Consider the following 72,089-nt stretch of genomic DNA (forward strand, 5'->3'; position numbering starts at 1 on the left):
TTTAAATAAAGGATGATAAAAGTTTTCCACCGCTACTGAAAGTTACACACCCTGATCAAGTGTGCTATTTCAAGTGTGTGTGTGGGAAGTTTCAATGCACATATGGAGGATGCTTGCTTGCAAGGACTTGCGAATTCGCTTCAGTGGAGGGGGCAGCTCTGCAAATGAAATAAGTAACAAATGCACAGCTGCCCTCTTGGCAGAAGTCGTGGCATATCCCTCTTGTGCATGTCTTGAAGCAAACCAGAAATAATCCAGCCCCTTTCGATTGCCAAGCTGCACCTCTCAGGAACATGCAATAGAATAGATCTGTTCTACACCAAGTCCAACATTTTGTACAGTATTATGAACAAATAAGGTTTGCATTTTTATCATCATCATCTTGCCTTTTAGCAACTTGCCTGGTGGTTTTGGCAAGCTGTTCCCCTGGATGGAATTGTTTTATTGCACAAGGCCCAGCAGCTCTTTCCGATATTTTGAATTACCATGCCTCCACTGAATTGCATTGACTGATTTGATGAATTTGTTATTCTGGTTTGCTACTCTGTTTGATATTATAATGATTGCAATGCTTGTTGCTTTTTAATGCTACTGTGATTATTGTGAGCTGCTTTGAGCTCAACACTGTTGCTGGAGAAGAATACAAACATCAAATCAAATAGAATTCGTTCTGTAGGTGACCACCTAACTTACAATGCTGAACCAATGAACATGTTAAAACCTCCACTGCCGTGGCCCCTAGATTGTCCAGAAAGGACTGTGGCACTTCAGATGAAAAAGGTTGCCCACTCCATAGAGGTGGCAACGCCATTTCTAGTGTAACGCTTTTTATGACGCTTTCATTTCTGGAAAAGAACTGGTGTGAGCAGCAGTAAAATGTCAAACACTTCACCCAGGAATGATAGCTCTCATCTTTGCTAGATCCCCTTTAGTCATAGAACTTAAAAGCAGCATGCCACAAACTAGTGTCTCTCTCCCTCTCTGTTCTATAGCCCTGTGCTTCCTTCTTTCTGATAAGATTGGGGCTTCCCAGGATCTCTGAGCCACCGCAGGCTAGGGATTCCCTACTGTATAATGTTACTAAAGAACTCCCAAGCTGAGAGTGAGGTGTTTCCTTGCTTTCACTGCTAGATGCTCCTGAAACTTGTTCTTGCACCCCCTTCCTCATCTTACATCAAAATCATACTGATATCTAGTATAGGCAGGCTTTCCCCATATACTCTCTTTTCCAAAAGGAGCCGTATTCTAGTAAAAACTCTTCAGATGTGGAGCAGAGAGGAAGAGGACTGGAGATGGAGAAGTTTTTCATATCAAAACTGCTCTTTGATAACTTGCTCAGCTCCCAACCCTGAATAGGGTTGCCTTTCCTCTCTTGAGCATCAAAGGATCAACTTGTATGGATTCTAAAAGCAGACGATTTGCCCTAGTCAGCTTCCAAACTCATGTTACTTGGGATCTTTAGTTCTCGGCAGGCTACATTCTAGCTACAGCTTTAGTTTTACTTTACATTCTGCTAGACGATGGCATTAAGTTTGCATGTTCCCGGTTTTTAATTCTTTCAGTGTCCATTTTATCCACCGTTCACTGGTCACCACAGCTCTTTGTGATCTGCCTTCACGCAGATGTGTGACAGCACTAGATTCACACAATGCTGTCCATCTGGTGCTTGGAACGCAAGCTATAAGTTGCAGCCCAGCAACTGGAACACAACAACAATCCTTGGTGCAAGATGCAAGGATCTAAAAAAAGAAAACTGCCCACGTGTTTGGGTGTCGTCGTCCCCCCCACACACGTAGGACCTGATCAGAAAGAGGGATCTTAAAATAGCAGTCTGCTTCTTTCTGTGAACTGCCTTTGCTGGATCAGAGTAACCTTCTTTTAGCAACAGGAGGCCTACTATCTTACTATAAATGTCGTTTAAGGTTGCTACCTTTTAGATGGTTGGCATATCAATTTTTGCCTCCTGCATTCTTAGTTCTGGCAAGAAAAAAGAGCTACAAATGTGGAGCATCCAATTTGAGAGGGTTCTTAATTTTGCTGCAGTGGTGGCTTGAGTGTGACACGAGTGGATGACTGTTTTAAATTTCCTTGCATTTGTTCACAGAGACACTCAACTTCCTCCAATCATTCCTGTCATAATTGTGGCCGAATTCACATTAAGCCAGTTGATTTTTTTAAGCACTACAGTACTTCTGCCATTTTTATCAGGCTGCCAGCTACATATATTAAAATACTTCTCTTCAGTTATCATATTGGTTGTTGTTTTCAGTATGATTTTGCAAGTGTGCTCAATAGATCCTGCAAGATGATTGCTGATTGGTTGGAAGAACTCACTTTTAGAAACAGAATTCATGTGCAAAGAATGCAGTAAGGAGTACAGAGAAAACATTTGGTCACAGTTTCTTATCTTAGTAATATTAATGTAACCACAGTTATTTAGAATACGTACACAATACACACAGCTACATAGATATTAATTAACTATATATACACATTCAATTTTTTTTAATCTAATACTAACACTTTATCCTCTTGTTACTGAAGACTGATGTTTTGGCATTTCAGGTTTGAAATCTATTTAAACCTGGGACATAGAAATGAAACACATTTTCAAGTATACGTCACAGTGATTGAACTTTGTACATGGAACCGAACACATGTTGTCTTCACAAATCCAATGCCAGCAACAGACCAATGAAAAAGCAGTTGCCTGTAAAAGACATCACTGCCTAATAACTTTCTTTTGGGTCATGTTGGCATTCACACAATTTCCAATAAAAGCCAACAGTCTTATAGACAAAGATGGCATTGGGGGGGGGGGGGACACACGCACATCTTTTTCAGTCTGAGCCAGTGTATTTTTTCCTTTTTTCCAAAGGTATCCGATGTTCCCTTGTTTCTGTTATTTCCATATTTACATGTTTGTTTAAAAAAACTTAATAGGGATTTCAAATGTGAGCAGAAGAAATGCAAAGCCTTTCCTTTTAAGTTCACTAAAACCACTAAGAATGTAAAAATTTCAAAATACCTTATAGGAATTCTTCAAAATACAGGAAGTATTTTCATGGTGTGGGGGTGGGGAGGGGTTACATCACCACATACTTTATATTACATCCACACAAGTCTACCTAATCACTTTGGTTAAACAAATATCAGTAACATACAGTAAAACACCATACATCTCACAAGACATGGTACAAAATTTCTTACAATCCAGTACTGCCGCTTTGGGGGTGGGGGAGGATGAAAACCTACTTACAGACAATTAACATAGTTCACACTAGAAAAAAACAAAACCTATGATTACAAATTTTACTTTTTTGTTCTAATTAAACTGTTGTATGTTTCAATTTTCAATAAGCTTCCTAAAGTGTGTATATCTTGCTCACTGATTAGTGTGATTTTTAAAAAAATATATATTATAATAGCCATTATTAGTCAATTAGCATTTTGCCAATGGGGGAAAAAATCTGTTTTTTAAAACTTCAGTTGGTTTCTTATTTGTAGAACTCAGAAGAGGGGGCTACTGCTCAAGACTCATAAAAACAGTCACTTAGAAATGATAAACTTAAAAAAATGGTTACATTGGAGGAAACAAGCCATGAATTTTTCTTGCTTTCTCTTAATCTGTTCTCTTACAGTGTAGAGAGGTCTTTGTTTTACAACGCCTCTGCAGTTGTGTCTGAGGAGACAGACATGGTCACTTTGGCAATCTTAACTGTGTTTTTAATACACTTTTCAGCAGCCTTGTGGACATTACCTGGGTTGTTAGCATGTCTGTGCTGGCAGTCAGACTCCAAGCTGTTACAAGAGGCTGTGCAGTCCCATTGCAAGGTGGGAAACATGCTCCTGAAAGCATGTCTCAGGTCCTGGCTCCTGAGAGCATAGATGATGGGATTCACTGTGGAATTCGCAGGCAGAGCATGCTGCAGAAGGCAAAGATAGTCTTCACAAGCTTGTTCATCTTCCCAAAGACATCATAGAGCATAATTGCAAGTAGAGGACCCCAGCAGATGATCAAAACCACAAGAATGAGGACCAAGGTTTTGGCCAACCTAATGTCCATACGTGTTTGTTCCGGCCTAGTAATCTGATGCACTTTACCATCCTCTGAAGTATGTATTATTATGCTCTTCTGAGTGCCGCGCTGGATCATTCTAACAGCATGACATGAGCCTTCCACAGTATGTACATATAGGCATACACAATAAAAAGCAGAGTACAGTGGTGACCCCAATCCAGAACAACAGATAGTTCTCGTCTATTAGAGGAAATATATCTGAACAAACAGAATTGAGCATTTTGCAGTTCCAGCCCAGCAGAGGGAGGACAGCTATTACAATAGCTATGGTCCACATCACGCAGAATGCTACAACAGCCTTCGATCTGGTGACAATCCTCTTATAAGATAAGGGCCTGTGTATAGATATATACCTGTCTATTGCGGTGAGGAAAAGGCTGCCCACCGAGGCAGTGAACGAGGCTGTAACTCCACCCAGTTTGAACAGGACCACATTAGGGCTGTCTTTCCGATGGAAAACATGGAAGTCAACAAAATGAGACGAAGATTACACTGCCCAGGAGATCAGCTACAGCCAGGCTGCTGATGAAATGGTAGGAAGGCCTGCAGCGAAGGCTTCGGGACTGCAGGATGACAATCAAGACCAGAAGGTTTTCCAGAACAGTGAAGGTGCCCAGAGTAAGGGACAGTACTGCAATGGCCAGCTGCTGCTAGGGTCAGAATCATAAAGCACTCCATATCCATGAAGTTATCCCCACATTGTATATTATCCTCATTATCCTTGAAGGTGGTCAAGGTCTTGTTGTAAAAATCTGTAAGGTGATCTGATCCTGTGGGTGCCCACCCAGGATGGCATCTTCCTCCTGCAGTCATTTTTGGTCCGGAAATCGCCTCGGAAGAAGACAGAGGGAATTTTCTGTGGGTAGTATCCTAACTTGGAAGCCATGTCACTTTTGAAATCTTCGTACTGGATATCACTAGAACCATGTATAGAAGATCTGTCGTAATTGTTCTGAAGGTCGTATCTGCGAGGCCATCTAGGACTGACTCATAACCCCAGGTGTCAGTTATGCAGGCTTTGTGGGGGGGAAAGACAGGAAAAGGCAGCAATCCTAGTAGAGAGGGAAGAAGACCAAACTTAATTAACTATATGCAAACTATAGGAAAAGGGCAAAAAATATTGTAAACAGCTTAGCTGACTAACATCCAACCAATACTGCAAAGCTTATTCTACCTAATGGTGGATCTGTCTCATATTTTACATCAAGTGCACATTCATTCAGATGTAGAATGTCTAGACTGCAGGGCATGGTTATGCAATGAAATGACTGAAAAGTTAGTGGGGCATGCAGAAGTATTAGAAAATATATTAATTTTTATTAAATTATGATAGCTAGTTCTGCTGGATATATTTTCTAAATGGAACTTTGATGAGAGCCCCCTCAATTCCTTCATCCAAATTGATTAGACAGGGAAGTGGTATGCGAGCATGCACAGCTCCAAGAACCTTGTCCAAATCCTTAAGCCACAACCAAATAAATTATCCAACAAAGCAGGACTAGGTATCTGCAAGCCAGTTTGCCAAAGTGGTAACATCAGATCAAGGAGAATGTTAGCATTTTTATCCTTAAAATGCTTAGTGAATTAATCACAGCAGATCACGGAGAGTTCTGTTGCATCACAATGCTGGCCAAGTTGGAAAAGCCCCAAATCACAGGGAAGAGCTCTACTATGCAATGTTGGGCATACATGACGGTGGTAGAGAAGTATTGGGTAGGCTCACTAATGAGTGATTAATTGTGTTCAGTCACTTACTCCAGCTACACCCTAGAATAAATGTGAATCACCTATGATTGCTCCACAACTTTTGACACTATTGATAGCAATGTTCTGATGCCTCATTTAGAATATCTACAGCCCTCAAAGGACTTCAATGGTTCTATTTCATTCTTTCAGGCAAAAATCCCCAGAGAGTAGACCTGGCACATGCTTGCTGGGCATCTTGGGAGATATCTGTTCATAGTTCCACAGGCAGGTAAACACTGACATGTATACTGTGCATTGAATGAGATCATCCAGAACTTTGGAATGACATGTCACCAATACACTTGTTACAGCTGGATCTCTACTACAGTGGTGCCTCGCAAGACGAAATTAATTCGTTCCGCGAGTGCTGTCGTATAGCGGAAATTTCATCTTGCGAAGCACGGTTGGAGGAAGTGCGGCTTTACGAAAAACAAACAAACCGCAAAACGTTTCGTTTTGCGAGTCGCGGCCATAGGGAAATTCGTCTTGCGAGTCACCTTTCATTAGCGAATGCCTTCGTCTAGTGAGGCATTCATCTAGCGAGGTACCACTGTTTCCAAACATCCAAGACCAGTTAAGCACATGAGGTCCAGTAGGCAGGGGTGGCCTGTCCTGTTTTGCTGCCTGTTGTTGCAGTTGCTCAGGTGCTCTAAGATGTTCTCACTCAGCCTATTTCCCATATGGGGAATGAGCTGGGTGGGAGAAAAGTATTCAGAAATACCCCAAAACAGGAAATAACACAAGGGAGGGGTTAGGTTTCTCCCCTCTTCCACACGTCCATATTGCACCTTCTGCACCAGCTTTATAGCAAATGTAGCGGAACATGATGATGATAACAATGATTTAAATCATTTTTTATCCCATCTCTCTTGGGCCCCCCTGCCAATCAAATGGCCTGTAATTGTTTATACTGAGGGAGGTACTTTTGAGGTACTTGGTTCCCAAGGTGTTTAGGGCTTAGTAAGCTAGTACTAACACCTTGAATTGGGCCAGAAGCCCAATCAAACCAACAAGGTGCATTCTGATTTACCTGCAGCTTCCAGACCATCTCCATGTGCAAGTGCCTAACTGTAGTTCAGTCCTGACACCACTTTTAAAAGATCTAGTGAGAAAAGGTGTTTTGTTTACAGAACATGACAAAGAAGAAATGCCAGCCAAGATGGGGAGATCCTCCATTGGATCTCATGACACCTTAATTATTACTGGGAAAGATCCATGGGGGACGCCATGTTTTATCAAAACAGTGTGGAAAGGGGTGGAACTAACCCCATATCATGTTCCCATGTAATCTGATGCTGCTATTAGTCCTGCAGCAGAACACATATGCTTCATGGGGCAATTTAAATGGAGAAGTAGTATCAGGTAAGGTTAACCTCCCATTCCCTTTAGTGCTTCTGCTTGTTCTCATTTGGAATTATCCCTTGGATGTGTTTAGGCAAAAATGTAAATGTTAGAAAATCCAATTACAATGTCCTTATTATTGTCAAATTTTGAGAGGCAAGAACAAGGTCTCTACTTTACTGTCCCAAGGTTTAGGAACTGTCACCCCGTTGATCTACTTGTGACTCTTTGTCTGCTTTTCGGGTGGAGGGAAGTAAGACTCATTGTTCTAACAAGCATTTTTTATTGGTATTGCGTTGTGGTTCTACTGTTTTAATTGGAATTTTATGGTTGTTGTAAATGTCATTGTAATTTAGCTCTCATTGTACTGTAGTTTTATTGTTGCTTTATGTCTGGACTATGAGCTGCCTTCAGCAAATTGTTTAAGACAAGATAATAAATAAATAAATAAATAAACAACACCAAAGCAACAAAACATGGATAATATTATTTGGGAGTTAGGGAGCTCAGAAGAACAGAAGCAAATTGCTTTTGCTGCATTTCCAGATACAGTAATTTGTGATGCGCTCCATAGATCTGCCAGTAAACAAAATAGGCAATTTGCCTTTAATTGCCACGAGTATATATTAAAAATAGCTAATCCATTCAATGTCATGGGCTGAATGTGAGTGGTGGGAGGCACCAGCTGGGATGGTAGCCTATAGCTTATTTGAATCAATATGTGGAAGTCTGATAGTAGATACCCCTTAGTCTGTTTTTGCCTGTGTTCTTGGGTCACCTTTGCTCATTCCTCAATCTTTCCTTGGATTCCTCTTTCTCTGTCAGTCCTTACTCTACCTACCAAAGTCTCTGGCTTTCTTACACTTCATACTGCTAACTCCTTTCTCTGATCCTGTGTAATGTCTTAATCCCACAAAATGGCAACTTCCCTTCCTTTGCTGCAGTGCAAATTTTATGGCAGATATTTGTCAGGGTAAGGTATTATTATTATTATTATTAGTATTATTATTATTATTATTATTATTATTATTTACATCTGTATACTACCCTATACCTGTCGATCTCTGGAGTGGGAAAACCCTTTTCAGCCAAGGGCAGCATTCCCTCAAGGGCAACGTTCTGGGGGCCACATGCCAGTGGTGGCGGGAGAGGCAAAAGTGGGTGGGGCCTGAGCCAAGATGTGGGTGGAGCAAAGGTTGTGCTTCTTACCCTTTGCATGGTAGGCTACATTCAGCTGTACAAAATCAGATGTTTCTACAAGCACCTCTTTAAATGTCCTCTAGGCAGCAAGGAGCATTAACATAGTTCAAGGACACATTCCAGCTATGCAGAAGTACTTGAGGAAGAGTCATATCAGAGCCAGGAAGGGGTGGGGGCCTGGTGTCAGGGAGAAATCGGAGGAGCAAGTGACAGAAGAGGTGGAGCAGGGGCTTCGGGTGATGCTGTGGAGCCCTTCAACCGCCCAGAGACAGAGGAAGCGAAGAGAGGGCGGAGATTAGCCAGGAGGAGGAAGGGCTTGGGATGCTATGGAGCCCTTCAACTGCCCAGAGACAGAGGAAGCGGAGAGAGGGTGGGAGATTAGCCAGGAGGAGGAAGGGCTTGGGGATGCTGTGGAGCCCTTCAACCGCCCAGAGGCTTGGGAAGGGAGCTCAGACTCTGGAAGGGAGGGGGGTTTCAAATCAGCACAGACAAGGAGGGAAATAAAACGTAAGGATCAAAGACGTCTTGCACGATTCCCACGCCTACTTTGTTGGTGTGAGAATCGAAGGAAGCCACTCCCCAAATCTGACTCAACGGGTTCGGACGCGTAATCCTGAACTGTAGCTGTTTCTTGTACATATGTAATAAAGACTGTAAATATCAAGCTGACTGAGCTGGGGTGTTAATGTGAAGGGGAGACACCACCTTTACACCTGGAGAGAGGGGTATGGCCTGAGGAGGAAACAGAGGAGGCATGGCATGTGGAGAATTCCAGGAGCCAGAAGGGCTACATTCCCCCCCAGGCCCAATGCTCCTCCCTTGGAGGTTTTTAAGCAGAGGTTGGATGGCGATCTGTCATGAATGCTTTAGTTGAGATTCCTGCATTGCAGGGGGTTGGACTAGATGATTCTCAGGCTCCTTTCCAACTCTACGATTCTATAATTCTAAGGCATGGAAGAAAAGGATTGTGTGGGTCAGTTACCTAAAGCAATATGGACATACATTTGGAAGATGCAAATGGAATATTACCACCTGTCATTTTGACACAAAGTTATTTTAAAATCTATACAACATGACAGTGGACTCATTGGAGAATAAAGAAAAATCAGGGTAGAAAACAGTAAGTCCTGCATATGACTTAGTGCGGGCTCAGCAAATCTTGGTTCATGATTAAGTCTCCCAAAATATAGAGATGGAAGCATCTCAGAAATACTGTTATAGATAGACTCTGCTAAGATGGTTATAACTTATTTAATTAAACACACACACACACACACACACACACACACCATATATAGGGGGGAGGAAAATTGAGACAAACTCCCATTTGCCCTGGTGAAAGTGTGTTTCACAAATAGGACACTTCAGCTGGTTATCACCCTTGTTCCAATTGTTTGTATTTTAATTCAATTGATGAGAAAGCACTTTTTACAGCTTTGTTTCTTGAGAAGCTAGAATGTTCACAAACATTCCATGTCATCACAGGAACTCAGCCAATTGGTGCTGGAGCTTTCATCACTACAAGAACAAACTAACATAAATCTGTGTGATTTTTTTTATTTTTTTAAAAAGCTCTGTACCATTGGCGTCCTTGCATAAAGTGCCAGAGGCTTTTGATCCAGTAGAAGGTATCTTCTAATGGAGGCGGTGGCGCCATTTTTGCCGATTCTGCCTCCTAGCAACAGCACTAGGCACGTCAATTGGATTCTACCCAAAGTCTGCTTTTTACGACGCAAAATCCTGATAATGTGAACGGAAGCAGAAATAAACCCTTCTTAAACCTAAGTAAACCAAGAGCAGATTTAAAATATGAGACCGAATTTGGAATCAATGTAGCATTCATCCACAAATGTTTGTGGCAGATTTATAAATTATACAGGTAATCAAAAATAATTCCCTGACTGCTATAATTTATAGCCATTCCTGAAGCAAAATGTATCAATATTTCATGCAGTGCAGAAATGCTAGAAAACAGTTTTCTAGTGACTTAAACTGCCACACAATTAAAAACAAAAAGCAAAAATAACCCCACTCATTTATAATGCAGGCAGAGTGTTGTACATAATGTTTCAATTAACCATTTAAAAATTTATAGAAGTGACTTTACTTAAATGTTATCAACTATGTTTATTTCTATAACACAAGGGGTTGCTATTTAAATCATTCAGTAGCAGACAGTTAGGAAAGTGTTTTTTAAACATTTTTCAATTTTTCATGAAGCCTAACAATTCAGTGATAAAGCTGCGGTAAGTATGATTTGTTAGCCTACTCAGAATAAATACTTCTTTCCCCACCTTTGAAGCACAAGAGTGTGTGAGATCGTATGTTTATTGAAAATGCTAATAAGACACTCCTATGTTTTAACAAACGTTCAGGAAAGTACTACTCTGTGTGCAGATGCTTTGCCAGAACCATAGTTAATAGGATCATAAAAAGCAAATCCCACCCTGCATTTCAATCCCCCACCCACCCATGCATTTAGATTTTTACAGTAATTTCCAAGCTATTGTATTTGCAGACAGAAATTTATTTGCAAGTACCAGGGAGTTCATTAGAACAGAGTTTAGACTTTGGAGGAATGCTGCTGACATTAATTTTGTTTTGTTTGCTGTTGGGACTATCATAATTGCAAATCACTAGCAATGTGTATAAATGCACCTATTAAAATAGGAGGGAACGTTTATTAAAGCTGGATCAAAACAAATCATACAATGAATTTGGGGATTTGTTATTAATATAAATTAGGTACATATGCCTTTATATACATATACATATACATAGGTACATATGATATGTGAAGAATATAAGACCAACCCATTACTGGACTTGGGGATCCTTCAAAATACTTTTTAAAAAATAAATCATTTCTTAGTGCTTTCTTTATGCAAGCATACTCAAGTGCCAGTAGCGCTTCATCCTATCTCAGACTTGATGACAACAAGAAGGGGGCATCAAGGGGAAACCTGACACCTATTTGTCACTTCAAGCAAGCAAGCAGCAAGCAAGCAAGCAAGCAAGCAAACAGAGAACATGCATAGCCTTCAAATAATAAAAGAAATTAAATAAACAAAGGGGGTTAGATCCAGAAGTGCTCCTCTCTGAGCAGAATACCCCTTTTCCAACAAAGAAAAGATAATCACACAATAAAAAGGGAAATGAAATCTAGCAGGCATTGTGTATCTCTTGCACAAGTCCCTGCACAACTACTTAGCAGTACAAGCTTGCACCATTTGCACTGAGCAATGCCCTTCACTGGCTCTTGGGCAAAGGTTTGCAGAACAGCTTCGGCGCCAGAACTTCTTCCGCTTGCACATTTCTGGATCCAGCCCAAGCCTTACAAAATGGCGAGCCTTTGCTGTTGAGATGTGAAAGCTTATGTTGACAGCTTTTTTGAAAGAAAAAAAAAGGTTGCCTGAATTCTTAAGAATTTTGACCGGTACAGCATTAAAAAGTGCTCCAAACTCTAAAGCAGAGAGAGACGGAATACTTAAAAGTGTGAGATTAGACGAAATGAAAGACTGGGGGGGGGGGGGGGTGCATGGAAAAGTGAGAGTGTGATAAAAAAAATGTAACACCGTCAGCATTCTTACTTCTATGGTGGAGAGGAGAGTGCAGTAGAGGGACAGAACAGTGTGGATCTGATTCCTCCAAGAGACTTGTGAAGGAAGTTTATCTTTAAAGGGGATGTATTGCAAGGAAAAGATGACATGGATCTTCAAAGAACAAATGTATGCAAAACAGAAACTTTCATTAAAAATAAAATAAAAAATTCCTTCCAGTAGCACCTTAGAGACCAACTAAATTTGTTCTTGGTATGAGCTTTCGTGTGCATGCACACTTCTTCAGATACACTGAAACGGAAGTCACCAGACCCTTAAATATAGTGAGGGAGTGGGGAGGGGTATTACTCAGAAGGGTGGTGGGAATGGGTGATCAGCTGATAGGTGTGGAAAACCTGTTGAAGACTGTTAAAGAAACTTTCATGATTGCCTTAAACACCACAGTTGTTATCAATAGTAAGCTGCACGGCTGCCCAAACAGCATTGGCTGGGAGAGGCTCAGAGGTGGGTTAAGGCAGCACGACCAGTTCAGTGCCGCTGAAATGTGAAAGACTGAAGTCCTCCCTGGAGAGGCTAAAGGGTAGGTTAGGAAGACCTGTATAGGTCAATGTAAGGCCTGTTCCTGCATGCCTCACATTCTGCAAACTTTAAAACGTTGATATGGATCTCTCCTGCACTTCCACAAAATCAGCCCTCAAGTTAACTATCATGTGGTTGTGCAGGAAGATTCTCTTGGACACTCTGTAAATAATTTGTGAACAGTTCAAATTTAAGGATCCCTGGAGCCACTTCCCAATGCAGGGTGTCGTCATCCTGGGCTATTCATTTGGAGATCAGGAACAGGCTGCAGATTCAGCCCTCCAGTTTTCCTTGACATCTCTCAAGTGCAGATTCCCTTGTTTCCTCAGCCCTATTCAGATAGACAAATCTACAAATGCAACATGCCAGCAGAGTATAGATGACTGAAGACTATGCTGTATTTATGTTTAGAGAACAACATTTACAGCTAACTTGATAAACGGAGGGGAAGAGTGGAAAATAGTTACCAAATGCCTATATTTACATGCCTGTTTAATGCACATGTATCTTATCTAATTGATTTTTGACCTGCTATTAATTTATCAGTCTAATTACTTGGAAATTAGAAGACTGTATTAATCTGGGGGAGGTAGGTTCAGATGGACTGTATTTACATTTAGATGAGGGAGGTGAGGAGTTTGTTCCTCACTTTCTTTTTCAGCATCAGCACACCAACCAGGTCGCTGCTCCCTTTGGAAACAGGGGCTAGAATGTCCCATGGGTACAATTCTAAATTATGACAAAGTGTAAAGGGCCTGAATTACTGTCAGGCAGCTTTTGAAGGCACAGAAAAGCCTCTTCATGAAAAACCTGTAGCAGGTGTTGCTTTGTGTACCATATCTGCTGGAATTTCTTTAGGGGCTGCCAACCATTTTGGTCTAGTGGTTACATTTTTAATTTTGAGACCACCATGGAGGGGGTGTGGCATAATATAAAATTAGAGAGACAACCACCCCTGATAATCTTATGCCCACCATGGGAAGTCAGCCGTTTCCTGTGTGAGCTGACACAGAAGACAATTATATTGTAAACCGCCTGGTAATCATTGGATGAAGGGCAGAATAGATATTTCATAAATAATAATAATTCAGTGTGAGTTCTCTTACCCAGGAGTAGTTGGGGGTCCTTCCATCCGTAGTGGATGATAGCAATGTTTATGGATTGGTCTTTTATGATATTGTCTAAATTATGCCAAAAAGGCTGAATAAATTAAATGAGTAAAATTGTGGTAGAATGTGTGGGTTAAAAGAATCACCCATTTGGTCTCTCTGCCACCTAAACCTCAGTGTCACTACCTAAGAATATTGGGTTTTTTGCTCAAAGTTTTCCTATCATTACCTTTTAGTTGATATATGGTAGCTCAGTGTTTTTCAACCTTTTTTGGGCAAAGGCACACTTGTTTCATGAAAAAAATCACGAGGCACACCACCATTAGAAAATGTTAAAAAAATTAACTCTGTGCCTATATTGACTATATAAAGTAATTCTCTTGAATTTTTCAATTTTTCCCACGGCACACCAGGCAACATCTCGCGGCACACTAGTGTGCCACGGAACAGTGGTTGGAAAACACTGAGGTAGCTTACCCACTTACCTGGGAGTTAGCCCCATTAAACTAAGTTGGACCTACATACGATTGCACTCTTAAGTGCACGGCCATGTCTTTCTTACCATTTTTTCTGGTACGAACACCCACAGGCAATGGCATAATTCATCAGATATATTATTTATATATGGTACCGTTATATATTATTTAGTTCATTTTTGTTCTGTCCTTCATCCAAAGAGTTCAAGGCAGGATGCCTGTCCCTCAAAGATCTCCAGTGTTATTCTTCCATAATCTAGTGTCAAGTCCTTTTTCAAACAGTATCAAGCAGAAAATATTTTACTGCAACTGAAGATAACAATTCAGGTATCTAAAGGGGATTGTACCCAAAAAAGTCTATATAAGCTATAATAAAATTTGCCATGAGTCACTTTGCTGTTATAGACCTACAAAATCAACTAGATAATCTGGGGAAATTTACTTATGGAACCTAACTCTACAAAGCATCACAGAATTGAAATGGGCTTTTTCACGATTATCCCTGCAGTGACCCATAAGATTAAACACTGTTATTACTTATTTTCTGTATTCTCTTTTATTGTTATATACTGTATTTGTATGTTTTTATAATACTCTTGTATTTTTGTAAAAAAAAAAAGATATTTTAAAGTATTAAGTGGTTTTGAAAACTTTCATTAAATGATTTGTATTTTTTTAATACAAGTGCAAAGGATAGCACTGTAAGAGAGCAAAACCACACATTTCACATGGGGAAAGTATAGAGCATTTGGACACCGCCCCGCCCCCACCCCCACCCCCCACCCCAGCGTGTGTACAAACTCATTCAAAATACTAGGGTCTTATTTAAATCTCTTACAACTGCTTATTAGTATTGGGGAATGAAGGCTTAGTAAAAAACTGGAGGTTTTCTGATTTAGAAACTCTTGTCTTGAAGTTATGTCTTCACTTATAAACCTGTCCTTTCACATCACATTTGACACTGTTAAATGTGACATAAGAAAACTAGGTGCAAAACAATTGCAAGCAACAAGCATACACTTAAAAGTTGAAGTGGTGTAGCAATAAAACTGCTAGCACATTTGCAAAGCGAAGCAGGGTTTCAAATTGGAGGAGAAAATGTGTGTTGAGATTCCTGCATTGCAGGGGGTTGGACTAGAATGGTCCTTGTGGTCCCTTAAAGGTAAAGGTAAAGGGACCCCTGACCATTAGGTCCAGTTGCGGACGACTCTGAGTTGTGACGCTCATCTCGCTTTACTGGCCGAGGGAGCCGGCGTACAGCTTCCAGGTCATGTGGCCAGCATGACTAAGCCGCTTCTGGCGAACCAGAGCAGCGCACGGAAACGCCGTTTACCTTCCTGCCGGAGCGGTACCTATTTATCTACTTGCACTTTGACGTGCTTTCGAACTGCTAGGTGGGCAGGAGCTGGGACTAAGCAACGGGAGCTCACCCCGTTGCGCGGATTCGAACCGCTGACCTTCTGATCGGCAAGCCCTAGGCTCTGTGATTTAACCCACAGCGCCACCCGCATCCCACTTGTGGTCCCTTAGAACTCCAAAATTCTGTGGTTCTATGTATCAGCTCTGTGTAAGGATAGAACTCTGGTCCTGAGGTTGTGCACTTTGATGCCCCCAGAGAGCATGGTTTAAGTTAATTTTGGGATTATGGGAATAGAAATGCCCACCCACACAAAGTTAAACAAAGTAAGTCTGCCTAAGAATGCCCTAATATTTGTCACAAAACACCTGTTTATTATTATGGGGCGGGGCTCTGTCATAAAAATTAAAGCAATGGTCCAGATGAAGTGTCAAGCTTCAGCTATTTGCTTTATCTCTGACTAAAAAGAAGTTTGACTGACATTTTAAAAGTTGCTAACATATTTGTTGTATAAATTTACTGAGCACCAAAGTTGGCAGAAGTGAGTTCCACAGATTTTGTGGTGATGCAAACAAAAATAATTTCTTTCAGGCAAAAATGAAGCAGGACCATTTTTTCCAGCAAAAGTAAATCTATATATATAAACGGTCAAGATGGGTCATTTGATGTAGCCGCAATGCTTTGTAACCGCTTGACCGATTCTCTTGAATTTGGACACAACATTTCATGGGAATATGGGAGTGATCTTGCGTACCTGGATTGCAAATATACCACACCTTTCATAGGTAGAAATATGATTTTACATCAAAAGATTACCCCCTCCAGTGGACGTTTGAAGGTATAGCACAGTGCACCCGTTTCTAGCCCCTCCTCCTCTTTTTCGACTGGCACTACCAGCAGCCAATAGAAAGACAGATCGCCCTAAGACATTGCCCGACCCGCGCGGACCTCACAGCGCCCACATGCAGAGTCGAGGCGTGCAACCGCAAACCGGTAAGACCCCTGTCCACAAGTTGCTCCCTACCCTCATCCACCTACACAGGCAGTGACTTTTACACAGAGCGAGCTTATTGCGTCCCCACCAACCCCTGTGCAGAACCGAGGGCTGAAAACAAAACTTTACCCCATTCCCACTTTGTGCTGCTTTCTCCGTCGCCTCCACACAGCCAGTCCGCCAGAAAATCATGCCTCCGCAATTGCTGCACTCGCCTCGCACGTATCCACAGTCGTGGAGCCAAGGCGCACAAACTGTAACCCGCAAAGCCCCCCACTTCAACTTACTGCCTCCCCTTGCCCACCTCCACAGGCCGCGACTTTACAACAACGGAAACACTGCCTGTAAAGAGCAAAGGCAGAGAAAAAAGCCGCGGCCGCCATTTCCTCCCTCACCTTGCCCACCTCCACAACCAGGACGCTGAAAAACAAACTTATCCAAGTCCCGATTTCGGCCGCTTCCTCCACCGCCTGCACAGAGCCACTCCACCACAAAGACACGCATCCCCAATTGGCGCACTCACCTCCACAAAGACAACAACTACACATCAAAACACACTGCAGACATCCTACACTTCAACAAAATAAGGTATAAAAACCCATACATTTCCTCTTTTCCACTATACTTCTTTTTCCAATCCACATTATTAGCCACAGCAACGCGTGGCCGGGTCAGCTAGTAAGTGTATATAAATGTAAAACAACAACCCACATTTGTAGAAGCCACACTGAGACCATTACAAAAAAAAATCTCTGCTATAGCTATACCCCATCTGCACTCTATATTTTAAATAAAAATGGGCCTTTGCTGGCTTTAAAACTGGTAAAAGGTATATTATTATTTAGTACATGTATATCAGGGGTGTCCAACTCCCAAGAGACTGTGATCTACTCACAGAATAAAAAAACTGGTAGTGATCTACCCCTTTTTGGGGAGGGGGGTTCAGGTCAAAGTTGTTGACCTTTCGGGGGGGGTTCATGTCAAAGTTGTTGATGAGGAAACAAACAGCCTCACAGTGAAAACTATGTCTTCCGTTCTAGCAATCATGTGGGAATAGAGGACGGGCCGAGGGGGTGCGGCCGGATCCTCTTTTTCCCACGGAAAGGAAAAATCGACCACGATCAACCAAAACCTCCCGGGGATCGACCAGTCAATCGCGGTCGACCGGTTGGACATCCCTGCTGTATATCTTGGAAGTCTTGACGGTGTACTTGTTGTTTCATGATGGAAGACAAGTGGGGTATAAATGTACTAAATAATAATAATTTTTAAAAACTCAGGTAACAAATATCTGAAGACTAGTGATATCAGTGTGTTAGTATGAATCTCAGTGCTATGTATTCTGTTCCATAATGTGGATTTGGCTGTTCAGATCAAGGGCAACCCAGTTGATGGGGAGAAGCAAGTAAAAAGGATCCCCCCAATTAAATCAAAATGTTGATAGCTATCTAATAAGAACTGATAAAGCAAAAAGACAGCATCTGGCTACACAGAATTTAGTCCAACAGTTGTAGTAAGGTTTAGAGGTGTGAAAGCCTGGGAAAGACCCAGAAAAAAATAATGGGGCAATGGCTTTTCTCCCGGTTTTTTTTTTTTTAAAAAAAAGGTTTATTAATTAAAAAAAATGTTTAAAGCAAAGCGTAAATATATCTATGCCCTCAAAATGATTTTTAAAACTTTTAAACAGGAAGTATGTATAGTATCAGGTCATTACAATTCCTGAACATTGGGGACAAGTAAGTCCTTAGTTGTACACTAAGAGTAAAGGTAAAGGGACCCCTGACCATTAGGTCCAGTTGCATTCGACTCTGGGGTTGTGGCGCTCATCTTGCTTTACTGGCCGAGGGAGCCGGAATACAGCTTCTGGGTCATGTGGCCAGCATGACTAAGCCGCTTCTGGCGAACCAGAGCAGTGCACGGAAATGCCGTTTACCTTCCCGCCAGAGCAGTACCTATTTATCTACTTGCACTTTGACGTGCTTTCGAACTGCTAGGTGGGCAGGGTACACTAAGAGTACAACTCCCAAATTCTGGAGCAAGATGTATTGTCACAAGAGAAGGAACGATTCCGTGCTTGTGTCTTCCTCTTGTTGGCATAGTTGGTGGATCTGTTTCTTTCTTTTTGACTAGGCCTTAAAGGACTAGGAGACAGTACAAAGCAATTAATTTTGTTGCCATCTACTTCATGCTGCTGCAAATCTGTTGGATGCAAGATTCAAAAGCAGAAATGTAAGTGATCATAGCACTATTTCTGCATTTGACTGGATTACAAAACAAGCAGCACACTTAAGGGCTTGATGCTGGAAAGGGACTTTCAAATGTTGCAGACTGCAGAACATCTTCAGGTATTTGGCCAAGGAATGTAGTCTAAGATTCTGCCAAGCATATTCATCCTGCAACATGGCGGCAAGGCCTTTGCACAACACAGCCTCCCAAATCTCCTTGCCTCTTACCTACTTTAGGCTCCTCCATCTTCTTCTGCATTATGTTAAAGAAAATGATCTATGTCTGGAAATGCTAACACTAAATCAAAAAATAAACTAAAATGTGAAAAGGTAGGAAACTTTTTGAAATTGGGCAAACCTTCAGTTTTCAGTAATTCATGATAAATATGATGACAGTTATGAAGAAATAGAAATGGATAGTGCTAGCTTAAAAAAGACGCGGATTGAATTTCATGCAGTGGTTATTTAGTATTGTTTTCCCTCCCCTCCCCTCCTTTATGAAAATGAATGCTTTATGTCTGCTTGATACTGTGAAGGACTGGAGACAAAATAATTTGCAGAATAAATAATTTGTTTTACTATAACACTGTTGGTTTATATTTTTCTTGGGTTTTTGCCTGTTCCTCGTAAACCGACAAAATCAATGAGATTCTAGCTTCCTTAGTGCTCATCAGCTTGTAGCTACTTTTGTAACAAAAAATGTAAAGAATAAATTCAATTTGTAATTACTGTCTGAATTAACTGTACTTTTAATGTACCAGACATGATAATTCTATGGCAAACCAAGTTATACATGATGCATTTTATGTTCCTTAAGTAATGAAGTGACCTTATATGTAAATAGCGCTTTAATGAAATATTCCGTTTTTAAAGAAATTTCTGAAAAATTTGCTTTCTTCCAGTCTAGAAGGAAAAGAGGTGAAGAGGTTCCCTGTGGTTTCAAAAATTCCAGATATTTTACATCTCTAATCAAGCTGTTGAAGGAAAAAGAGAGGGAAGATTCTTGAGCTAGCTTAAAGTAGGTTGACAGACGACTTTAAAAAGGGCACCTTTTAATTGAATTTTGTAAAGAATACAGAGTATTTGAAGGTTTTTGAGGATATGTCTTCTCATTTATTTATTTAGATCTAAGCTGTATCATATCTTAGCTCAAGGGGGTTACAATATCTTGCAAATATTAAAAATGTAATATAAAAAGACATAAGACAAGTAATATGGAAAGGTGGTAATGATCGAAAGTTGAACCTTTGACCCAACTAAACATGCTTAAAGATTAGAGTTAAAGCTTGAGGGAAACCATAAACCACTGTATTTCATTCATGTATAATTATATTTAAGAAATGATCCTTTTTGGACAATAATGTTTGGAGTATGGATATGGATTTCATCAGACAGTACAAATGAGATGCTGGAGGCCTAAGGTAATGTTGCAGATGAAGTAGTGAATTGTTTTATGTGGGAGGAAAGGGAGAGCCAGCATGATGGATGGTGGCAGTGTTATGGGCGGAAGAAGACGCAAGAAACACATCATGAATTTTGGGAACAATAGCCATTTTCTACGAAAAATAAAACTGAGGTAAAAAGTATCGACTACATGCCTTATTTTAAGCGTATACTTCAGAAGTCCATTTGTAGAATGGCTAACATATTTGATATAAAGTATCAGCAAAACTATAGAGTATCATTGATTTCCCAGCCAGATTTGACATGGAGAGAAGTATTTTCAATGTAATAGGTTTGCAGTGTACCAGTGGTTTTCCAAAGGGTGTGGTGTGTTGCACTGGTTTGGCAGGAGAGGATGGCAAATGTAGTGGGAAGATTCAAAGGCAATCAATATTATATTTGGGAATAAGTCATGTTCCTACAAAGCTATTGTTTTATACTTTCTGGATGTCCCATGATCATATTATAAAGTGACTGTGTTCGGTGATATAATTAAGCACTGCCAGGAGTTGTTTCTTATTGTTTTCCACTGCATTTATGGTCAATTAAAAACTCAGTTGTGGTGCGAGCAAGTTTTTATTCTGAAACTGTGGCCTAGAGAAAAGTTTGAGAACCACTGCAGTATACTACCAAATGATAAATGCAGATTGGTCTGATTAGAGACATGAAATGGAATCTGATGTGATAGCACAAAAAAGCTGAGAAATAATTGTCAGTTTTCTCAAAGAAAGAACTGATTTTGAAAGAGCACAAACTACTCATTAAGGAAATTGTTGGTGTTTTATGATTTTGGAGATAATCCAGAAGGACTCAATCCACAATGGGAAGTTAAATTATTCACAGAATGATTAAATATACAAGTTTATATGTGAGACATGAACAGGCCATGAAACAATAGTGTAATGTAAAAGTTTCATAGACCCAATATAGTACCCTATCAACTCTGAAAAGGGTTTCGGGACAATATTTCAAGCCACATACCCTAGTACAGGTCTGTCAAGAGGCTGTTGCCACAGGTGCCATCTTATCCAAACCTCTTCACCTCTATTCCTCTAGACTGGCAAGTGTGGTGCCAGGTGCCACATCTTTGGTGACTGGATTTAACCCAAGAACCTCCAGTTGTAGTCTCTCTCTTTTTAAACTATGAGTAGTGATGAACGTTAACTGCAAACATATCTTCTTAACATTAAACTGATGGAGGAAATCATTGATGCATTATCATGCTTGGTAAAACTCTGCTGTTAAGAAAGAAATAAAACATACTCTCTGTCATCAGCTTAAGTGATGAACACTTCTCAAGATGATGTTTTATGCCTCTCTTCAAAGCTGATTTCAAGTTAAGTAGGTATTCAGATACATACCCTAAGGGAAACAAATAGCTGGTGAAACAGATACTTCCTAGCGTTTCAAGATATTACACCAGATTGCTGGGCCATGCAGCATACATTGAAAACGTGCAGATGCTTCTGCTTATGTAAAAAGAAAGAATTATAGTGGATAATACTATTCAGAACAACAAAATGTGGGTGATGTCACATCTGCAAGCCTCAACTGCAAAAAATGTTTAATGTAAAAATGCATTTCCATATGCAAAGGGAGTAGATTAACTCACTCTGCACACATATAAACAACAACTATTATGTCAGCTCACTTGAGCAATGAAAAGCTTCCAGTTATTGAGGTAGTTCTTGGTATCAGCAATGAAAATTGTTTATGCCGAAGTGCAAACAATGAAGCTCAGCAATATCCAATGTGTTTAATACATGCCAGAGACACTTCATGTGGAATATCTATCATATGTGAAATTCATACAAAAAAAACTTTCTGAAAAGAGGGATACAGAAGTAGGGATGGGTGAAAGGGCTCCACTGAGATTATACTAATAAGTTTAATTTGCTCTCCGCACAACAAGTTGGATCCAGAGCTGCTCTTCTGCAAGTGGAAAAGTTCATCCAGAAGCAGATTCCCTTGAATTGAGTGGCAGTGGATTCTCTCTACCCCTGGGGCCCATGCCCTCACTCCCAAGCTGTTTTGCATGGGGAATGCAGAGGGAAGATCTTTGCATCAGCAAAGATCACCTTCTCCCCTTCTCCAGCTCATGGGATTTTCTTAGCCTGGTAGATACAGTAGATCTAACCTATCTGCACACTATGTTAAAAACAGGCAGACGTGACTAAAAATAACAATTCCATACTAATTTAACATAGTCATCAAGGGGAGAAAAGCTTTGCAAGCTTTCCCAAAATGCAGGTGTGAAAATTTACTCCAGCTGGGCTAAAATAAGATTTTTATAGTGTTACTTAATCAGCATCATCTACTCAAGTCTTTCTAGTAAACATGACTAACTGAATACACATGATTGCTTCAGATAAGGTCATCTCTAGATCATGTAAAATATTACAGCCTTGGTACGTCCTTTTCCTTGTACATTTTCAGTGAATTAAATTGATATGCAGAATTACCTAATTTGTTCATTACCAACAGACAGGTCTCTGCTGGAGGGGGGGCAGCCAGTTATTCTTGCCCAGGGTCTTGGACAGCTAAACTGGACGGTGGGGCCCACCATGGACCATCTGCTTTTTGTTTGAGGGTATAACTTTATTCTTATAAGACTCCCACCCCAGGCCTCAGGCAAGCTCTGCAGGGGCCTGCCAAGAGATCAGATGCCAGATGATAAGATGCAAAAGAAAACAGGGTTCGTGAACCATTAATTGTTGCGTAGGAAGGGGGATTTAGGTAGGTGCAGCTTTATATGACATGCTGCACATTTAAAGTTTCCTACATAATCAATAAAGATAGAGATGTCTGGGTCTCTAGTATATCTGGTTGACCTGCAATAGGGTAACATAATGGAAAAACATGTAGGTAGCCGTGTTGGTCTGCCATAGTCAAAACAAAATAAAATAAAAAATTCCTTCCAGTAGCACCTTAGAGACCAACTAAGTTTGTTCTTGGTCCATTTTGGAATGTAGCAAAATAAAGGCTACTTTTATTACATAGAAAGAAACAGAAGGCTGTGCTACAATTTGTAACTGTATGTTTTTAATTCAAGGAAAAAGTTTAACAAAATGTTCTTCCAGATTACAAACCTAGACTTGTAATCAAGTCCCCCTGAGTTCACTTGAGTTTACTCCAGGTAAGGCATTATATGACTGCTACAGTAGTTACCAGTGAAGGTTATTCCCAGGTGAGTATAGGACTGCAGCCTTAGCAAACTCTTAGTTCTAACATCAAATGTGCCAGCAGTATAAGAACAGAACAGCTTAAATTTTATCACAGCTTCTATTCAAATTTATTAACATAATATCATTTTAGGCCTGCTTTGGCATACTTGCAAAACTGCTCTTAACTAGATGTTTAGTCCCCTATAAGTAAGAAAACAAGAGCAGCATTGTTGCCATTAAGGGCCCATGTCTTCTGTGTCCATTTGTACAGTTGCTTTAATCCTGGACGAGTCCCAGTGTTAGCATTGTTGGCAGCAGTTGACGGTACAATGCCTGAGTTTCAAAAAAGGTAAAATATTCAACTTTTCATAATGAATACATAGGAATTTTTTGGGGATGAGTTTTTCTTTTGAATGCAACTCTGAAATATGGAGGAATTGCTCCAAATTGCATCCTTCTGAAAGTGAGCGTTTTTGAAAACTAATAATATAGCCACGAACAAAGGAGAGTCGGAAAAGGCCCGCACCTTAACAAGAGACAAAAATGAATTCCAAAGATGCTTTGAAGTATGATTGATTTGGTGGAGAAAATTCATAGAATCAGTTGCTTTGAAAAGGACATGAATCTTTTAGGGTATTATAAAAAAAAACCCACACCCACACCTTTCCCCATAAGAAATTAGTGAGATGTGTGGGAGTGAGTGGATGAAATAGAATTGTACAGTTGAAAGGGGTGTTAACTCTAAAATTCTTAGCCATTATATTTTTATTTTTTAAGAATTCATTTATATCACCCCTTTCCTTCATCATTGAACCAGGTTTCCCATCCAGGCACTGACCAGATCCAGACCTGCTTCACTTCAGAAAGAGTGACAGCCTTTAGACCATCTCTATGTATATATGCTGTTTTATATGCTGTCTAGGATTTTGCTTCATTTTAATCTCTAGACTAAACTGCTTCAGTCACAAACAGAGACTAGTACTCAAAGTTTCAGTAATGAAAGCAGCACTGAAAATTTCTATTTGATCTCAGTCTCTGAGCTTCCTTAATCAAAACTACAGTATGTTTATATATGAAAGTAGAAAGAATTTGATTAGAAATGTTAATTCAGAAACACAAAGGCAAAGTTTACCCAGGTTACATCATCCATTTAGCAAAGCATAAAAAAACTTGTAAGGTTGTCCTTTATGCAACGGAACCAATGTAATTATTTAAAGAACAGCAACTAATAAAATCAAAGACATCACACTCTTGCAGTGCAATATGCTGCGTTTTTATTTGAAATGGAATTTATTCCCAAGTAAACATGTTTAGGAGCACAGGTGACATCCAACGTTGGTCATACTCAAGAGTAGACCCACTGAAATCAATTAATGCACTTAAATTCCTTGGTTCCATAGGTCTAATCTGAGTATGATTAATGTTGGATATTACTCATGATCTTGGATTTTTTCCAGGTTTGTTATTTTTCCATTACTTTCCGATTTGAGGTGTTACAGGAGGTTGATGATGTATATTAATAGAAAACATATCTTACATTCCTCGACTTCTCTCTTTTTCAGTGTTCATTAGTTTTGAAATTAAATTATTGGTTTTATAAATTCAGCTCAATATCATTTTATTCAGATAAGTTCTATATTTCATCCCAATATATTCTAAAAGGTGACTCTGTGTGTGTTTTTGCTGCAAAGCCAATTTTTGATTTAATGCATTTTACATGTGCATATTTGGCTTAAACTAATTAGACACTCCCTGCTTTCTCTCTTATTGTAAATTTACACTTGCTGCATAACATGACCTATCACCATAATGACTGCTGTTTCTTCTTCTTCTTCTTCTTCTTCTTCTTCTCTTCTTCTTCTTCTTCTTCTTACTGAGTACAAGATGCAAAATCTCTGTAATTTTATTATGTGCAGTCTGTGTAAAAATAAGCTCCGCTAATTGCTGCAGTGTTAACCATCTTATTACTTAAAATGCAGTTTTAAAAAAAGCTGCTCTGGCTGGGTTCTTTAGGCCAACAACAACAGCAATAATACCAGCAGACAGAGAGGTGATTGTTCTTTAAGGCAAAGAAGAACAATAACACTGGAGGAACATACAGGAAGAGTGAGAACGACCCACCACCATATTTAAGCCTTTTAAATCATAATCATAATCATCATAATACAAATAAAACTTTGCATCATTATTGCTTAGCATTGTACAAATAAACCTCCAAAGAGATCCCCCCCAATCTGACTAATTGTCATTTATTTTCCTAGATTTTTTTTTTTTGAAGTAACCACACAACAGGCAACCAAGTCATATTGCATGCTGAAGGAATATTTTTTCCTTAAAAGTAAAATTCATAGCATTCTTCAAAGCAAGATAAAGGCAGTTATCATCTAATGTTGTTATATAGTGTTTTATATATATATATATATATTGATGTCAGAAATCACCGTTTCATCCAAGGCTTGAGACACACCTCGCCCTGGAAGCTTTTCAGTGTAGCTTGTACTTTTGATAGAAGCCCACCCAAAGAAGAGTTTGTTTGTCAAAATACCTGATGCTTAACACCAAAGATTTAACCATTTCTTACTTGCTGTAGATAATTCTATTAGATTAGATGGTGGGGAGGAATCATCAAATATTTAGAGGCTATTGGATGCTCAGGGTTTTGTTTATACCTCACTGAGCATCTCTGCATCCAGGATAACCACCAGTGTACAAAAAAACAACAACCCTCTACTGTAGTTGCCTTTCCTGCTGTTTAGAACCTCAACTGTTGGGAGTTGGGGCGGGAGGGAAGGGGAGAGGCGAGAGAAGAGATACTACAGGAAAAATCAATAAGAATGTCTTCCATTATTAATCACCAAAGGGTTAGGATTAAAGACGAAACCCTCTATGTCAGACAAAGTCCTATGGGAACCTAGAGGTTGACTGCTCTGAAAGGTTCTGTATGGAGAAGAATGAATGCATATTAGCATAAAATACCAGTCTTTAGCTTCTACAAAGCTGTCTCTTGTCAGATCTCACATCCCTCCACCCCCCCCCCCTGTGTCGTCCCCCCAAACCCGTTAAGATCATATCCATTAACAGAAGAAATGAAACTGGAGAAAATATATTTTCCATTCACTCAGTCTTGCCTCATTACATAGTCACTCTGCCTGATCTCTTCTGGATCAGATCAATTATACCTGTAACACGAAGGAAATAAGAGAGCAGTGCACCATTTGCCATATGCAAAGGACCTTTATTAACACAACACAGCATCTACAATTTCTGGTAGCTTTTAAGAATCCATTGATTTTGATTATGGCTCTTGTATCCAGCAATCGTGCTATCACACAATGGAACAACAAATAAGACATGCCAAAATCTAGCAAAGCCACCTGAACACCGCTTTGCAGTTTAACCTCAAATGGGTAAAGCGCAACGAAATCTAGGCTGAGGTCTCAGGTTCAGTGTCCACAAATGACTCTCCTTTAAAGCACTAATTCATTCAATGACTGTTAATGAGGTCACCTTCTGCCTTTTTATGCTCCTGTATAATTCCAGACTGGTTATTTCTTTTCCTAACAAAGGACATTAGAGTGGTCATTTATATTCTGGGGCCACAAATAAATAAATAAAAACTTTCCTGGTTCATCAGGTGCTGTGGATTATTATCATTGTTATGATTTTCCATTTCAGACCATTATTTAAACAGATGCCTACACTGATCCTATGTAGGAAAATTGCCCAGTTTGAGAGTGCAGAGTATTTATGCATCTGGTACTATACCTGAATTGCTGTAGGCGGTTCTCAAAGATTCATAGTTACAACAATACAGCTACTATACAAACAATAATTAGAAAACGGTTGGGTGGGATATATGTATATAAAGGTATGTTCTCTCTCCTCTCTCTCTGACACACACACACACACAGAGAGAGAGAGAGAGGAGAGAGAGAGCTACCTATCTGTGACACATAAATTATTTGATCTTCCTAAAGTAAAGCTTTGCAAAAAAAATCTATCCCCTGGGGATAATTAACACATTAATTGGCATTCCGGAGAATGCTACTTGGCAGCAACTTCCACCGATTCGTCTGCTGATGAACAGGATCCAAAGGTGCCGTCCGGACAGAGGAATCAGTGGAGATTTTGCTTTGAGGACTGAACTCTCAAGGGCTTGCGAGGAACACCAGAAACCGGCACCTTGACGAGATTCCAGCGAGGTCCTCGCCTTTCAAGGAGCTCGCCCCTGAAATTCGGAGCACCGCGCGACTCCACGCGCAACTATCCTGGGCGGACGTGTCTGAGTTCCAGGCGAGGTTCTCCATCCAGCCCTGCGCGCGCGGTAAACCGGGCAGCAACGCGGCGCCCCCGGCTACCCCTTGCTGACCTATAGTCATTGCCCTCCCGGGTCTCCTTGCCCAAAGAGCAGCTCCCCCCGCCCAACACCACGTCCTTACCTTTCCCCACGTTCACATGGCCCCGTCTCTCGCAGCTCCCTCGGCTGAGGGCAGGCGGCGCGGCGGGGGTGGTGGTCCGGAGAGCGCGCGCTGGGTCTTCGCGCTTCGCGCTCCCTTCGGCGGATCCTCCCGCGCTGCTCCAAGGCTGACCCTCGGCGGGCAGCGAGTGGGGCGAGCTTCTCCGCCCGGCGGCACTGACTGAGGGGAGGGGAGCGGAGGGCTGGACGGGGAGGGGTGGGGGAAGAGAAGGCGGCGCGAAGGTAGGAGGAAAGGGAGAGGAGACGGGAGCAGCTCCGCGTTCCTCTCGGCCACTCAGGTCTGGCGCCGGCCTCGGTCTCCCGCGTCCCTCGCCATGTGCTTCTCTTCTGCACTGCTCCTGGAGCTCTGAGAGGAAAAGGAACTGTGCCCAGCGCCCTCCCCGAAGCCCCGTCCTCCTCCTCCTCCTCCTCGGCTGCTGCGGCTTGTTGCCCGACGTCTCCCCTCTTCAACAGCTTGCCTCGCCGCACACCCCTTCTTTCCCTCCTGGTCCCATTTATGAAGCTCAGTTGCCATCACGTGTTAATGTGCCTTTGTCCTGTCGCTGGCAGCGGCGGCAGCAGAAGCGCGGCAACAGTAACTAGCGCGGAGGGAGGGAGGCAGGCAAGGAGGGAGGGAGGGAAGGGAAGAAGGACGGGGTGGGGGAACCAGGCAAGAGCGCCAAACTTCGCGAGTGCGATGCATGAGGCGGGCAGGGAGGCGCACTGTGGTGCGCGCGCGCGCACGTGTGTGGAGGGACGGCGGGGCGGGAAACCAGGGCTCTTTCCTGGGACTGCGCAGGGGGAGTGGGGGTCAGTGGAAAGGGGCCGTTTATGGAGTGCTGCGGGACACGCTGCTGTTCTTGCTAAGGAGCTCAAGGGGCTGAAGTCTCCTGTGGGGCGAGGTGGGCGGCGAGGGCATTCCTACCTCGGCTGCTCTCCTTGGAAAGCAAAGCGTGCGGCGCGCTTTGTCCGCGCTCTCGGGAGGCCGTTTCGATGGCTGGCAGCGGCGCAAAGATACCGGTTGCTGCTGCTGCTGCTGCTGCTGCGTGCGTTGGTTGGCGAAGGCGGAATGGACGGGGGCAAGGTGGCTTCGAAGCCGCGCTCGTGAGCGCCGGAGGGGTCGGCGCAGTGGGGCGCCCCAGCGCAGCTCGTGGGGCGCAGGGCACAGCAGGCGGGCTGAGGGGGGAGAAATAGAGTGCGCGGGACCGGGATGCCCTCCAAGGGCGCTGGAGGGGCGGAGAGTTGAAGGAAAGTTAAGCTGCGAGGGAGGCCTTTGACGACAGACCTGCATTATTTCAATCTTGAAAGGTGACCTGAGGCTCCTCGCGCCGAGGGCGAGACCTCTGCTCCGAGCCACCGGCAACAGCCTAGCAACGACTCCGGCCCCCTGTTCTCCTTTCCGCCTTTGCCCAGCCGCTCTCCTCACCCATCCAGTGAGGGGCTTTACATTATTCATACTAATTTGACTCCCCTCATCATCTCGGCAGGTTTCTCTTTGTAATTACAAATTATTATTTTTCTCTCCCAGCCCCTGCATAACAGAGGGCATTGACATGGCTGGCTCCTCAGGGAGCGCGTATTCCCGCCCTGCCCGACCGCCCCTCGAGGCGAGGTTTTCCGGCAGATTCGAGGTTATTCGCGGCCCTCTTACCCACCCCACCCCAAACAAATCAGTGGGTTTTGTGACCCCACCATTGCTCAGTTTTCTGACTGGGATGATATCTCTCCAGCTGACCGGGAGAGGACCCGGCTTCTTTCCTCTCCCAGCCCCTTCTGGGAGCGCACGAGCAGGCTGTTGCAGCAGCCGGAGCAAGGAGGGGCGCGGGAAAGGCGCGAAGGAAAGCCGCCCGGCGCAGTTGCCACCGCCGGGCCTCTGCTGCTCTCCATGTGCGCAGATCTGGCTGCCCTTCTTCGCGAGGGGGCGAGAGGAGCGCAGAGTAGGTGGTGGTGTTTTTATGTTTGTCTCCGGCAGCGTCTCTCCCCCCCCCCCCTTTTTCCACCCCCACTTCAGTGATCAATACTACAGCTATAACGGCAACGCATTTAGACTGAATCCTCCTCCCACACTCTGGCGCATATTCCAGTCCCGTATGATCTGTTATGCAGGGAATAGACTGGGATGCACGTGATAGGCCGTATTTATATGGTGCTTCTAGAGTTCTCCGTGCAAAACATTTTGCAGGCAGATTTCAATAATTCTTTCCAATAACCTGGCAAGGCTGTATCATTTTTCTCGTATTAGTGACAGCATTCAATCCACACACTTCTTTAAGGGTCGCCTTAAAACATCTCTGTTTTCCCTGGCCTGCTGAGATTTTAATATGCGATGCAATTGGTATGCATGTTTTCTTGGAGGTAACTCCCACTGCGTTCAGTAGGGCTTATTCCCAAATAAGCCTCCTCCGTTGTCTTTCCTTACCTCATCCTTCTATTTATTTAAACAACACGCTGGCGTTGTCATTGTTCATTCTGTTTTACACTGGGCAGCACCTTGCTATCTCCAATGGCCTCAAGAAATAACAAAATCATATTATGTCAGAGGCACGTTTTGGAAGAAGACTTCCAGGTTTGCAGCTCAGGCTCTAAGTATTAGCATTACGCTGCACTAGCTCTTAAATGTAATTTGCATTGAATGAGTGCGGACAACCAGTAGCCACTGGGAACCCAATGGAACCAACACAGAGCTTTTGAAATGAAGAAAATAAATACATGGAATATTATAAATGCTGCAGTGCTTTTCTCATGCCTGCCATTCTATAATCATGGCAATATTACACAATGATTTAATGAGTAATAATGCTAAACATTAGTGCTAAATAAATATTTGATTTGCGGTCTGGTCGCATGGATCTATCTGACCTATCATTAAAGTGCCTGGAATTGCTATGAAGGCACAAGGCTGTATTGGGGATTCCAAGCCTAGGTAGCTCAGTTAGAGTGTGGTGCTGATAATGCCAAGGTTGCAGGTTCGATTCCTGTATGGAACACATGCATATCACTGCATTGCAGGGGGTTGGACTAGATGATCCTCAGGGTCCCTTCCAACTCTACAACTCTATGTGTACAATGCTTCCAGGGATGAGGAAGAGGCGGGTCCTCTTGGTCAGCTTCCTAAGCGCATTCTGCCCTGGCAGATGTAGTTAAGCCTATCCTGTGCAACATTGTGCCAGGCTTTTCTGATAGTAAGGGCTGGTTGTCCAGGAAGTAGCAGCAGTAGAGACTAGTGCATTATGGCAAATAAGGCATTGCCCCCAACAACCTCAGTCTGCCCTCTGCTAATCCCCACCTGCCTTCTTTCTTACAGCTACCAATCCTGGGAGCAGCTTTCTCCTCCTTAGTCTCAGTTTTGACTTTGTATGGAGACTGATGAGGACAACACAATAATTAGTTGGCTCTGCCTGTTGTTGGCTCTGGCACCGCCTACTGTTCACCTCCCTACCTTCCACCTTACCAGGCGCCACTAGCAGCAGGTAACAGGGTTGCCTAGATGAGTAATGTACCAGGACAGACAAAGAAGAGAGTTACAGGTGGGTAGCCGTGTTGGTCTGCCATAGTCAAAACAAAATAAAATAAAAAATTCTTTCCAGTAGCACCTTAGAGACCAACTAAGTTTGTTCTTGGTATGAGCTTTCGTGTGCATGCACACTTCTTCAGATACACTGAAGAGAGAGCAGTTCTTCACACAGAGCTTAGTTAAACTATGGAATTCACTCCCGCAGCTGTCAGGGATGGCCACCAACTTTGATGGCTTTAGACAAATTCATAGAGGTTGAGAGTAACTGGCTCTACTCTGCCTCTATGGTCTGATGTAGTATGCTTCTGAATACCTGTTGCTGGAAATTGCAGGAGCAGAAAGTGCTGTTGTGTTCAGGTCCTGCCTGTGGGGTTCCCAAAGGCATCTGCCTGCCCACTGTGAACAGGATCCTGGACTAGATGGGCCACTAACCTGATCCAGTGAAAATATTGTTACATTCTTAATGACAGCAGTGCTTGAAGCCACTGTTGTGCCACTGTAAATATGCACATCACTGTGTCAGAGATATAAATGTGGGATAGGATTCACCTTGCATTGAATGGAACTTTCACCCTGAGACCTGCAGGTATCAGGTGGTATATAAATTTATTAAATAATGATAATGATAAGACAGCTTACAGTGGTACCCTAGACTATATCATTAATCTAGCAATTTCTTTTTCATTGATAAATTTCAAGAAATGTGCCCCAGCAGTGGTAAATATTGTGGAAGGGCAAACAAAGAGAAAGATGGCTAGGTTTTTCCTATTCCAATTGGGGATTCATATTATAACATCATTATTCTTTATCATTCATATTTATAACATTGAGATCAAGGAGAATTTGGTACTTACTACAGCAGCCAGAAATGTATCCTTTTGCATGAAATGGTTGCCCTCTGAAAACAACTAGGTCCTCAAAGAAGAAAGAGACCAAAACTGCCTGTTCTGCCTTCCCCTCCCTTTTAATACATTAACACCTTTGAGATTGACAGCAATTCAGAATCAAGAAGACTAACTGAGCTGGAGACTTCCTAGTACTGACTGAGATGCTTGCTAAGTCTATTTGATCCTAGCTTTCTACATGTATTTCTTACCCACCAAGCCTCTTGCTGATGGTAATCCAATTATTAAAAGTGCAATGAAGAGAGAAGCATATTTATTTTAGAAATGGCTTCGCTACCTGGAGGAAAGAGGAGAGTTACCTCCAGTGCCCAAGAAGAGTATCTGCTGTATATATGAAAATTCAGTGAAGCTGCTGTGCAAACAAAACACAAACAAACAAACACCCTTCATTTTACACTGCAGCAAATCATAACAGATTTCCTTGGTTTTTACGTTTCTTTTTCCTAAAGGGACCAGTTTGTTTTCACCTGCGGGGTTTGTTGTTGTTGTTGTTGTTGTTGTTGTTGTTAATTTAATTTAAAACCTGTTAGGCTCTGCTTGCCTCACCAAAGGCCACCTTCCCCCCTTCCTAAGGTAAGACATGTTCTGTGTAAATGCCAACAGACCAGAACCAGCCCACAGAATGCTCAAGGGTGCTTCTCTCCTTTGCTGGTCCATCCTCCTCCATGTTTACTGCTTGTTAAAGAGGCTTAGCCTCAACTAGTAGAACAGATTCCAACAGCAGGATAATTATCTCCCCCCCCCCACTTCTAAACAGTGATACATCAACAAAGGGCTTTTCAATGCAGAAATCTTATCATCTCAGCAGTTTCTTCCCCCTTAACAGCTGAATTTGTTTATTAGTTTAGCATAATGCAGTCATGGGAGATAATTCTAAAGGAGGCAAAGTATTACTGTTACAGGTAGGTAGCCGTGTTGGTCTGCCATAGTCAAAACAAACAAACAAACAAAAATCCTTCCAGTAGCACCTTAGAGACCAACTAAGTTTGTTCTTGGTGTGAGCTTTCGTGTGCATGCACACTTCTTCAGATACACTGAAACAGAAGTCACCAGACCCTTATATATAGTGAGAAAGTGGGGAGGGGTATTACTCAGAACGGTGGTGGGAATGGGTGATTGGCTGATAGGTGTGGAAAACCTGTTGACGACTGTTAACGACTGCAATTAGTTTTACAGGAAAAAGCAAGGGGTGAGATGGCTAAAGATAGCTTTGTCATGTATAATGAGATAAGAATCCAATGTCTTTGTTCAGACCAGGACTCTCCATGGTTTTAAGTTTGGTAATTAGTTGCAATTCAGCAAAGTATTACTGGATACTTTTGTTAGCACATTGAAAGCACAAGAGTCAACTCCTAGGAGGCAAGGTCCCTTCGGTTCCCCCAATAAAACATTTGAGCACGCACACACACCCAGGTAATAGGCACTGCCATTCAAATGGTATGCATGTGCTCGATTGGGCAGGAAGGGGTTTGCTTATTCAAGTTGGCACCCCTGATCAGGGACTTCTTAGCCATTGAGGCTACTGGCGCAAGGCGCCACGGCCTGAGCGCTGCCTGCCGTGCCTGGCCCTGCCCAGCGGAGAGCGAGGGGCGCCGGAGGGATCTTCGCACCAGGGTGCCAGATTTTCTTAAGACAGCCCTGCCCCGATTGAGAAAAAAATAGTCCATCTTCAGGTAGGAAAGATTGAACCCTGTGGCCTGGGACAGCTTTGTATTGTCTCTTCCTCAACTCTGTTGAAACTTGGCCACTGAGTTCAAGCTCCACATTGGTAGCTGGTTTGTTTTCAGGAATCTGTACAGCTGCCCTGCAGGGCTCTTAACACAGGCCTGCAGCAGTGTTTTTCCTTGGCTAAGAAAAGAGAAGAAGCAAGGAGGCTGGAAGCTTGGTTGTATCTAACTGGGGAAGTGCACAGTGCCTGAGTACAGTGCACTTTTGCAGCAGTGCAGATAGTTGTGCTGTTCCAACACCAGTCTGGGGGTTACTGTATGTCAGTACTCATGCAATGTAAGAGTTAACATTGGTGCAGACACAACCCTTGTGGTTCTCAACATCAGACCCTTCCTTACCTATATTGAGCATCCTGTGAATACTACCTCAGAAGCAAATCATTCTTGATCTCAAGGAGATTTGTTTGCAAATAAATGTCCATAGGATTAATGTTTAGTGGGTTTATTCCACTCATTTTTATTCAGGCTACCAACTTCTGTTTCTAAGACTAGTGAGTGCACATTGTAGCCGTCAGTTAAAGTGTATGTCATATACTCTTAAAAGTTCCACTTCTCAAAATATTTGTGCTACTACTGATCCAGTGGTAGAAGTCATTGGGGAGTTATATATAAAGAGAGAGAAACTAGCTGCCATATACACGAAGAGATTCTTCCAAGTCCACTGAATGGAACAATGTTTTTCAGTGCTCTATTTGACAGCAAACACAAGCTCTGCTGAATCTAGTCAGAGTTTGGACCCCGGGATTAATGTCCTAAGGAAAATTACTAGGAATACTTTGCTTCATTAAACAGTGAACAGTTAGCTTTCTCAGTATCTGGGCTGACAACTGCAACTGTCATGGTAACAGCAAGAGACGGTGAGGTACGTTCTAGGTAGTCTACTTTCCCCCTTCATACATTTGCCCTGTAACACTTTTCTTCCTGGCACTGATTTCATGTGGGAATGTAGGCAAGAATGCCTTGCACCTCACTCCCAGACACCTTTTCGTGACAGGTTGGCTTCCCCTCTAGCTCCTTCCCAAAGAAAATCCATTAGGCACTTCTCCAGCACTTGCCCCCCCCCTCAAATGAACATAAGCGGAGTAATCCTTTTGTGACGCTTGCCTGGGGACTGCAATAAGAAACATTCTCAACAAACTGCCCAATGCCATTGTGTTTTTCATGCTCACAATGCAGTGCTCAGAACCCCATGAGAGAAATCGGTTGGGTCTACTGAGAATTTGCCACAATCCTAAGCATGCATGCTTGGAATCAATGTGACTTCTGAATAAATACCTGTATGCTTAGGATTGGAGGAGTTGCTTTTGTTTCATGTTTGAAAATCAGAAATAATCCTACCATACACTTTCTTCCTCCTAGTCTTTTGTCTCTTTAGAATCTGGACTCTTTGTTTCTTGTTCCTGCTTCAGTACTATATTCTTGGGTGTTATCTTGAACAGCGTTTTGCAATAGAAAGAGTTGGAACAACCCATTACCAAACAGATATGCTGAGAGCTAGCTCTGCTGTCATCCATTGTGCCAGAAGCACACCCACAAAATGAAGAAGGAAAAAAGAGTGACCCCACCTTGCCCTGATGAATAATTTAATTGCCTAACTTAATTGCACAAAGAGCTGGACAATAAGGAACCATTTGCATTTTGTAAAGTGTTTTGAAGTGCTCCTTGCTGCCTTGCACAAGTTTAATTTTTGTCGAAAGTGCTCCATTAATTTGTTGAACCCTGAGATAAATACCCAACCAGTGTTTCAGAGGGATTTCTCATGCCTTTCCAACCTACCCAATGCTCCTCAGATTGCGGGTGGGGAGGGATGTAGTTCAAGGTTGAAATCCACAAAGCACCTGCTATAATGCAGCTATTCATATTCTTTTCAGCGGGGTTGGTACAAAAGCAGCACATAGGAGGTGGATTGCCTACATATCTAGTGGCTTGAGTACTGTTGCTGTCACAAAGGTGCCAATTAGGCTGGCGATTTTTGTAATGTGGATATCAGTTTATTAGGACAAAGACTGAGACAGTAAACTCACAGGAAAAAGGAATAGCTATCATATGTTAATGACTTCCTACCGCTACTGACCTGAAACAAATTAAAACCAGTGATGCAGGCATTAAAGCCTTTCTTTCCTATCATTAACTATACCCTGAAGCTATCCTGTCCCCCCAATATTCCTCTCTCCTGTCTTCTTTTTCTGCTTTGTCCTTTTAAATTGGACCTGAGTGACAGTACACCAATTTAGCTGCAATTCTTGATAATTTGGGTTGTGCAGTCACTGAAACCAAGATGAGTAAGACATGTCATGGAGTATAGTTAACAGATTTTTTAAAAAATAAAATAAATTCTATTTATTCTTGGCAGAACTGTTAATAGGTGAGCTGATCCAATTGTGTTGGGAATGATCATCTGTCAATGTATTTATTGTATTTAGTTATTACTTTTTTAGTGGGTGGCATTAGAGGTTAAGAGTGGCTTGTTTTGTTTTTCGCTTTTGTTGTTTTGATGGCGAGGCTAATCCTTTCTTCTCTTCTTTTTACCGCTCTCCTCAAATGCCCCATTCTTTGACACAGGGGAAGGTATATCTGAAGGCAAGTGACAGACAGAGGAATTAGGATTGGTTCTTATAAGAATGAAAAGGGTGCCACTTGAAACATTTTTATCTGGAATATTTCAGAGGGTGCCTGATTCTGAGGGGAAAACTGTTGTCAAATTTTCTCTCTGAGGCAGTGCTGCTGCCTGCTCCTCTTCATGTTCCATGAGTTTCAATATATATAGGGGAAAACAGTATTCAGTACAGTGGTACCTCAGTTTAAGAATGATTTGGTTTACGAACTCCGCAAAACTTGGTTTGAGAACTTTACCTTTGTCTAAGAACGGAATCCGAACAGTGGAAGGGCACCAGTGGCGGGAAGCCTCATTAGGGAAAGTGTGCCTCAGTTTAAGAACAATTTTGATTTAAGAATGGACTTCTGGAACGGATTAAGTTCGTAAACCGAGGTACCACTGTACGGGCAGCAACTGATTTACGCACGTCTAAGTGATGCGTGGCTGTGTGTGCACATTGCAGTGACGGGGAAGTGGCCAGAGTGGGCTTATGCATGCACTGCTAATGTACATGGAGGTCAGGAACATAACCGCAGGGCAAAGCAGTCACTGCCTGTATAAAGTCTGTGTTCAATGTTCATGAAAAACTGATTTTCTAGGTTTTCTATTTTGGATTCTGTTGAGTATGGTGGGTAGGGAGAGCCCCTACACTGTTCTTACGAGCCTTTTAAAGAACAGAAACTTCTGCACTGTGGCCAAAGCCAATTAAACTGCTTTTTAAGGTATCTTAAGTTGTATCTTAAATCGGTGTATCGGTGTGACTCACCCTGGGGACTGTTGCAGGAATTTAAAAACTGCACAGGCTACTGGCTAGTCAAAGCTACTCCTTTAACAAAGCATGCAGTAGAGAACACTTTCTCTCCCACATTCCTTATGCACTAAGCAAACCAAAAAAGGGACAATAAAATTAGGCCCCTTTTCACTAGATCACCTTAAATTCAAACCTTGGGGAACAAAACAAAAAAAATGACACAAGGTGCAAAATTGGTTATGAGGGAGAGAAAGGGACTCTGCTGCACCAAGAGTCAGGCCTTTGTGACCTTGGTGTGCGTGTGATGATTTCAGACCTAATTTGTGCATTCTCCTAACACAAAAGAAGTTCCTGCAGCTCCTAAGTGATCTTTCAATGCAGAGGGAACACCCTCATTAGTTTTTTTCACCTTCTCACCTGCCTTCATTAAGGCATACCCTTTACAATCCCAATTGAACAGCAGGGGACATTATGAGCTGACTGAGAAGTGTCCCCCCCCCTTTGTTAACATGTGCTTCTCCCCTCCATCACTGAGCACCAGAGAAGAGTGCTGCATGTAGATAATCTTTTCATCAAATTTATACAGCAAAAAACGGTTGTTGTTGTTTTAATGCTTTAAGAATAAATAAACAAAGCCCTGGGAAACTGAAGTAAGAAGGTAGAGAAACTGGATAACAAATCCCCCTCCCCCAGAATGTACAGTGGTACCCCGCAAGACGAATGCCTCGCACAACGAAAAACTCGCAAGACGAAAGGGTTTTGCGATTTTTTTGGTTGACCCGCAAGACGAATTTCTCTATGGTCGTGCTTCGCAAGACGAGGCATTCGTCTTGCGCGGTACCACTGTAAGAAGAACCCTCCCGCTTGCGCTGGCCCTCCCTGCTTGCCGCTCACTAACGATCGCCCTCCCCGCTCCCCGATCGAACTCCCTACACGCGGCTTCCTCCTGCTCGCCCTCCGCGCGCTGCCCCATCGCAGTCCCGACACCTGGCTTCCTCCTGCTCGCCTTCCCCGCGCTCCCCATCGCCCTCCCCACGCCTGGATCCTCCTGCTCGCCCTCCGCGCGCTGCCCCATCGCAGTCCCGACACCTGGCTTCCTCCTGCTCGCCTTCCCCACGCTCCCCATCGCCCTCCCCACGCATGGATCCTCCTGCTCGCCCTCCGCGCGCTGCCCCATCGCAGTCCCGACACCTGGCTTCCTCCTGCTCGCCCTCCGCGCGCTGCCCCATCGCACCCCTGACACCCGGCTTCCTCCTGCTTGCCTTCCCCGCGCTCCCCATCACCCTCCCCACCCCTGGATCCTCCTGCTCGCCCTCCGCGCGCTGCCCCATCGCAGTCCCGACACCTGGCTTCCTCCTGCTTGCCTTCCCCGCGCTCCCCATCGCCCTCCCCACGCATGGATCCTCCTGCTCGCCCTCCACGCGCTGCCCCATCGCAGTCCCGACACCTGGCTTCCTCCTGCTCGCCCTCCGCGCGCTGCCCCATCGCAGTCCCGACACCTGGCTTCCTCCTGCTCGCCCTCCGCGCGCTGCCCCATCGCACACCTGACACCCGGCTTCCTCCTGCTTGCCTTCCCCGCGCTCCCCATCACCCTCCCCACGCCTGGATCCTCCTGCTCGCCCTCCGCGCGCTGCCCCATCGCAGTCCCGACACCTGGCTTCCTCCTGCTTGCCTTCCCCGCGCTCCCCATTGCCCTCCCCATGCATGGATCCTCCTGCTCGCCCTCCACGCGCTGCCCCATCGCAGTCCCGACACCTGGCTTCCTCCTGCTCGCCCTCCCCGCGCTCCCCATCGCCCTCCCCACGCCTGGATCCTCCTGCTCGCCCTCCGCGCGCTGCCCCATCGCAGTCCCGACACCTGGCTTCCTCCTGCTCGCCCTCCCCGCGCTCCCCATCGCCCTCCCCACGCCTGGATCCTCCTGCTCGCCCTCCGCGCGCTGCCCCATCGCAGTCCCGACACCTGGCTTCCTCCTGCTCGCCCTCCGCGCGCTGCCCCATCGCAGTCCCGACACCTGGCTTCCTCCTGCTCGCCTTCCCCGCGCTCCCCATCGCCCTCCCCACACCCGGCTTCCTCCCGCCACCGCCGCTCACTACAGTACTGTAAGTAACCTCTCTCCCCGCTCGCTTTCCCCACACCCGGCCCCGACTGGTTTTTTCCCATAGGAACGCATTAATTAAGTTTCAATGCATTCCTATGGGAAACCGTGCTTCGCAAGACGAAATTTCCGCAAGACGAAAAGACTTGTGGAACGAATTAATTTCGTCTTGCGAGGCACCACTGTATCTAAACTGTGCCTCATGACTACATAAACATCAGTATCAAGACATTTCCCAAATGGGTTTGGGGAGCTGTGAATTCTTCATTTTCTGAAGCAAACTTAAGACATGTTTATCAATTCAAAGGTATGGATATAGATGACCCAAAACCACAAAAAGGGATAAAAATGTATCCTGCAACTAAAACAACAACTCTAATGTAGATTTATTTTGTTATAAAAATGCACACAATGTGGTTTTGTTTCTGTTGGTTATTCTTCACATTTGCCTTTCCTTGTTCTTTGTATGCATGAAGACAACCCTCAATACCAACTTCTCAGATGGAAATAATATGTATCTGTCTCTCTTCCGCACACCTTTGCTGAGCTAGCACCTTGAATTGTTGCTGCATGGATGAAAAGTACCTGGTTTATGGCAAATGCATGTGCCACAATGGCCTTAATCCATTGCCAGCCTGAAAAGCAATAAACTTGATTATGTTCACTATAATAGTTTTAAGTTATTTATGTTATTGTTGACATGATCAATTATGCCAATGAACAAATATGGACTGAGAACAGAATAACAGAGTGAAGCAGTTAACAAGCAAAAGCCCCAGAAGTTAACAGGAAACAAGGCTTACCTGTATGAAGTGGCACTGTGGGTTAAACCACAGAGCCTAGGGCTTGCTGATCAGAAGGTCGGCGGTTCGAATCCCCACGACGGGGTGAGCTCCCGTTGCTCGGTCTCTGCTCCTGCCAACCTAGCAGCTCGAAAGCACGTCAAAGTGCAAGTAGATAAATAGGTACCGCTCCGTTGGGAAGGTAAACGGCATTTCCGTGTGCTGCTCTGGTTCGCCAGAAGTGGCTTTATCATGCTGGCCACATGACCCAGAAGCTGTACGCCGGCTCCCTCGGCCAGTAACGTGAGATGAGCACCGCAACCCCAGAGTTGTCTGCGACTGGACCTAATGGTCAGGGGTCCCTTTTAGCTTTATATGAAGTGTGGCAGGGGGGACGGGACGACACACTCCAGTTCCTGCTAGAGGACCAAGGGTTCACCCCCTGCCTTCCAGGAGGAATATTATGGCAAGGGGAAAACCTGGCCAGAGAAGGAGCAGCTGCAGGAAATTTTTCTTTCTGTTTCGCAAACAAAAAAACAACAACCAATTGCCCTGAGATTGCAAAGCAGAAGGGAGCTCCATCTATTAGCCTGAAGGCTACTGGCTTGTGTGAGAGAGAGTGTATGTTTGGGGTGTTTTAGTTTTGTATTATTACAACCTATTCTAAGTCACCTTGAGAATTATTTGATGGAAAGGCAGGTTATCAATAAAACAAAATAAGCAATATTATTTACTATTATTGCTGTTTGTTTTACAACCTAGTGTTCCAGTTCCTTTTTCTTTTTAATGTTGACATTAGAGTAGGAGCTATAACAAATATAAGGGACGGATGAAGCCAAGAACAGATTTAGGGTGCATTTGTGTGTGCGCGTGCACGGATGGGATGAGTTAGCTCATTGTACTTAGAGTTTCTTCATTTGCAAATGCCAGCCAATGATTGCAGCAGGAGCAGAAAAACTATGAGCATGTTGACATCATGACAGACATCATCTTTAACCAGATGACATGTCAGTGGCAGCTGCATATACCTTGGAACATCAAGTTTTGATGTTGGGCATGATTTGGCTCCTATGAATGGATACTGTACAGCAATAGTGGTCATCATGCTAGGACCACAAGATTGAATCGGATGCACTCTGCTATTTTTGATGATGCAGCTCTTAGGCATCTCACACCTGCTGGTTATCCTTATAGGTCACCTTGGTTACCAGACAAAACTTTAAGGTATGAAATATTAGGGCAAGAGATGCTGGTAGAATTCTTTTTACAGAATGATGGCCTTGATTATCTTTTATTTGCTTTATGAGAGTATACAGACGAAGAAGGTAATTTTGGCTTTGGCTATTAATCATGCAAAGAAATGGGCATGGAAAATATTTTAGTGCGTTTGAAGTCTGACTGAGGAGGACAGTTCGAAAACACCATTAGAATATTCCATTGCTTGATGCTTGATGATTCCTTTCTGCCTTCTTTTGTGGAGGAAAGAAAACCCAGAAGAGTTTTGCTGCCAAATGGTCCCCAAAACAGTTCTCAAAAATCTAATGAGCCCTTTGTGTATCTTGGTCTGTCTCACACCAAATCCTGATTCTATTTAGACCTGCTCCTCACAAGAATCATTCTTGGCCATCATGGCTGACTTAAGGACAGAGGGAGAAATTTGGGTCAGTGTTTCCATAGGATGTTGGGAGATGCTTACTGCACTGAGAAGTATGTCAGTCAATCAGACAACTATAGCTGGAGGCAATGGATCAATCTAATTACTGGTTGCTCTCTAACCTAGTTCCTAGGAAAGGTTATTGAGAGGACAATGGCTCCAGCTTTGCTTCTTTCATTCCAGGCTCAGGCTCTTATAGGGAGTAGCTTGCTCAGTAAGGCAGAGCCACAACAATAGCCTCCAGGCAGCAGCTGTGCTGCCACTTACCAGGAGAAGGAGGGTGAGGAGCAAAGCTTTGAAAAGGCACCTGCTGGAGTGCCGAATCATAGAGTTGGGAAGGGATCCTGTGGACCACCTGGTCCAACCCCCTGCAATTCAGGAATATGCAGCTATCCCATATGGGGATTGAACTTGTGACTTTGGAATTATCAGCACCATGCTATCCAGGGCTGTATGAGCTCCACTGGCACATCTGCACAGCCCCAGCCTTGCCAGCACTTTGCCTCTCTGCCTCCCAGTAAGCCAGGAGGCTATCGCTGCAACCCATTGGCCTAGTGCAGGGAGGGGGACTTTCAGGTGTTGTTGGACTACAATTGCCATCACCCTTCCACACTCGCTAAGCTAACTGGAGCAGGTGGGAGTTTGAGTCCAACAGCACCCCGCCCCTGATATAGCAGTGCATGATGACGAACAAGGGAGGCCTACCCTTGATTTTGTACTAGCGGTTTTACCACCCTCTAGTTCACCAAAGGGTAGAGCAGGCTGCATCCCACCAATCACCTATTGTGATTTGCCAGGTTTTTGACCATCTCCTTTTGCCTCCCTCAGTTAGATGGCAAAAAGAGGAGGTTTCTTTTACCCTTTCTTTCTTTAATGGGCTGTGGGTTTAGTTTGGCTTGGTGGGCTGCAAGGTTACTGGAATTGCCATGAATCTGCTTACTGGGGGCTAAGAATTTGCAAAGTGAGGTGCTGGGTGATTGCTATCCCCCCCCCCGGATTCTTAGTTATCTCTAAAGTTATTGGTGTGTTAGGAAGGAATATAGGTAGGACAAGTGGGACCTGCAACAAAACATGTAATAAAGTCTTGCCTCCTAATAAAAATGTTACTCTTCAGGGTTCTAGCCAGCCAGCCAGCCATGCTTTCCTCCAGAATACTATAAACCACAGTATTAGTACCGGGGGGGGGGGGGTCAATTTTATGGAACTCCTTCCAGTTGAAGTCAGACAGGCTCCCTCCCTACTCAACATCTAGCACCCCCAGAAGACTTTTTGTTTTAATTGTAGTTCAGTTTTATCATTTTAACTTGTTTTTATTTTTTGTATCATTGTAAACCGCTGGATTACTATTGTTGTTAAGTTGCATAAACATTGTTTAAACAAATAAATACAAATATAAATGATGTGTGAACAAATCCTTTGGGTTTACAGAAGAATGTGATTAACAATAATGGTGTAGCACTCTGAAGTCCTTGAGTAGAAAGTACAGAAAAAAGGAGGATATTTTGCTGCTGCTGCTGCTTTTGTTGTGATTTCGTTCTGTCTTCCAGTGTTGCTCTGTGAAGAATCATTGTCAAGGCCAAAATATATGAAGGTGCGCTAGTCTAATAAGCACAGCTTGTCTGTGCAACTGCATAGAAAATAGACCCTCTCCTCCCCCTCCCCCTCCCTGAAAAGGCTTCTTTCCCCCATTATGTCAGGGGGGAAAACATGACCTTTCACAATCTTCAGCGCTCTTCAACTGTGTACAATTACATTACAGGCACAGTACATTTTTGACTGCATGCAAATACACTACGGGGGTGAGGATTATATACAAAGAACCTCACTCACTATTGCTTTCATTAAAACCCACTACTGTAATTTAAATCATGCCACTTTGGATGGGGAGGCTCTCAAAACAGTGGCACCGGTGCTCCTGGAGTCACTGGTCATGTGGAGGGACAGGGTGACATTCTTTCTTTTGTAGGTACATAGGACTACATTATAGCGAGACAGGCCATTGGTCTACGTAATTCAGTATTGTCTATCCTGATTGGCAGTTGCTCTCCAAGGTTGCAGACAGGAGTCTTTCACAGCCCTGCCTGGAGGTGCTGGGGACCTGGGACCAGATGCTTTACCAAGACATTTACTGTATTATTTTGTTTTATTTCTACTTTTGAAGTCTAGGTTTCTCTGTGTTTCTCAGGAGTAGGTCAGTGCTCTTTGAAAGCAAGATTTCCGCTCTCAACCTTCTGCTTGTTTAGGCTAGCACCATCTAAGGCAGTCTTCTCTAATCTGGTGACCTCCAGATGTTTCTAACTACAGCTTGCACTGTCCCTGTACACTGGTTCTGCTGGAAGGAGCAGAATGGAGTTAGGCACACAGAAAGCTGTCTAATAGTGTGATGTTATCTATAAACTGACTGGCAGTGGTTTTCCAGGTCTCTTCCAGACCCACTTGTAGATGTCGGGAATGGAACCTGGAAACTTTCATATACATAGCAGATGTTTTGCCACTGGGCCACAGTCTGTTCTCCCAAGCAGTAGTCCAAAACATCTGGAAAGTACCAGGTTGGTGAAGCCTGCTATAAGGTAAAATCTGGGGGGGGGGGGAATGTTATGCACATTCAAAAGTCATTGACACTCAGGGGTCCCAACTTGCCTTCTGGCTCATCCATGATTGAAAGTGCATTGCGTGGGCTAGATCAAGGATGAGTAATCTTTTACAGCTCAAGGGCCACATTCCCTTCTAGGCAACCTTGCAGGGGCCACATGCCAGTGGTGGACAGAAGCAAAGGTGGGTGGAGCAACAAATGTTAATTTACACCTCCCCTACTCTTTCTGTTCCTCATCCAGGCAACCAAGAAGCATGATCAGAGTTCAAGAACAGATTCCAGCAGGCCAGCAACACTCAAATGCCCACATAGCAGGGCTGGTGAATGGTGTGGCCTGGAGAGAAGAATTATGGCCTGGGGGTGGTCATGAAGACCAGAAAGATGCCTGGAAAAAGCACATTCAGCCCCAGGGCTTGAGGTTCTTCATCCCTGGGTTAGGTGTTTGTAGGCAGCTAATGTGGCACAACAGTAGAGAAATTTGTGAGACTTAACATGGTAATCCCTGCTTGGCCTTAATGTTCATTGAATAGCCTTGGATGTCACTCATGCTGCCAAGCCATGCTTATCATTGCTTGGCACAAGCAGAAACTGCCTGGACTAGTGCTCATGAGGCAAATTTTGCAGTGCTACAGCCATGCCACGTACCATGTTTCTCTCGTGCGTCAAAAAGGCTTGTGATCATGTTAAGAGCTACTACCTATGCAGAGCGAATAATTGTGCTCGGTGTGTGTCTGGTTGAGTGCCATATCACAAATTTAGCCCAGTATTGTTCTTTTCCTCTCCCTAGAGCTACTGAGCCCTTAATGTGCCAGGATAGAAAGGGAGAGACTGGCTTAGCTCTGTCCTGATTAAATGTAGGGCAAGTGATGCAGACTTTGCTGCATGCCCAGCTTGATAGAAGCTACAAATGTAGTCTGCCTTATAGGCTCATGGCCCCAAGAGAGATACCCAAGACTGGCTGCTACCACATCGACCTCTGTGCATGATGCACTCTGTCTCCTGTCTACCTTAAAAGAGACTGACTCACACAGACAAGAGGATGCACCTGTGTTGTATGGGCTGAATGTGTCCTGGCATTTCCAAAACACACATCCTCCTGCAGTCTCTGCTTGCACATTCTGCCTTGACTTGTCATCACAATGTTGAAGCTTATGAGTAGACATCTGCAGGAAACGGTACACAGCTGTGTACAAGAAACTCACAAGAAACATGGGAAGATTGAGCTTCACCCTTGCATGCAAACGTGTAGCTAAACATGACACTGTCATCCCTATCATGTGTCACGGTGAGTGGCTGCACAGATCTTGCACTGTATAGATCTCAGGAGGAAAGGAAGGATAAAAAACAAATTAGGACGAGGTGGAGGGCGGGGCGGGTGGAGGTAAGGTAAGGGCAGAGCCATAGCTCAGTGGTAGAATATCTTCTTTGCATGCAGAAGGTCCCAAGTTCAATCCGCAACAGCTCCAGGTAGGGGTGGGAATTGCATTTTTAAATTTTAAATTTGTGTGCTGCTTTTCATCTGCAGATCTCAGGGCAGTTCACAACATAAAAATAAGATAAAAAGCACAAAATGCAAAAAAAAGGCAGCTTCCGCTATTTCCAAGTGGGGGGGGGACCCAGTGGCATTTTTAGCTGATGTGTGCATTGTGTTGAGGGAATGTATTTCTCTCTTGTGAAAATAGAACACTGATTTCCAGTGCTTTCAAAAGTTAATTAGAAAATTACACTGGGGAGGGGAGATAAGCATACAGTGCAGAATTCAGTGCAGCGCCATTACTTCTGCTGGCCAAATGGACAGGGCCGGCCCAAGACATTTCGGCACCTGAGGTGAACAACAAAATGGCGGGGCCTTCCCTGCCAGCGAAGAAGGGGTGGTGAGTGAAGATCTACATCAGGAACAAAGGGGGAATAAAGACCTACATCTTATGAAAGAGAGCCCCCTTAAACTAGCAGGTATCCTTGCACTGGATTCGGAGAGAGCCTTGGGTTAATTGAGTACAGGTATATTTAGAAATAGATCATCACAGTTTCTCATTCGACTCTACTACCAGCAGTTCAAATGATTCCACCCGGTTCATGGACCCACCTATCATTTTGACCCGACTGAAATTGATTGGGATAGTTGAAATACATACAAAAAAATAAATAAATCAAAGTTTGAGAGTCAGTAGCACAGATGTTGTAAAGGTGTGTTGATCTGTCATGGAACATACGGAAATATGCCAGCAAGTTTGGAAAACTCAGCAGTGGCCAGAGGACTGGAGAAGATCAGTCTACATCCCAATCCCAAAGAAGGGCAGTGCCAAAGAATGCTCCAACTACCACACAATTGAGCTTATTTCATACGCTAGCAAGGTTATGCTTAAAATTCTACAAGGCAGGCTTAAGTAGTATGTGCACCGAGAACTCCCAGAAGTGCAAGCTGGATTTCAAAGGGGCAGAGGAACCAGAGACCAAATTGCAAACATGCGCTGGATTATGGAGAAAGCTAGAGAGTTCCAGAAAAACATCTACTTCTGCTTCATTGACTACGCAAAAGCATTTGACTGTGTCGACCACAGCAAACTATGGCAAGTTCTTAAAGAAATGGGAGTGCCGGATCACCTCATTTGTCTCCTGAGAAATCTCTATGTGGGACAAGTAGCTACAGTTAGAACTGGATATGGAACAACTGACTGGTTCAAAATTGGGAAAGGAGTACGACAAGGCTGTATATTGTCTCCCTACTTATTTAACTTATATGCAGAATTCATAATGTGAAAGGCTGGACTGGATGAATCCAAATATGTTGATGACACAACATTGATGGCAGAAAGTGAGGAGGAATTAAAGAACCTTTTAATGAGGGTGAAAGAGGAGAGTGCAAAATATGGTCTGAAGCTCAACATCAAAAAAACTAAGATCATGGCCACTGGTCCCATCACCTCCTGGCAAATAGAAGGGGAAGAAATGGAGGCTCCATTTCTTTCTTGGGCTCCATGATCACTGCAGATGGAGACAGCAGTCACGAAATTAGAAGACGCCTGCTTCTTGGGAGGAAAGCAATGACAAACCTAGACAGCATCTTAAAAAGCAGAGACATCACCTTGCCGACAAAGGTCCGTTTAGTTAAAGCTATGGTTTTCTCAGTAGTAATGTATGGAAGTGAGAGCTAGACCATAAAGAAGACTGATCGCTGAAGAATTGATGCTTTTGAATTATGGTGCTGGAGGAGACTCTTGAGAGTACCATAGACTGCAAAAAGATCAAACTTATCCATCCTTAATGAAATCAGCCCTGAGTGCTCACTGGCAGGACAGATCCTGAAGTTGAGACTCCAGTACTTTGGCCACCTCATGAGAAGAGAAGACTCCCTGGAAAAGACCCTGATGTTTGGAAAGATGGAGGGCACAAGGAGAAGGGGACGACAGAGGATGAGATGGTTGGACAGTGTTCTCGAAGCGACTGGCATGAGTTTGGCCAAACTGCGGGAGGCAGTGGAGGATAGGGGTGCCTGCATGCTCTGGTCCATGGGGTCACAAGGAGTCAGACACGACTGAACGACTGAACAACAACAAAAGCACAGATGTTGTAAAGGTGTGTTGATCTGTCACGGAACAGCCCTGTACTCAGATCACATTGCTGGTTGTGAAGGGGCCACCGTGACAGTTTGGTGCCCCCAAAAATGTAGGTCCGCCACTGTCAGCATCCACAGCACTTTCTCAACATTCCACCAGCCATGGATGGATGCTAGGAGGCCAAATATCTGGAGGATGATAGCCTTTAAAAAAACCCACACACACGTATTTTAACTTTTGTAGGTTGTGCTGACATTAGAATGTACTCTCATTTTCTTTCTTTTGCCAAAATACTTAATTCAAACTGGCCAAGTTAACAAAGATTTTCTCCAGGATATGTATAGCAAAGTCAAGGTTGGAATAAAGAGCCCAATATACTCATTTTATGGCACTAATGCATAAATACAACATACTTGCCAGCAATAAAAACATATAAAGTGATGCAAGAGAATAAGTTTTCTTGTATCTATTATGAGTAGGGCACGTAATAACAAGAAATTATGAAGTTTTCTAGCAATGAATGCCAAAAATGCTGGCCATAATTTATTTACACTAGCTAATTTCACAGAAATAAGACTTTAAAAAGAAGAAGAAAAGGCATTTGGGTGGTGAGGCGGGAGGACTGATTGGAACAAATTCAACATCTATCTGCAATGTTTACAGCACAAACTTATAAATGTCTACCAAAATGTAAGTCCTGTTGAGTTGTAAGCAGATACAGAATTACAGCCTTAATGATTTACAAAGCAGAAAAGGCAGTGGAAGCAAAAGGTTTTGACTGGAAATAACCCCAAGCACATTCTTACAGCAACGGTTTGTGTCCATCTTCTGGGCCTATGGCACTAAAGGCTTTTAACACTCCTTGGACGGAGCACAAGAAAACAGATTTGGGTTAATCAGTATGCTAAGAATGCCATAGAGCAGAACAGAGCTTCAGTTATAATGGCCTCTGCTGGAGAGCGATTATCTGAGAGCACCTCTCTGTGGAGCATGTGCCAATCGTGCTCTGCAGAGCAGAATGACCACACATACTAAAAGGCAGCAGGCAAGACCGGACCTTTGCTCGTTTCTGAGTGTTTAAGACCAACTGGCTCTGTATTAATCAGAAGGCAATGGGGCCTTATCATATGGTTCTGCATAGGGTCTCCATGTATTTTAATCAAATACTTAAAATATCTAGTGAAAGGCATCAACAACAAAGGGGTGTACTGAATAACTCAGCAGATCAATAATAAGAGGCCCACATGCTGATCTTAAAAATGTACAATGGGCCAAAAATTCAGCATCACACAGGCCAATAATTTTGACCAAGTAATGTATACTAAGATGCTTGCCACTGTGCATTTGAGGGGAGAGGCTGGCTGTTTTCAGAAGGGTGTACAAGGCATGAAATAGTGTTTAGAGATCTGTGTATTTACCCATGAAAATGTAGTGCTATCAGTTGACAGAAGCTGCCCAGTTATTTTCTGCACACCTAGTTTTCTAGGGAATTATCAGAAGCCAGGAGGAAGCAGTTTTGTTGTTGTTGCAGATCCCTTCAGATCATCTCGCAGCTTTTATTTAGAAATCATTAGCATATCTTTATACCGAACTCTTTGTTTTGCCTTTTTCACTCTCCGCCTCCTAAAATTGCTTTAAAACCTTTGTGCTTCTTTGTATTATGTGACTTTGAGATAAATTAATTGCACAACCAGGAAAACAGTCGAGACATAAATATAGAATATTTAAGGAGGAAAGGGGGTTAAGCACCCCCATGAGCATGCAGATTTCAGAATGCTTCAAGCGGAGAGGCAGAAGGGATCAAAAAGCACCAAAGCCAAAGGGTATGTAAGACAAGGAGTCCGTTTAATGAAGCAGGAACAGTCACTCTAGGCTCCAAGCAGAGGTCTAGGGGTAGGTTCAGTAACATATTTTACTATATAACCCAACCATTTTGTGGATGGATAAATTTTATAATGCAATCCGTATTCAGCAGCAGCAGCAGCAGGAGCTTCACAGGACACTTCCGGACTGACTTTTTTTTCCAGGTGAGATTCAACTACATAACAGCAAATTCAGGTTGTGTGGTTAAAGCTGATTTCTAGCTCTTGCGCAACCTGCCCAAAGAACCAGGTTCTTTAGGATAAGGAATATATTGGTTTGATGCAACGTCAAATAGCTTCCCCAGTAAGCAAATCTGGATGAATGCTCAATAGAAAGGTTGTCTGGAAGCACCCACGGTTCTGATTCATATGGGTAATAAGATTACTGACGGGAGCAGGGAGAGCTGGTAAAAATTGCATTGTAGACTGGATTTCCCCCCATGCCCATCATTGTAACAAAGTGCCTCTAGAGGACACTGTCTGTTTTGCTCTGTATTTTCTCTGTGGATGTCATTTACTTGAAAGCTCTACTTCTCCTTGTGAGAGCAAATTCCTTAGAATTTAACATGCACTCTGGGAAGAAGTCGGGGTGGGGTTTTGTTTTTTGTGTTTGTTTTTTTGTCTGTTCTGATTCTTCTGACATTCAGCTTCATTGTATGTTCATGAATTCTAGTATTATGATACAGGGACAAAACCTTTTCTCTGTGCTTTCTCTATGCTGTGTATAATTTGATATACGTCTATCATGTTGCCTTTTCCTCCAAACTTAAAAGCCTCAAATGCAGTAATGATTCCTCATAGGGAAGTTGCTGCATCCCTTGATCACCTTGGTCTCTAAGGTGCTACTGAAAGGATTTTTAAAATTTTATTTTGTTCAGATCTTGATTGTGACTTTTCTGAACTTCTTCCAACTTTACAATATCCTTTTTGCAGTGAGATGACCAGAATTGTCCAGAGTACTCCAAGTGTGGTCACACCACAGTTTTGTATAACAGCATTATTATTATTTTTGTCAGTTTTATTTTCAGTCCATTTCCTAATGATCCCTAGCATGGAATTTGCCTTTTTTACAGCAGCCACACACTGGGTCAACACTGTCATCAAACTATTCACTATGGCCCCAAGTTCTCTCTCCTAGTGAGCTGCTCTGAGTGAATATGTGAAATGAATAATTTTTTTTAATGCCCTGATATGCATCACTTTACCCTTGTTTACACTGCATTGCATTTGCCATTTTATTAACCATTCACTCAGTTGGGAGAGGTCCTTTAAGAGCTCTTTGCAATCTTGTTTTGTTTTGTTTTGTTTGGCTGATTCATTGCTCACCTCTAACGCTAGATGATTTATGAACAAGTTAAAAAGCACAGGTCCCAATAACTCTCCACTTTCTACAACCCTCCACTGGGAGTAGCCCATTTAGTCCTACTCTCTGCTTCCTGTTCCTTAACACATTCCTGATCCCAAGAAGACCTTTCCTCTTATTCCATGACTGCCAAATTTACTCAGGTAAGTTTGGTACTTTGTAGAAGGCTTTTGATGATGTCATGTGTAGAGCAGGTAAGAGCGAGTCTTGAAAGGGACAACTGAGAATTTAATGTCAACTCCTAATTGTTCCTTTGCATGCTCCCACTGCACAAGGACTGATGGGTTGTGGGAACACACTTTATTCCATGAAGGGGGAGCAGCTTCTATTGAATACAAACTGCTTCTTCCTCCCAAAGCTGCTCCTTGAACCTCTGAAAAACAGAGGTTCAAAGAGCAGCACGAGGCTGCTTGTAAAAGGGCTTTCAAAGACCCTGTGCTGCACTTTGAAGTCCTGGCAATTGGAGCTTCAAAGCACAGCTTCGCTGGATGTCATAGTGATTGACAGATTCATGGCCATGTCCACCTTTCAAATTTGACCCAGCAGGGTGGGAAATAAAGATCTGGCCCTGCAACCAGAAAAGGCTCCCCACCCCTGCTCTATACCCTCATCCACATTAAAAACAAAAACAAAACAAAAAACAACCTTGAATAGCACAGGGCCTAGGACAAAACCTCTACCCTCTTAGACTAGGCATGCATAGAATTGCACTGCAAGTCTGCTTTTGGAGCCAGTCATAGGACAAGTATTTTATTTAGAGAAGTACAGAATATTGCTGGTGGTTTTCTGGAGTTTTATGCACCTTCCCATTATGGGAATTAGATAAAGGGTTTGGTATGAGAGTGGTTATTAAAAACAATAAAGACTGGGGAGAGGGGTGTTCCCTGGAAACAGGAAAATGTTCATTTGAAAGTCTTAGAGTTATTGGAACTATTTGTTTGGATATTAAAACAGTAGCAGAACATGGAAGCCGCCTTTCATAGTCCTGCCTGAAACCCTGGAGAGCTGTTGCCAGTCAGTATAGAGAAGCTAGATGGTCCCATCTGTGCAAGGTGGCATCCCATGTTCCTAAGGTCACAGACACACGGCTCTTGTGAGTAAGTATTACCCAGAGTAAGTATTGCCCAGATGGAAACCAACTGCTTTCGTTCTATTGACAGAAAGACAATTTTCCTTCCCATTAACTTCCGAAAAAACCTAAAAGTACTTTGAATATCATAAGCGACTTGAGTGAACAAACAGTACTAGGAATTGTGGAACACACAATATTCTAATTTTCAATAGCCTGGGTGCTTATGCCTGGAAACAAAAACAAACTTGTTGATAATGGGTCTTTCAGGACAGCTGGAGAAGTGCAAAACAAAAATGGAACCTCATATAATTTGGCTAATATCACTAATCATTTCAGGGGTTGTTATTGTGTCCTTTCAGTTCCAGTCTGGTTTGGACTACAGCTTCCAAAGGGTTCGAAGTTCCTCATCTGAATCACTTTAGCCTTGTCTTGTTTGCTCCTCCACAACCAACAGACTTTCCTGTTATTTCATTCTCCCTGGTTTTCTAGTCTTGTCCCTCTAGTCCACAAGCGAGGAGCCTTTCCTCAGCCCATGCAACCTTCTCTACGGGCTGCGTGCTAGCAGTGAGTGGAGCCAGATGCAGACATGGGGGGCTGCCAGCCTAAACATTTTGATTGGCTAAGAAGATGAGATGGGCAGAAGCATCTAGGATGCTGTGCAGCCAGTGAAAAACGTATTAATAATGACTGTCAGTGATAGGAGGAAGACTGGACTATGTATGGATTTGGAGGTTTTGAGGGGCTCAGAATCGTAGGAGGACATTGTGGCATGCTTTGCCCAACAGAGAAACCTCCACTGCCCTGAGGATAAAAATTAAACCTGAAGGGAAGCATCTTTCGGGGAAGCATTTATGTTGTTGTGCATGGCTTATTATAGCATTATTATTATTATAATCACAATTCCTCTAAAACCAAGCACCAGTGGGGAACAAAAAGACAAAACTGAAGGGTAATGGAAGTTCTGCATCCTCTGTAGAGAACAGGGCGAGGCTTCCTTGTATTAATAGGTTAATGAGGTCCAGCAATTGTCCATTATAATCAAGTTTCTCAAACAAACCAGAGAAATGATGTAATGGATGTTGGCCCCTGCATTTAGGTCATAGATTTCCTATAATGTATAACTTCCGCAAAGAGCAAAACATTAGCTTAATTGTCTGCAGAGTATAACATTCCAGTGGCTCACTTGGGACCTCATTGCCAGTGCGCTGCTAACACCTATGGGGAGATACTTGTTGCTCCAAGGACTAACAACCCAAATGCTTACACAATGCTTGGCAAGCTGACATATTCCTGTAGGGCAGACAGCTAAAACTGCTCCATTTAACCAGAGTGAATAGGTTAAATTTCAAACAGTGTGTATGTTGCGGGGAGTACATTTTGTATGGAAAGCTGGTTTACATTTACAGTATATTTAAGATATAGGGACAAGTTATGGTCAATCTCAGGAGTGCTTCCTCCTGGAATTTCTAGAGGACAGATGCTTACAGTTCCTGAGAAGGGGCTCCGGAGAATGAGACAGATTATCTTTCCCCGCCATCCCCCAGAGAGTTGGAAGCAATTTAAAGGAGAGATTGGTGCTTGTGAAGTGTACACTCAATTCCACATTCGCCTTGGATAAATGGGGCCATTAGAAAAGTGTTTGCACATGCGTGTATACCATGAGAAGCAGTGTACCTCTCAGACAACACTATTTGAAAATACTGTTTTGTCTCCAGCCTGTGTGCTTCCGCTGTATGGTTTCAGTGCACAAATGACACAACTAGTGCAGCTGTAGATAGGTAGGTAGGTAGATAGATAGATGATAGATAGATAGATAGATAGATAGATGATAGATAGATAATGATAGATGATGATAGATAGATAATGATAGATGATGATAGATAGATAGATGATAGATAGATGATAGATAGATAGATATTCTCTACAATGAATCCAGAAATTAGGCCGATCAGCATTCCAGGGGCCACAGGCAGCCCCTAGCCTCAATTTTAAGTAGTCCGTTAAGTAGTCCACCCCCCCCCCATTTCACAGGAGTACCTTTGCTTCATATTTTTCTGAGTTATTTTAAATGCATTTTCCCTCTTCCAATAGTTTCAGAACAATTGGAAGGGGCAGTGTTTGATTTGACAGAAATAAATTGATGGTTTTAAAACTTCTTTCTTTCTTTTTTTGGCTTAGGGAAAAGAAAATCGCCTCCCCCGCCCTTCCACAGCTGTCTGAGAATAAATTGGTAGGCTTCTGCCGTGTGTGTGTGTCGCACACTAAAGTAAAAAAGGAATTACTTGTCACTTGCTTTCCAGAACAGTAGCTAGCTGTATTAGCCTGTTGTAAATTAATGATCATTATCATATTCATTCTCTGCATCTAAAACTAGCCCCAGCAAACCAAGCGGGGCTGACTTCTGAGTAGACCTGCATAGGATGGGGAATTTAATCCTAATTCAAAGCAGGGCGATCTTTATTCCAGATTAGTTAATCCAGAACACTTTTGTCTGTGCAGCTGCTGGCAAGTGGCCCCTGAAAGAGAGCATGTGGCCCTTCCAGGATGAAAAGATTGTTCACACCTGGATTAGACCTTCTGAACCAGCTCTATGCTTTATTCAACTCTGTCTCTACCATGCTGATTTATCTAGAGAGGGCAAAAGTCTTAGCCAGTGCTCATTTTCTGATGTTGGTTTCTATAATGCAGGCACGTCCAACAGGTAGATCTACCAGTAGATCACTGGACGTCTCTGGTAGATCATTGGTAGATCATTGGCTCCCCCCCAAGAAGCTCAACAACTTTGCCCCCCCCAAAGCTAATGATTTTAGCCCTGCTTTCCTCCTCCCTAAAAAAAAGCTCTACAATTTTGACCTGTGTGCCAAGAAACTGGGCCTTCCTTCCTTAAAAGCTCAACAACTTAAGAAAGCTCATCAAAGGGGGTAGATCACTGCCAGTTTTTAACTCTGTGAGTAGATCGCAGTCTCTTGGGAGTTGGCCACCCCTGCTATAATGTATCCACATGTTAATTTAACTACTGCTTTACACTGAATTTGGCCTTAAAAAAAGGAGAAATAGTTATAATTCCCAAGGAAGAAAAGAAGAAGAATTGGTCAGAAGAAGAATCTTATTTGAAGAGAGAACATTGTCACTCTAATCTCATTATTATTGGGACAGCAGAGTTTCTTTCCTCCCCAGCCCCTCACGGAAAACTTCAGAAGACTGATCTTTGGGCAAAACATCGGCATACTTATCTTATGTACAGAGCCTTAGCAAGTGCAAAGAAACAAACCATCTGCCTATGCAGTTGCATCAATTCTATGTCACAAAAAAGCAAGAACCCATTAACTATCCTTTGGATGATGTGTTGAGGAAATAAGCTGCTAGAATTTAAATGCAAGACCAGTTCAGTGGGAGTGCAGGAGGATCTTAACTCAAAATTAAATAATCTACAGTACCTGTTCTGTCCTCACCCCCTATGTATATACCAGTGTCTGAGGTGTCTCAAATCTGCATCTACAATTGAAGTCTATCAAGCAAATGTACATATTGGGCTGGTTGAATACCCTTTCCTTCCACCACTATTTCCTTCAGTATTGAACACAGCAGTGTTGCTAGTAAAAGCTGACAGCCTGCACTAGGGCATGTATGTGTGGATTTCCTTCCAATTAACTATGCTTATGACTGCAGCCTGACTTTGAAAGGTTGGAAATCGTACCATGTGGGGGATAGAATTGTTATGGCTTACTAAAATAATGATTCTTGTATAGGGATGAGCAACGATGTCAACTGTGGTTTCCCATTTTTTCCAATCTTAAATTCAATTCTCCACATTAGTTTGTGATTTTCTTATATTAAAAGAGAGTCCTCATGAAAATTCAGCAGCATATTAGGGCACATGTAGTATGCAGCTTTCCTAACGAGATACGTTTTTGCAAAGCATTTCCCCCTATTAAAGTGAATTTTTGCACATTGTTTTCCCGAATTATGCATTTATGTGCACAATTTAGTATACAGACTTTTTGCACACATTAATTGGCTGGAGAACCACATTGCAAAACTTAGAGAAGTGTAATGGTTGTGTCTTGATCTGAAAAGGGCAAATTGAAAAGGGTAGGTCCACATTTAAATGTGAACTGAATGGGATTCTCCCCCTGCCATCCCTCAGTCTTGCGTAGCAAGGAAGGAGCTGTATCTAAGTGAAGAATTGTTACATGGTTGTATTTTTAAATGGAAAGGCCATCTTCTACAAGAAAATATGTTCATGCCACTATTTTCCTCACTATGGAAAGGAAGGACTATTTCATATGGTAATAGAATTTTAGATTTGGGAGGGTTTTGAAACTCTCTGCTCAACATGGGATCTACTGTGCAGGATGCAACCACAGCATGCCCAAGTATCTTCTTCAATACCTCCAGCAAAGGTATTTAAGGTATATAATGTAAAACACACACATATTTTCATCTGACAAATGAGAAACATGGAGAGGGTGAATAGGGAGGGAAATGCACTAAGACTTACACTGTACCACCATGAAGGTCAGTTCCCATTACAACTACCTCTGGCAAAACATGTATTTTGGGTCTCCATATTACAATGTCATGTAGGTCATGGGCTCAAATCTCAAATGGATGTACCATCACCTAGCATTAGAGCTGGCCTAGAGCACTCAGTAATACTAGCAGGAGGATGCAAAAAAGGTGAACACACAGCTGAACCGCAGGCCCCGCCTTAGAGGACAATATCAGACCAAAGTCTATATCTAGTGTGTGTCTCCCCCTTTAAAAAAAAAGCTGGCTAGGTGTCCCCAGGCACTCACAAGTAGATTATGAAGGTGGTGGCCTTCCTCTGTGACATGCAAAGAGACAGTATTATGTAGTGGTTAGATAAAGCCTGGCCCTTTCTTATCCATCAGCAGCTCTGTGTGAAGATCTGCTTCAAGTTGATCAAAGTAGATGAAAGGTAGACTTGTCTTCCTTACAAATATGTAAAAACAATGAGGTCATCCATGCATTTTGCAATAACATGCTTGCAATTTTTGAGTTCCAGTTGCAGTCAGTGTTGGTGTTTGCTGGGGAGTGTGAGCAAGAGCTCATTTATTTTTTGTGGGCTTCTCGCAAGACTCTGGTTTGGCCACTAGGAGAAGAGAATGCTGGACCAGGCGGGCCTTTGGTCTCACCCAGCAGGGCTTTTTCTGTGTTGTTGTGTTTGTCTTGGATCTACTATCAGACAGCTTTATTGGGTGTCTCTGAGTACAAGAATCAGTGTCATTCTCTCTGCTTTCCCCACACCCTTCATGATTTTCAGTGGCCGTTTGATCTTGAGAATATGACACCATGTTGCAGAATCTCTTGAGCAGTAGCAATGTGCATTCTGGATACTAACAGAAAATACCACAACACTGTGGCCATGCCAGTTAGGCCTGATTGTTTTCCTTTGGGGGTCGGTGGAAACATATAACGAAGGGGGCCATGTGAATAAAATGCATCTGAGTTTAAATAGCAACACATTGCCTTGCTTTCTATAAACAGCTCTCCTCACTGGGAACCAAGGGATTAGGCCCCTTAATTTGAAGCACTCAGGACTTCCTGGATTAGCCCATTCCATTAACAGTCTTGGCCGTTCTGCCTTTGCCTGACGAAGGTCTTTTGAAAACAGAAACCACCAGTAATTTTTTTTCCACAGGGCTGCTGCCAAGGCCAATTGGCCTAAAATTTCTCCTTGCCCTGTACCACCCCTAAACATTTACATTTTCCTTGGCTCTGTTATTTTGCACGCCTCCTTTATAAAGGGAAGAAAAATACCAGTTTCGGAAACAAGAGCTCGCAGTAGTGTTAAAATCCAGCTGGGTGACCCGCTCTGAGCACATTCTGCTGATGCAGGCATGCTAATAACAGAGTTTTGCAAGGCAGCTGTGCCCTCTCCTGCCTCTTTGTGTCAGCTCCACAGCCACCAGCTTGCAGATTAGAGGAGCTAGGCAGAGCCCCATTTTCAACACATTTCGCAGGAGGAGATTTCTACCTCTCTCAAAATATATTTGCCGGCTAAGAACAGAAGATGCTAACAAGGAAAGAAAATACTGGACAGTACTCCTTATGTGTTCTTGGATCTCCCAGTCACAAAAGTTGTGGTCTGAGGAGCATACCTATAATACCGTATTTTGCCATGCTCATTAAAAAAATGATTGACTCAGCAGGGTCTTTACTAAGGTCAGGAAGAATTAATTGAGAACTACAAGTGGTTTATGTAGTACAGCTACGTTCAAGTGACTCAGTTAACACTTGAATCTAGAATCCCGGTGTTTGCATCACAGCATGCCCATGTATCTGAAGTACATACCCCATTCACTTCACTAAACAGAGCGCCTACCACCACGGATCTATTTTTGATAGCAGGGCTGCCCCCTCCATGAGGAAGGGAAGCAATGGAAAAGCCCTGGTGGGTAAGAGAGCCTCAAGTACACAACTGAGCCCCTATATCTGAAACAGATGCTGAATCCAGGTAATTGCCTCCAACAATACAGCGAGACCCAAGAGAATTGGCATTATGAGCTGTGGAGCAGCTTTTAGGAAACTCCTGGCTTTGGATGCAGAAGAGTCAGGGCCACCCTGCCATTAGGCAGATGACTTGGGTTTTGGGTGTCATGAAAGGGTAGCCATTTGTTAGACTTCCGGCGAGGACGCCATCGCGGACGGTCGTGGGTCGCTTCGCTGCCGAAGCGACCCAGGCCGGCCGGGGGTAGGAGCCCCGCTACCGCAAAGCGGGGCTCCGATAAGCCGCGGGAAGAGCGTCCTGCGGCTTGGGCTCTCCGGCGAGCCCGCTATGGCTCTGAACCCTTCCCTCGTTCCCCCTGTAAAGGGGGAGCGGGGGTGAAGGGACCACGGAGCCGGGCTGTGGAGGCATGCCCCAACCGGTTCGGCGAAGCGGCGGCCGCCGCTCGCGATGAGCGAGTTCGTTCTACCTGTCAAAAAGGAAAAAAAGAGGAAGCCCGTTGGCCGTGAGTACGTCTAATTTGGATTTATCATTGGTATTTGGCGCTCCGGGAGCTACTACGGAACGGAAGCCTGTTTATCTCCCTTTGTGTGGAGTGAAAGTAACTGTTTCTGATGGCTGCTGTTGCAGTGTTGGATACAATGTTTCGGATTTTGACAAGTGAGACTGATAAGATCCCTTTTGAGGGACTCAAGTTGGTGGAAATATTTCTTCCTAAAGTGGAAAGAATGTAATCTTTTCGCCCTGACTCCAGGGAAAATGGCTGCGGAAATCTGTGGTGGAGATGGAAAAATATTGTGACTAAGCTGGGAAAATACTGAAATTTGATACCTTATACCCACTTCTACCATGTTGGGTTTCGTTTTTAAGTTGGCCTTGCACTCTGGATTAACTCACGAACAAAGGACTATTCTTTTGAACTTAGAATTGCTGAACCAGAAACTAACTTTGCTGACCCAGGATGACAATTTATACATCACAAGAAAGACTGTTCAGAATATCACTAGAATGGAACAAAACCTTGGCAAGGAACTCAAGGGAATTATTGAAGTACATAGTACAATGCTCTGGCAACTCCGAGAAGATGGAAAATCCTGTTGGGGTGAGGGACCCAGGATTAGAAGACGGCTTATATCCAATTCCTGGAGTGAGAGTCCAGGAATGATGGGGAAAAGATACATATATCTACAACTAGAAGACGAACGGAATTTTGAAGCGGAGATGCTGCAAGGTGAAGATTTGTGTACCCTGATGCTCCCTGCAAGGACTGTCATAGACTCTGTTTGGAACTGTGGCCTTACAAGGAAAGAGGACACTTTGAAAAAGGGTTTTGGCGTAAGATGGAGGAATGTTTGTGGGGAGACCCAGAGAAGGCACAGGAAAATGGTCAGAAAAGGGATAGGGTGAAATATAATAAATTAAATTAAAATTAGGATTTATTATGGTACCCTGAAGCCGGTGTGTTAAGATTTTAAGTTTATGAACTAGAGAAGAGATATCTGAATTTTTTGTTATTACCAGCAGTTTAAGTGAAAGAAGATGTATAATTTGGAATAAGAAGTAATTTGTTGTGTTTTGAAGTTATACTATTAATTAATATGAAGTAATATTTGGAATAGAGTTGATTTAAGCTAAGGAGTGATGAGTATTGATTTTTGAATAATTTAATTTTTGAGGAAATAAGTTACTAAAGTAAATTAGAATTGGAACCAAAGGAGGGAAAACGGGGGAAGTCACCTAGTAAAGATTCGAACTAGAAAAGTTTTTTTTTTTTTTTGTATAAAAAGAAGAAGAATTGTTCAAGAAGAAGAATTGTTGGTGTGTTTCATATATGTTTGACTATGTTTTGATTGTGGGGTTGGGTTTTGGTCTGTGTTTGTGTATGTGTTGTGTTGTTTTTTTGATTTGTAAAAACCAATAAATTCTTTATAAAAAATAATAATGAAAGGGTAGCCATTTGTTAAGTTGTTTCATTTATTGTTGTTGTGTGTTTTTAATGCCATGGAGAGGAAAAGGCATGTGTGGGATTGTCTGCCTCAGAAGACAAAATAACTTGGCTGGCATTGGGTACTACGGACTCTGACAGGAGGGCAAAGGGCATCTGCTGCTGCATCTCAGGCAGCAAAATGTCTTGGGCTGGCCTCATAGGGAACCATGCTTTTGGTCCTTCATTCACAAAAACTACTGGATGGCCGAAAGCAAGTCACCATCTGTCATCCAACCATACCATGCATGGCTATGTTGGTGATAAATCGGGGTGATCTGCATATATTTCACTGAGGTTTGCCACCAAGTGCCCATTCCACAGGGAGATTTAGTGCATCACTGTTGTTCAACAAGTGTATGCATATTTCCCCTCCAATATTTATTGAGCTTTTCACCATAGATGGTCATAAAGCAGTTTACAATACGGTCTTTTTTTAAAGTACAGGTGAAATGTAAGTTCTGTAAATAGGCCTAGTACAACTTACTTAAAATATGATGTGCGTGTTTTCAAACATCTGTTTATCAATTTAATATTTTACCTACAGGTGATAGATGAAGTGGATCCTGGGAGGGAGGGAAGGTAGATTACCAGTATATGTAAAGGTAAAGGTAAAGGTCACGGACGACTCTGGGGTTGCGGCACTCATCTTGGTCTATAGGCCGAGGGAACCGGTGTTTGTCTGCAGACAGCTTCTGGGTCATGTGGCCAGCATGACTAAGTTGCTTCTGGCGAACCAGAGCAGCGTACGCAAATGCCATTTACCTTCCCGCCAGAGCGGTACCTATTTATCTACTTGCACTTAGACGTGCTTTCAAACTGCTAGGTGGGCAGGAGTTGGGACCGAACAATGGGAGCTCACCCCATCGCGGGATTCCAACCGCCGACCTTCTGATCGGCAAAGCCTAGGCTCAGTGGTTTAGACCACAGTGCCACCCGCATCCCTAGATTATATGTACATCATGTCTATAGTTATATCTGCAGATATCTATAGTAACTGGCCTAGAGCAGGAAACAAATCTAAATGAATAAACAAGCAGATCTATTAAGCAGTATCTTTAGTATGTACAAAATGCAATTGAAATACCAAAGTTCAGAAGAAAATATCACTCATAAAGGCCCTGGTAATGCCAACTCATCACTCTGTGTCTGAAGACCCTAACTCAGGTGGGGCGTGCAAGGAAAAGTCTTGCCAGTGATTACTTGCTTCTGTATTCACTTTTCTGAGACTCAGGGCAAATGGATAGACAGATAATTACAAATATTGACTGGCAGAAAGGTGAACATCTAGATAACAGCACCTGAGGGGGGTTTAAATGGTCCCAAAATTGTTACGGGTTGCCTGAAGGCAACACACGAGGACAAAATGCACAATCAAAAGGAACTATTTTTATCCAAAGGCAATTTTTATTTCCTGCTATTACGCTCAAAAGCGGAGTATTTTGTTTTATTGTCTGCATCAAAGTAAGGCCCAAAGGGCGCCGAGAGATTGATGCTCCTTTGTATCAGACAGACTCTACACAAATACAAAAACATTATATCTTAATGGTTTGTCTTTTTATTGTATTTTTAACATAAATTACCTGCAATCTCAAGGATCCTGGAAAAAAACACACACAAGGTTGTTTGTCCATGTTTCTCTTCAAGAAGGTAAAAGGTTCTGAACAAATGAAAGAAAAATGTTCTCTCTGCTTATATGTCCTGTTTCCATGACAGATGGTAGATTTTGTCAACTTCTTATGCTTTCTGATTGTTTACAGGTTCAGCAGCATCCCAGTGACATCCAAGCTTTCATACTGTGCTATGTGTCTTCATCCTAATCTTGTTCAGAATTCAACCATCTACATAGTTGTATATCAAACAATGACTTGGCCTACCTCTGTACATTTGTTGCTTCACTTGGTGTATAATATCCCTGATATTATAAAAATATATTGAGTTTGTTTCTTATCACCATCTAGTACATATCATATGTAAATTCACTGAACCACTTCATCTAGTTGACCTTATTTATTTATATGTACACTCCTATATTACTGCACTGTAAAGATCTTTATATTGAAATTCTTCAGATTAATGACCTGCCACACTTCCTTTCTTTCCTAACAGTAACCCATTGGGTTTTATCATTTCACATCAATTGCTTAATGAAGGACTGTATACGACTGAATAGTTTTGTGGGACCAGAAGAGCCACAGATAAGAACAGAATTATCAACCTAGATAAGTTTAATGATTTTCACAATTATTTTCTCTTTAATTGTCCCCTTTTATAAAATCTAACTAGCCAGATGGAATTTAATCATACAGCAAAACTGCTGTTAATAATTTGTAATCTATCTTTAATAATGATACAAATCTATATGACTCAGTCTTCTCAGGGTGCTTGTGAAATGAATATTTGCAATATTCTTTTCTTTCTCACAAGCAAAAGAGAAAAATTAACTATGGGGCTAGCTAGTCTGTCTGCCCCCCCCCCCACCTGCAGGCCTTAAAAAAAAAAAAGATAAAATCCACCCGGGCCTGGGGATTTATTTTGTTTCATTAGCTATCTTTTTTCGTTTGCTTCATTTTATTTTTAAGTACTTATATACTTGAGTATAAGCCTAGTTTTTCAGCACATTTTTTGTGCTGAAAAAGCTGCCCTCGGCTTATACTCGAGTGAGGCGGGCGGTGGGGGCGGCGAGAAAGAAGCCCTTTCTCTCCGCTCGTGCCGCCACCCGCTCTCCCCAGTCAACCATTCCTTAAGAAGCGTACAAGAACGGCGGTTCTTTACTCTCCCCAGGCAGCTTGTTCCATTCCTGAACTGCTCGCATAAATGCAAACTTGGCAAAGGAGGAAGAGGAAGGAGCAACCCAAAGGGCTGCTTTTGGGCTGCTCGTTCCTCCTCCTCCTCCACAGCGGCAAAGGTGAACCGGCTTATACTTGAGTCAATAAGCTTTCCCAGGTTTTTGTAGGAAATTTAGGTGCCTCGGTTTATATTCAGGTCGGCTTATACTCGGGTATATACGGTATTTATATCCCACTCTTCATTTAATGTCTTCAATCCTAGAGACAAGAGGCACAGCCAGAAGATCCCAGCAACTATCAAGAGTGTCCTTCCCACAGAGCCAATGATTTGGTGCCCCCCAAAAGCTGCAATTTCTTTGAAACATTCTGAATCCAACTGCAACCGGACATGATGCTTGGCAAACTCTGAAATCTGATGCAGTGTGAGGTTGTGGAAACTGCACGTTCAAAACAAACTTTCCCCCCCAGAAATGTATTTATTAAATTTACCTTAAAGGTATTATAATGAAGGGAGGAAGGAAGAGACTGTTCCTTTTCTTTTACTATTTGAATGTATAAAAACGAGGGCCATTACAGCTTTTACATTCAGTTGAAAGCTGTATAATGAAGACTTGTTCTTTTTGTGTGAAAGTTACCTTCTTGGGACCCTTAGGAATTGATGCATCTTTAAACTAGGTACTGTATTGGGAAGGATGGAGTGGTTGGGTTTGCTTTTGAAGCCCATAGGCATTCTTTTGGATTCTCCATACAAACTGAACTATGAAAAATGTCCAGGAGTAACCACATGCAGAAAACCCTGCATAACTAGATGAATTGATAATACATATCAATTGTGCGTTATGGTAAGTGTCTTATGCAAGTTAACATTTTGTATGCATAATATCCTCTTTGAAAACTAACCTCCCGCGTTGAATAATTCTGTAAGGCAGAAATGGAACCCACAAAAGCAGAAAATTCATGTACAAGTCCCTGAAGACATTTCACCATCTTCTAAAGTGGTCACGTACAATATAGTCAGCCAAAGGAGTCAGGGAAGGGGGCAATACATTCAACATTTCTTTGCACTGATTTCTCATTTAGCCTTGGTGGGTTAAGGCAGCTACTTTGCACGGCTTACAAGATATATTTCTTCCAGTTGGCTCTTGGCTGAAGTCTTTCTGTTGCTGCTAAATTTGATTATTAGGTTCTGCTGACATTTTTGTTTTCTTTGTATTTCCTATTATTGGTTGTAAATGGCTTTGAGGAGCTAGGGAAGGTGGTATCTACACACTTTAATAAAATAAATAAATAAAAGAATGCACCTTCCCTCCCACCCAGTGCATTTGCAAAACCTTATTTTCACTCAAAAACCGGTGCGCTAGCTCCATAAATTAGGAACCTAGGAAGCTGCCTTATCCTGTCAATGGAGCCATCCAGCTCAGGATTGTCTACACTGACTGGCAGTGGCTCTCCGAGGTTTCAGACAGTCTTTCCCCACCCTGGAGATGCCAGGGATTGAATCTGATGCCTTCTGCATGCAAAGCAGGTGCTCTGCTACTGAGCGATGGCCCTGTGGTTGCTTCCAGTGCTGTTCTGAGTAACATTCTCAGCTGAGAGGTCACATGTGAGGAAACAATGATCTGTTGCTTCTCACAGTAGAATCAACCAAGCTGGGTGATGCATCCATGGAAGAAGCTACATTGTTGGCTTCACTCATGTGATGGCACTGGTTCAAAATGTACTGAAAGTGCATGGGATGGGATAAAAGCACACTGCTTCCCTAAGTTTCTGAGAACAAGAGATCTTAAGGCAGGGGCGCATTCCGGATGTTGCTGAATTCCAACTGCCATCAGGACCAGCCAGTTTGGCCAATGATCAGGGATGATGGGAGTTGTAGTCCAGCAAAACCTGTAGGGCCATAGCACAGGTTCCTCTTAAGGGCTGGCTTGCATGTTGACAACCTGTTGACCATAACATCAAGTGATGACCATCGCATGTGCGAATTATTCATCACAGGTTAATCACTACAGACCGATCCTTTATATCATGTCTTAATTCAGAAGCAATGCTTTCTAGCAGTCAGTTCATACATTTGTCTGCAGTAATCAAGTGTAATTAAGCTGCACGCAGTACATGAATGCATGAACCAAACCAAACGGTAAAGCATCATTGCAATCATAAACACCTCGGCAAACTGTTATTTACTAATTGTAGATATGAACTCATTGTGTTCATGTTCAAAGTGGGTTTCCTATTAAGAACATCCTGTTGAAAATATGACCTTTCCTGGCACTTCCTGTGTGGATATTTCACACACAAACACACACCCTTTCCTCCAGCATTGTAATTTCTCTGCCACCCCATAAAGCTTCTTTTGCTACATCTGTGACTCTCGGGCACAAAGCTGACCTTTCATTGTACATACCTTGGCTGACTTTGATTTAGAGTAACCTTTCGACGGCTTTCCTTTCCCTCTGCTAGGAAAGGAATAATATGGAGCAGCGGAAGATGTGGTGGCATGAGGAATGATTTGCACTATCGCTTCTATTGCAGAGAAGTAGCTGGTTCAGGAAGAAATCCTTCTAGCAAGCTGTCCACAAAGAGATCAGCATTTATTTTCCATTCAGTTCTTACTCCATATAAGGGATTTTCATTTTTACTTGCTAACTTTTGGGATGGCATGTGGCAATGATTATACTAGGAGAGCGACTGTTTTCTTGGACTCCAGACAAGTTTGCAAATCAATAATGTATCTGTGAAAGGTCACATCCAGAATTGCTCCAGTTTGTCTCATGGGTGATCAGTGGCTTGGCTAAACTTATACGATGCCATTTCCATAAAAGTGGGTAGCAGCAACTTGAAGAAGACAGCAGAGGGCATTGATCATCTTGCAACTTGGGTAACTGAGTCAATATTATTTATATACTTACTTACTTACTTACTTACTTACTTACTTACTTACTTACTTACTATGTTTCTATATCACCTTTCTGCTAAAGCACTCAATGTGCTTCAAAGTTATGGCTTGCAATCTAGAATGCACAACACAAAAGGGAAGATCGGAAGGGCAGAAGAAAATAATACACTCTCCGGGGCATTCTGGGACAATACATGGTGAAAGCCAAGAGAGGATGCCGACCGAAATCAGCTCTGAAACTACTGCAATGGCTAAGAAAGTTAATCCACACCCCAAAGAAGCCTTGAATGGATAGGAATTGGAATGATTCTGAGTAATGAACAATAAACCTATTTGTATCCATTCATCACATAGCATAGTGTCTGCCAAATTTCAGGGAGATTGAATAAAGGATACCATATGAGATGCAATTAAGAATGGCTGACATCTAATAAGCATCATGTTATTTTCAATTACAGGTGAACCTGAGTTTTGCCATCTATAGCATGGGAGTTTTGCACCCAAATATAAAGAAATTTGCAGGTTTTATAGCATGGCCAGGGAACCTCTGGTCTGCTGTCTGAATGCAGCCCTCCAAGCCTCTTTGTCTGACCCTTGTGGCTCTCTCACCCCAGCCACCCCGTTACTGGCCCAGCTCTCTCTTCCTTGTTTTAGAAATTAACTACTGAATGAATGACAAGATGTACACGAGGGACAAGAGGCACCCTCGGCTGACCTGATGCAAGTATGGTTGCCAGCCTCCCTCCTTCTGCTGAGGCCAGCCCTCTGGGTTAGGACCTGCCAGCTGTCCCCAAAGGTGTTAAGGCTTTGGGTCCACGTTCCATCAGGTTTTGTGTGCTCATTGTTCCACTGCCCATTGTAATTCCTGCAGAGCCCGCCCCCATGGTTCTGATACATGCTGGGCAGGATGATCTCTGGGCAGGGTTGAGAGAAAGAGGGATGAATGCAGCCCTTCCATGGGGGCAGCCCTGGACCAATTGGAGCAAGGACCACCTTTGGGCCTTTCGCAGCTTCAGATTTTGGTGGGTCGGTGTTGTTGGCTTTCTTTATTGCATCCGCTGCCCATTCTACAACTTTGATGCAGCATGTATTTATTTATTTGATTCCTGTATTGCAGGGGGTTGGGCTAGATGACCATTGGTGTTCCCTTCCAACTCAATGATTCCCATAGAATTGCTTTCCCTGCCCCACCCCACCCCCAATGAGAGGGGAAAACCCACAACAGATTTAGTGGGTGCAGGGGGCACACGCAGGCAGAGGAGAGGGGGGAGAGTTCCATTGCATAGCCAAAAATGCCTGTGCTTGTAAAACTGTTTAGTTGGTTACAGTCCATTTAGTTTACGGAGTATGTACTCATTTATAGTTTATATTATTTTATTGTAGGCAGCTTCACTAACTTTTTCTTGTGAAGTGATTTATGAATACGCAATTTTTTAAAAAACAAAAAATAAAAATTCAATTGTTTTACATGTGCCCTGAATGCTGAAGGAGCTCATTTCCAGGAGAGTGGCACTACAGGTATGTTATTTCCTGAATACACCAAATAGTCCTTATGTGCTTATAATGCATGTCTTAAATAATGCAAAAGGGGTGAAATTCCACCATGATGTCTGTCTGGCCAGGACTTTTGTGATCCCAAACTCAAACAATAGCAGAAATATTTGTATGTCTATAAGCAGTGCTATTTTTCCAGAGAAAGAGGTGCCAGAACTCACCATGAATGCCTCCTCTTGTTCTCTTAAATGGCATGGGCGCCCACTTGAGAGGTGCCAGAACTGAGTTCTGGTGAGTTCCAGCTGAAAGAAAAAATCCCTGTCTATAAGAAATATATATATATAATTCTTTCTATTGGGAATCAAAGCTAAAATTAACCAGCTATATTTAATAAGCCTAATTTAATTAAAACATAAGTACTCCCCACCTGGTGTTATTTGTACAAAGTTGGAGATTAATAGAGTGATTGTGCAATTAATCTGTGCTTCCATTACATTTTCTATCCACGACATGCTGGTCAACATTTATTTTATATTAGATTTGTTACTTTCATTCTCAGCCTCTTTAATGTTTTAAGTTAACATTTAAACAATTGACAAACCCCATTGTGTGATAGAAAGAATATAATAAAGGGTAATATGCATTCCAGAAATCTTTGCTGACACCTACAAGACCCTTGCTGCATTTACTTCAGCGGAGGGCATAGCTCAATGTATGCAAATAGAAACATGCGTGGAGGTGTTAGCCCTCCATTAACGCTACTAACAAAGGCTGCTCACTCAGATACTCTCTGTGCATAACATGAAACCTTTGATCAGGGTCAATGTATTTTTAAATCGATTAATCAGATAATTACTGTTCTGCCAGCCAGCTTGCTTGTAGCTGTGACTTGTTTCTCTTTGCCTGCCTACTATCGAATCCTGCTTGCAAAGTGCAAAATATCTGAACAACAGCTATCAGCATTAGTATCTCATTAGGACTCTGCGAGCTATTTATCAGTGCAAATGCAAATGCAATCATTGCTTTAGTGTTCAGTCCCATTTGCCTGAAAGTTCTGGTAAATACAGATAAGGTGAGGTTTACTATGGTGCCCCCCTTTTTTTGGTAGGCCTTTTAAGCATCCCAAATTGAAATTGCAACAGCCAGGCGCTTTCCAGGTGATCCAGAGGCAAAACCAGTTCCAAGCCTGTTGTCTCTGATTTGGAAACACCAAGGAGCAGCTGTAACCAGCACAATTGAATAGAATAAGGTGCTGCCTGCTGCTGCTGCACAAAATCACCATCATCATCAGTAGCAACATGACACTGTTGCTGCATTGAAGTGCAATGCCTTATCTTGGTTCATTTTGATATGAGTTGTCACCCTTTTTAGAAACTGGACAGCATAAGCTGTAAATGAACATAGCACATGTCAGCTTCTCCCAATAATACCAGCACTATATAAAACGCAGCGACTGAGGACCTGAACTACTTCACAGTAGAAATGTGTCACTTCTCTTCCTTTTTTCCTCCTTGATGCCCTGTTGAGTTCCAAAAAGATGCTTTTAGATACCCCCTCCTCCCTCTTAATTCATATCATGTCCTTTCCTCACAAAGGAGCCTAGGGCAGCAAAGACTCAAACGATAAACGAATTAAAACATCTAAAAACAATTCCAATACAGATGACAGGTGAAGGCTGGGGAAAATGAAGAGGGCTACTTAAAAGGCTTGTTGCATAGCTGTCAACTTTCCCCTTTTCTTGTGGGGAATCCTATTCGGAATAAGGGAATTTCCCTTTAAAAAGGGGAAAGTTGACAGCTATGGCTTGTTGGAAGAGGAAGGTACTGAAAAGAAAACAGAGATGACATCTGTCTGATAGTGGGGGAAATTCCAGAGGGCAGGTGCCACAACACTAAATGCCCACTCCCTATATTGTGCAGAATTTGGCATATGTCCTCTTTTTCCAGGACACGTCCTCTTTTTCCTGGGTATGTTTAATGAGAGTCGTCATAGCAATCCATAGTTAAAAGTAGAAGTCGGCAAATGTGTCCTCTTTTTTGCTCTTCAAAATATGGCAACCCTATAAAGGACTTTCTGATAAAATGGTATCTGCAGTAGACCTTCACTGGCAGAGCACAAGGATCAGTTTTGGGTATATGAGGGGTGAAGCCATCTTTCAGGTATCCTGGTCCAAAGCTGCATTGGCAGAGCCAGATTAAGACCTTTAGAGGCCCTAAGCACTTGAAAGATTTTGGTAAGCCCATATATATCTAAATTGAAATATAAACAATAATGAACTATAAAATAATTTCCCCCTTAAATGAAACAAATCCTTCAGTTTTGTGTGTCGCTAATTTATATTATTACTATATTATTACTGTTTATTATTATTATTGATAATTATTGTATGTGCATGTAATCTTTTTATTTATGATAGGATCCTTTTTTGTGGAACTTGGTTCAGCTGCATCATATGGTCCATGGTAAATCCAACAAAGGAAAATTTCTGTGGTGCCCCCCCTTCCCTTGATGCCCTAAGGACGTGCTTATTTTGCTTAATTGTTAATCCAGCCCTGTACATAGGGAACCAACACCTTGGACTCAGACCAGTAGCTAATTGGCCGCCAGTGTAATTCTTTCAGCAGCAGCGCAGCATGCTGGTGAAATTCTGCCCCAGTGAGCCATCAAAGCTGCAGATCAATCAATCAATCAATCAATCAATCATTTATTTGTATGCCACCTTTCCAAAGTTCTAACCGTGTGCAAGGCGGCTTACAGCATATAAACAATTATATAAAGCTACAAACATAACAAAACTAGTCATAAACAATGACCAAAACATCAAAAAGTACACAACCAAGTTGAAAATTTCCCACATAAACCATAAGACATAAATCATAAGATCCAAAATAAAGATATAAAAAATAACAGCACCCGCCCTCCCCCCAACACAAACCCCTAAACAACATCTCAGCCACAGCTTGCAGATCAACTTCAAGGACAGCACCATATGGAGTAAAGGTAAAGGGACCCCTGACCAGTCGCGAACGACTCTGGGGTTGCGGCACTCATCTCGCTTTACTGGCCGAGGGAGCCGACGTTTTGTCCGCAGACAGCTTCTGGGTCATGTGGCCAGCATGACTAAGCTGCTTCTGGCGAACCAGAGCAGCACACAGAAACGCTTCCCGCTGGAGCGGTACCTATTTATCTTCTTAAAGATAAATAGGTACCGCTCCAGTGTGAGAGCCAATGTGGTGTAGTGGTTAAGAGTGGTATACTCGTAATCTGGGGAACCGGGTTCGTGTCTCCGCTCCTCCACATGCAGCTGCTGGGTGACCTTGGGCTAGTCACACTTCTTTGAAGTCTCTCAGCCCCACTCACCTCACAGAGTGTTTGTTGTGGGGGAGGAAGGGAAAGGAGAATGTTAGCCGCTTTGAGACTCTTTCGGGTAGTGAAAAGCGGGATATCAAATCCAAACTCTTCTTCTTCTTCTTCTTCCACTTTGACGTGCTTTCAAACTGCTAGGTGGGCAGGAGCAGGGACCGAACAACGGGAGCTCACCCCATCGTGGGGATTCGAACTGCCAACCTTCTAATCGGCAAGCCCTAGGCTCTGTGGTTTAGACCACAGCGCCACCCGCATCCATGTGGAGTACATTGCAGTAATCCAACCTGCAGGGTACCAGGTCATGGACAGCAGTGCTCAGGCTACCCTGGTCCAGAAAGGGATAAACAATAAAATAAGAAATGGAATAGAAAAAAATAAAAAGATCAGCAAGGTGAAGCTGTTTCCATACCTGTCTAGCCCAATTCAGTACTGGATTCACTCTTCTAAGCTGTAAGCATCAAAAGTACAGGTTGCAGAGTGGTACAATTATTTACACAGAGATGCTGAGAGCCTCTTGTGGGAGATCAATCTGTTATAACGCTAAAGATCTTGTTTTGGCTTCAAGGCAATAAAATGGATCAGTGAAAGCACAAAGCTCGCTATTAGAAGCCGATTAGATCATCACCACTCCATAAAAACAGCAAGAGAGGAAGAGTCTGACAAGAGGAGGGAGGATGGCACATTAATGCAAAGAATACAAAATGTCAAAATGCTGGGATTACTGAAATTAGGTTTGATAATTATACCACTTTAATTTATGGTTTGACTCAGATCTGGATGTCTTAGCGTGGCAAGATGACAGACTGAAGAAAGTGTTCACAAATGCCTGACTCACAATCAGTCAGCAGCACAATATATCTTTTAGTGTGATGTGTTTACAACAGAG

General features: G+C 42.8%; 1 protein-coding gene across 1 annotated transcript; it reads right to left on the reverse strand.

The window, feature by feature from the left end:
• Positions 1 to 2,919: 2,919 nt before the first annotated feature.
• On the reverse strand, positions 2,920 to 27,837 carry CNR1 (cannabinoid receptor 1). The gene is given in 7 exon segments (XM_033143393.1): positions 2,920 to 3,913; positions 3,916 to 4,170; positions 4,173 to 4,220; positions 4,223 to 4,560; positions 4,562 to 4,738; positions 4,740 to 5,133; positions 27,715 to 27,837. Coding segments are annotated over 6 exon segments (1,227 nt in total). The 5' UTR covers positions 4,895 to 5,133; positions 27,715 to 27,837; the 3' UTR covers positions 2,920 to 3,659.
• Between the last annotated feature and the right edge of the window lie 44,252 nt (positions 27,838 to 72,089).

This window comes from Lacerta agilis, chromosome 3, assembly GCF_009819535.1.
Source record: "Lacerta agilis isolate rLacAgi1 chromosome 3, rLacAgi1.pri, whole genome shotgun sequence".
Taxonomy (NCBI): Eukaryota; Metazoa; Chordata; class Lepidosauria; order Squamata; family Lacertidae; genus Lacerta; species Lacerta agilis.